Below are 60874 nucleotides of genomic sequence, written 5' to 3'. Positions count from 1 at the left end.
TGGGGTCCCAGTGGGTGTCCTAAGATGGGTAAGATTATGCTAATGATGTATAATGCTAACTAGCAACGGTATCCGCCCAATGGACGGGGCTTCAATTGGGGGGCCCAAATGAAAAGGCAAAATATCAGAAATTGAAGGCTTTTTTTATTTTAAACGATTTATATAAACATCCGTTGAATCATATCACACGCAAATCATAAAAATCTAAACATTTGTAGAATTTGTAGAATTTCAATAAAAGCCACAACACTGTTCATATCGGTAAATATTATTCCATCGTGTTTGTAAAAACTGGAAAATTGGAATAAAATTGGAAAAACAATATAGTGAAGGAACTGCGCTCCAACGCGAGTCGAAAGAATTGACGCGACCAAAGACGGAATTCGTCCGAGTTGCTTTATTGAAACAAAACAGCTCAGGTATTCTCACAAGCCCGTTTATCGGGCAGCAATATATATACACATTTATGTCGGGAAGTTTGCCCGCAAAAGCTATACCGGGCATGCCGGGTGTCAAGGGCGAGCCTTGGAAAGGCGAGTCTGGACCTGCCCGGGCGTGTTTGGCTGCGGCCTGGCAAGTCGAGGCTGGGCGTGCCCGGGCGCTCTGGACGAGCCCTGGAAAGGCGATAGCGGGCATGCCCGGACGCTCTGGGCGAGCCCTGGAAAGGCGATAGCGGGCATGCCCGGACGCTCTGGGCGAGCCCTGAAAGGCGATAGCAGGGCATGCCCGGACGCTCTGGGCGAGCCCTGAAAAGGCGATAGCGGGCATGCCCGGACGCTCTGGGCGAGCCCTGGAAAGGCGAGAGCGGGCATGCCCGGGAAAGATGAGACCGGGCGTGCCCGGGAGGTTCGTGCGTGCCCTGGGAACAGTGAGTCCGGGCATGCCGGGAGAGGCGCGTCTGGCCGTGTTCTGGCCGGTGCAAGGCGATTGTGTGCATCCAGCGGTAACCGCTACAATAGCCTATTTTACTCCAGGGGGTCCCAGGATTACCCACCCAAAATTTTGTTGCGATCGGTTCAGCCGTTTTTGCGGTACCTGGGAACAGACGGACGGACAGACATTTGGTGAATTATAGTAAGATGATGTTTGGAATGAAAATATCGAGATTGAGCTGAAAGCAGAATGAGGAAATGATGTGAGGGTTTCCACCCATGACATTCATGGAGTCACCATTTGCACTTTCGTCATTGATACCGTGTAGAAACATTCAGCTGAAATAAAATTTTTTGCTGAAGTCATTCACGAACTAGCTGTCCATGCCTGGTTCAGGAGCTAGAACACGGGACGGAACATCACAAAAGGAAAAGCAGGGAAGGGGAGGGGGTGGGGGAGAGCAGGGGAGGGAGGGGTGGGGGAGAGCAGGGGAGGGAGGGGTGGGGGAGAGCAGGGGAGGGAGGGGTGGGGGAGAGCAGGGATCGCCAACAGCAGGGCCCAGGACAAATAAACAGAGGGGTACAAGAAGGGATGAGGAGGTAAGGTTGAGAGGTCGTGGAGAATGCAGGGGGTAGATAATATGGATACAAAAACAAACCTTGTGGTTAGAGAGGGGTGGGTTTAATGAGGGTACAAAAGGTCATGGTTTTGTATGGAGGAAGATCCCATCTGGTGGTGGACAGCTGGTCTTGAAGACCTGGAGGGAAGAGTGAGATTGAAGAGAATGAGGAAGTTGGTTTCACAGGTGGGGGGAAAAGAGGAACAAATGAGTGAAGATGAGCAGTGATCCTGGATTTATGCAGTTTCAGTAGAAGGAGGTTGCAGGTGGGTGGACCATGTGAGCCCTGAAGAAACCCGGGGGGACAAATCACAGAAGGAGCAGAGGGTGCAAGACCAGAAATGAGGTGGTGAAGACAGAGAGACCATTGATCTGCTGTCGGTGATTGGAAGGTGATAGACCATAGATTCAGCTTCATCGTGGGAGATTCCAATGATCTTGAACGCCTTGGTTTCCATGGTGTCAAGCTGAGCAAATGTGAGGCAGGGGAGCCAGCCTATGGAGGAGAGCAGTATTCTATCAAGCTGCGGATGAATGCCTCGTAGGTGGATAGAAGTTCAGGTGTGTCAAGGAAAGACCTTGTATGACGAGGATGCCCAATCGGTGACGAGCTTTGGAGGCCAAATTTGTAACATGGTTTGCCAACCAAGATAATGGCTGATAGTGAAACCCAGGAGTTTTAATGACACCCCCCCCCCTCCTACCACCCCACCCCTGCTCTTCCTCACCCCTCCCCTCACCTGCTCTCCCCCCCCTCCCCTGCTCTCCCCCCACACCCCTCCCTCCCCTGCTCTCCCCCCACCCCTCCCTCCCCTGCTCTCCCCCCACCCCCTCCCCATTCTCTCCCCACCTCCCCCCCTCCCTGCTCTCCCCCACCCTCCCCTCCCCTGCTCTCCCCCACCCTCCCCTCCCCTGCTCTCCCCCACCCTCCCCTCCCTGCTCTCCCCCCACCCTCCCCTCCCCTGCTCTCCCCCACCCTCCCTCCCCTGCTCTCCCCCACCCCTCCCCTTCTCTCCCCCCCACCCCTCCCTCCCCTGCTCTCCCCCACCCTCCCCTTCTCTCCCCCCCTCCCCTGCCCTCCCCCCTCCCCTGCTCTCCCCCTCCACTGCTCTCATCCTTCCCCTGCTCTCCCCCCACCCTCCCTCCCCTGCTCTCCCCCTACCCTCCCCTCCCCTCCCCTGCTCTCCCCCCACCCTCCCCTGCTCTCCCCCCCACCCTCCCCTTCTCTCCCCCACCCTCCCCTTCTCTCCCCCACCCCTCCCCTTCTCTCCCCCTCCCCTGCTCTCCCCCACCCCTCCCTCCCCTGCTCTCCCCCACCCCTCCCTCCCCTGCTCTCCCCACCCTCCCTCCCCTGCTCTCCCCCCACCCTCCCCTCCCCTGCTCTCCCCACCCCTCCCCCACCCCTCCCCTTCTCTCCCCCACCCCTCCCCTTCTCTCCCCCACCCCTCCCTCCCCTGCTCTCCCCCACCCCCTCCCCTTCTCTCCCACCTCCCCTGCCCTCCCCCCTCCCCTGCTCTCCCCCTACCCTCCCCTCCCCTCCCTGCTCTCCCCCCACCCTCCCCTGCTCTCCCCCACCCTCCCCTTCTCTCCCCCACCCTCCCCTTCTCTCCCCCACCCCTCCCCTTCTCTCCCCTCCCTGCTCTCCCCCACCCCTCCCTCCCCTGCTCTCCCCCCACCCCTCCCTCCCTGCTCTCCCCACCCCTCCTCCCCTGCTCTCCCCACCCTCCCTCCCTGCTCTCCCCCCACCCTCCCTCCCCTGCTCTCCCCCACCCCTCCCCCACCCCTCCCCTTCTCACCCCCCACCCCTCCCTCCCCTGCTCTCCCCCACCCCTCCCCTTCTCCCCCCACCCTCCCCTTCTCTCCCCCCCACCCTCCCCTTCTCTCCCCCACCCCTCCCCTTCTCTCCCCCTCCCTGCTCTCCCCCACCCCTCCCTCCCCTGCTCTCCCCCCACCCCTCCCTCCCCTGCTCTCCCCCACCCCTCCCTCCCCATTCTCTCCCCCACCCCTCCCTCCCCATTCTCTCCCCACCCCTCCCTCCCCTGCTCTCCCCCACCCTCCCCTCCCCTGCTCTCCCCCCACCCTCCCCTCCCTGCTCTCCCCCCCACCCTCCCCTCCCCTGCTCTCCCCCACCCCTCCCCTCCCCTGCTCTCCCCCACCCCTCCCCCACCCCTCCCCTTCTCTCCCCCCACCCCTCCCTCCCCTGCTCTCCCCCACCCCTCCCCTTCTCTCCCCACCTCCCTGCCCTCCCCCTCCCCTGCTCGCCCCCCTCCACTGCTCTCCTCCCTCCCCTGCTCTCCCCCCCACCCTCCCCTCCCCTGCTCTCCCCCTACCCTCCCTCCCCTCCCCTGCTCTCCCCCACCCTCCCCTTCTCTCCCCCACCCCTCCCCTTCTCTCCCCTACCCCTCCCCTTCTCTCCCCCTCCCCTGCTCTCCCCCACCCTCCCCTTCTCTCCCCCACCCCTCCCCTTCTCTCCCCTACCCTCCCCTTCTCTCCCCCTCCCCTGCTCTCCCCACCCTCCCCTCCCCTGATCTCCCCCCACCCTCCCCTCCCTGATCTCCCCCACCCTCCCCTCCCCTGATCTCCCCTGCTCTCCCCCACCCTCCCTGCTGTCCCCCCACCCCTCCCCTGCTGTCCCCCACCCCTCCCCTGCTCTCCCCCACCCCTCCCCTTCTCTCCCCCACCCCTCCCCTTCTCTCCCCCCACCCCTCCCCTTCTCTCCCCCCACCCCTCCCCTTCTCTCCCCCCACCCCTCCCTCCCCTGCTCTCCCCCACCCCCTCCCCTTCTCTCCCCCACCCCCTCCCCTTCTCTCCCCCACCCCTCCCCTTCGCTCCCCACCTCCCCTGCCCTCCCCCCTCCCCGGCTCTCCCCCCTCCACTGCTCTCCTCCCTCCCCTGCTCTCCCCCCTCCACTGCTCTCCTCCCTCCCCTGCTCTCCCCCCTCCACTGCTCTCCTCCCTCCCCTGCTCTCCCCCCCACCCTCCCCTCCCCTGCTCTCCCCCTACCCTCCCCCCTCCCCTCCCCCCTGCTCTCCCCCCACCCTCCCCTGCTCTCCCCCCCCCCCACCATCCCCTTCTCTCCCCCCACCCTCCCCTTCTCTCCCCCACCCCTCCCCTTCTCTCCCCCACCCCTCCCCTTCTCTCCCCCACCCCTCCCTTCTCTCCCCCTCCCCTGCTCTCCCCCACCCCTCCCTCCCCTGCTCTCCCCCACCCCTCCCTCCCCTGCTCTCCCCCACCCTCCCTCCCCTGCTCTCCCCCACCCCTCCCTCCCCTGCTCTCCCCCACCCCTCCCTCCCCTGCTCTCCCCCACCCCTCCCTCCCCTGCTCTCCCCCACCCCTCCATCCCTGCTCTCCCCCACCCTCCCCTTCTCTCCCCCACCCCCCTCCCCTGCTCTCCCCCACCCCCTCCCCTGCTCTCCCCTGCTCTCCCCCACCCCCTCCCCTGCTCTCCCCTGCTCTCCCCCACCCCTCCCTCCCCTGCTCTCCCCCACCCCTCCCTCCCCTGCTCTCCCCCACCCCTCCCTCCCCTGCTCTCCCCCACCCCTCCATCCCCTGCTCTCCCCCACCCCTCCCTCCCCTTCTCTCCCCCACCCCTCCCCTTCTCTCCCCCACCCCTCCCCTTCTCTCCCCACCCCCTCCCCTGCTCTCCCCCACCCCTCCCCTGCTCTCCCCCACCCCCTCCCCTGCTCTCCCCCACCCCCTCCCCTGCTCTCCCCCACCCCCCCTCCCCTGCTCTCCCCCACCCCCCTCCCCTGCTCTCCCCCACCCCCTCCCCTGCTCTCCCCCACCCCCTCCCCTGCTCTTCCCCACCCTCCCCTCCCCTGATCTCCCCCCACCCTCCCTCCCCTGATCTCCCCTGCTCTCCCCCACCCTCCCCTGCTGTCCGCCCACCCCTCCCCTGCTCTCCCCCCCACCCCTCCCCTGCTCTGCCCCCCACTCCTCCCCCTGCTCTGCCCCCACCCCTCCCTGCTCTGCCCCCACCCCTCCCCTGCTCTGCCCCCACTCCTCCCCTGCTCTGCCCCCACTCCTCCCCTGCTCTGCCCCCACCCCTCCCCTGCTCTGCCCCCACCCCTCCCCTGCTCTCCCCCCCACCCCTCCCCTGCTCTCCCCCCACCCCTCCCCTGCTCTCCCCCCACCCCTACCCTGCTCTCCCCCCACCCCTCCCCTGCTCTCCCCCCACCCCTCCCCTGCTCTCCCCCCACCCCTCCCCTGCTCTCCCCCCACCCCTCCCCTCCCCTGCTCTCCCCCCACCCCTCCCCCTCCCTGCTCTCCCCCCACCCCTCCCCTCCTCTCCCCCCACCCCTCCCCTCCCCTGCTCTCCCCCACCCCTCCCCTCCCCTGCTCTCCCCCACCCCTCCCCTCCCCTGCTCTCCCCACCCCTCCCTCCCTGCTCTCCCCACCCCTCCCCTCCCCTGCTCTCCCCCCACCCCTCCCTCCCCTGCTCTCCCCCCACCCCTCCCCTCCCCTGCTCTCCCCCCACCCCTCCCCTCCCCTGCTCTCCCCCACCCCTCCCCTCCCCTGCTCTCCCCCCACCCCTCCCCTCCCCTGCTCTCCCCCCACCCCTCCCCTCCCCTCCCCCCACCCCTCCCCTCCCCTGCTCTCCCCCCACCCCTCCCTCCCCTGCTCTCCCCCCACCCCTCCCCTCCCCTGCTCTCCCCCCCACCCCTCCCCTCCCCTGCTCTCCCCCCACCCCTCCCCTCCCCTGCTCTCCCTGCTCTCCCCCCACCCCTCCCTGCTCTCCCCCCACCCCTCCCCTGCTCTCCCCCCCACCCCTCCCCTTCCCCTGTTCTTCCCCCCTCCCCTGCTCTCCCCCCAAGACCATCGGCAATATAAAAACACTCCTATCCAAAATTGAGATCATGCTGATCCCATGTAACAAGTCTGGATGTAATCAGGCCAGAACTGTAGGAGGAGTAGCGCAACAAACAAACACCGCGGTGCGTGAATTGCAGTGAGGATATGACTGGCAGCAGAAATAAATAAACATGTAAAAGTATATAATCACGAATAAGTTATTTTAGATATTAACAATGATAGCAACAAACATCATGAGACTTTAAACGTTGATAGTAAATAAAAATAAATACAGTTTTGTATTGTTACGAAAGGAAGACGTGAAAACGCCGAGCTTAGTGAGGGCTTTTCAATATGCATCGTGCGTGCCGCCTTTGGAACAGGCGATGACGTCGTCGCGTTCCCGAGGACGTCGCTCGGCTCATTTACATAATTTATGCGAAGACGCCTTCGTGGCACGAGGTGGGCGTGGCTGCGCTTCCTTTCACGGACCGGTGCTCGACGTGGGGCTCCGCTCTTCGCCACACTCATTGGTCTCTTCAGGGATTTCTTCGCTCCGCGGTCCACACGGTGACCTTATTCATTCGAAAGTTAATTTTTCAACATGTCACCTCGTCTCTACATCCCGAGAGCGGCACTGTACTTCATTGCAGTGCAAGTTTAGTTTAAGCTCTTTGTTGCCTCGTCGCTTTTCATGTTGTTCTCAGTCTCATATTGAAATTTCAACAGATTCGTTCCTTATTTCATTCCGAACGATCTGATCGTCGAGGTGTTGAGACATTCGTACTGGCTCAAGATAAAGGACGGTGGAAGGGTTCTTCAAGATCTGGAGAAGATCCACGGATGAACATCGGTCATGTACCTGATCCTCACGCTCAATCGTCTTTGTCCTCGGGGTTACCCTCAACCCTTTGCCTAGTGCACATCAGACCCCAAGTGAGAGACCGGAATGAGTAGACGACAACAGTCGGACGTTACAAGAAACGCGGGAAAACGCGGTCGTTGCCCCCACCATGGCGGCGCCAATAGACCTCGACGTGTCCTTTAAGGTCGTCCTGGTCGGAGACTCCGGGGTGGGTAAGACCGCTCTCGCCCAGAGGTTCCACGTCGGGACGTTCGCCGAGGACCATGGAAGTACCATCGGTGTTGACTTTTGTATGAAGACCGTCCAGGTGCTGGGAAAGAAGGCCAGGGTGCGTATTACAGTTACCTGTCACCTTTGACTCATCGAGCTTGGAGACGTGGGCAGTGCTGGGTAGTTGTAGTTGTAGTAACGAGTTTCTGTATAAACCAGATTCCCCAAAAACCATCGACTCGTGTAACCTGCTATGATTGGCCATGTTGAAATGTGCAATATCACAGTTTGTATACATGGTCGAGGCTCGTGGAAGAGCGAGAGCAAAATGGAAAGGGTAAACACCAAAGGGGTAGAGGGGCGGGGGGGGGGGGGGGGGAAATCACCATAACCTGGGAAAAAGAGTGCTTGGGAATTTGGGGTGGAAGAGATCATGAATATGGATGGGGGATTAGCTGAGGTGGAGGTGAACAGCTGTGTTGATGCCTGGAGGGAAGAATGGGACGGAGCACACTGGGGTGGTTGGTTCCACGGGTGGGGGAAAAAAAGAGGAACACCTGAGTGGAGGTGAGCAGCTGTCTTGATGCCCTGGAGGGAAGAATGCGATGTAACAGAATGGGGAGGTAGATTCCGCAGGTGTGAAAAACGAGGAACACCTGAGTGGAGGTGAGCAGTGAGCCTGGATTTTGGGAATTTAACATGAAGAGGGTTTCTGAGACAGGTGGGAACAAAAGAGGAACACCTGAGTGAAGGTGAGCAGCTGTCTTGATGCCCTGGAGGGAAGAATGCGATGTAACAGAATGGGGAGGTAGATTCCGCAGGTGTGAAAATGAGGAACACCTGAGTGGAGGTGAGCAGTGAGCCTGGATTTTGGGAATTTAACACGAAGATGGTTTCTGAGAGACAGTGTGTGCCCTGCATAAACCTCTAGGGGGTGCGAGGGGGGTGAGGGTGGGTAGGGGGTGGATAGAGCCAAGAGAGGGCAGAGGGTGCAAGACCAATACTGAGGTAGTTACTGCAATCTCATGTAAATACTCTTTGGGATTGTTTCGGGTTGGAGCAATTTTTCTCCATAACTTAAAATTTATCATAAACAGAGCAAAATAAATAAAAGCATAAAGAACAGTCATCTCAACACTGTAAAGTGAACATCATCTGAACATTCATTAAAAAAAACATCCGACTCACATTGACACGTTGAAGGCTCGGAGCATGGAGCACCTACAGCAACATGGTTTCATTATCAGGATGCATTTGTTTAAGGATCAGGTCAAACTATTTTGAAATGTTGACGTCACATTTCAAACTTCCATCGATGCAGCATTATAGCTTAAGAGTTATTAACTTGTCACCACAAAAATTACCCCATGTGCACGAAGGGAAAAGTGAGGTTAAGCCATTGGGTCACTTTATTTGTCTGTCGGCCATGTTTTTTTTCCCTAAGTCTACAAACGTCAGTTTATGATCGAGGAAAGAATTTAAATTGAATGTTATATTTTGAACACAAATCAGAAAATGCAAAGCCCGTGAGTGTCCGTTTGTATTCAGACGTCGTCTTCTTCTTCCGTGCTCAAAATAACAAAAACAGTTTTAACTAGAACGGGCACTCGGTAGAGCGCATACCTTCGCCGCAGCTACTGTTCTGTACTTGGCATGGGAGTGTAGGGAACAGAACAACAAAAATACGATTTTGACCTTTTCGTGACCTTGACCTTGACCTTTGACCCGATTGCTCCCAAAATCTAATCAAATGTGTCCCGTATAATAACCAATCATCCCACCAAATTTCATGCAATTCGGTTGAATACTTTTTGAGTTATGCGAATAACATACACACACACACACAGACATACAAATAAATACACAGCGATCAAAACATAACCTTCCGCTTTTGCGAAGGTAATAAAATGCAAAATGAAAATTTATGATTTTATACAGCCTTAACCTTTGAGCTTTAGATCTAAAAAAAAAAAAATCAGCTGAGAGCTTTTGTTTAGTGAACCAATTCTGTGACTCGATATGCAAATTCTTAAAATTCCAGGTCAATTGGATGAAAATTGATGATTTTATGCAACTTTGACGTTTGACCTTTTGATCTAAAACAAAAAAGAATCTGCTCCTACCTTTTGATTGGTGAACCAATTCTGTGACTCAATATGCAAATTCTTAAAATTCCAGGTCAATTGGATGAAAGTTGATGATTTTATGCAACTTTGACGTTTGACCTTTTGATCTAAAAAAACAAACAATTGGCTCCTACCTTTTGATTGGTGAACCAATTCTGTGACTCAATATGCAAATTCTTAAAATTCCAGGTCAATTGGATGAAAGTTGATGATTTTATGCAACTTTGACGTTTGACCTTTTGATCTAAAACAAAAAAGAATCTGCTCCTACCTTTTGATTGGTGAACCACTTCTGTGACTCAATATGCAAATTCTTAAAATTCCAGGTCAATTGGATGAAAGTTGATGATTTTATGCAACTTTGACGTTAGAGCTTTTGATCTAAAAAACAAACAATTGGCTCCTACCTTTTGATTGGTGAACCAATTATTTGACCCAATATGCAAATTCTTAAAATTCCAGGTCAATTGGATGAAAATTGATGATTTTATGCAACTTTGACGTTTGACCTTTTGATCTAAAACAAAAAAGAATCTGCTCCTACCTTTTGATTGGTGAACCAATTCTGTGACTCAATATGCAAATTCTTAAAATTCCAGGTCAATTGGATGAAAATTGATTTTATGCAACTTTGACGTTTGACCTTTTGATCTAAAACAAAAAATAATCTGCTCCTACCTTTTGATTGGTGAACCAATTCTGTGACCCAATCTGCAAATTCTTAAAATTCCAGGTCAATTGGATGAAAGTTGATGATTTTATGCAACTTTGACGTTAGAGCTTTTGATCTAAAAAAACAAACAATTGGCTCCTACCTTTTGATTGGTGAACCAATTATTTGACCCAATATGCAAATTTTTTTAATTTCAGGTCAATTGGATGAAAATTGATGATTTTATGTGAAGCTGACCTTTTGACTAAATTATTAATTTGACTTCGCCGTATTATCATAATAAGGATTTGTTGAAAATTTGATGACAAAACTCAAATGGTTAAAAAAAAGGGTTGCGGCCCGGACAGACACACACACAAGTGATTGCAAGACCCCGTCTCGTGCTGCTCAGGGGACGGGCTAGTGAACCCGTAGTTTAGCGGTACTTTGGCTCTGACTGCGGCACGATCACGCATGCGCATGGAGGAGTGAGATTATATATTTTACTGTCCTAATCATCGACCAAAATTTAAAATAATTCCAAACAGGAAACGTACTGTTTTTATTTATATTATAAAGGGCACAAACAACAGGCACAAGTAATTAATGTACCCTGTTAAATAAGGTGGTGTAAAAGACGCCTCATCAATGGCGGTAAATTTCCGAAAATAAATTTCAACATCCTTTAGTTTATTTAAATTTCATTATACACTTTAACACTGTAGAACATAAATCGCCTTTTTGACACTTTCAAAACCCTTTAGTTTAGCCATACTTGGACAAAATGTTACCGCATTTCGCATTATCTCGACCAATCAAATTTTCTGCTCTCAAACCCCGCCCATGTCCTTGTTTCTCAAGTCTGCATGTGGTAAGGTGTTCTTTGAACGCTCTAGTTTATTTATCAACACAAAAATAAACATATGTCACCCACAGGGTGAACCGTATCTTGCCCCTGCATCTGTCTATTTTACCTTTTGGTCAAAATTGAATGACCTTCAAAATGACCTTGAAGGTCAAGGCCGATCGACACCAAAAACTAATCAGCTGAGCGCCATACCACACCCTATATACCCACCAAGTTTGGAGATCATAAGATCAAAGTTACTCAAAAAATAAGGGTTTCGTTGACCTCCATGATTGACCGCAAAGTGACCTTGACCTTTGACCTTGACCTTAATAATTTCGTATGGTGAATAGTATGTCTTCATGACCAACACACATGAAATATTGAAAGATTTTGATGAGAACTGAGGAAATAATTTTTTCATGAAAATTCCGTTTTTTCGTCATGACGTCATCAAATGACGTCATAGCGTCAAACTGTTTACAGATCTGGGAAGCACTCATCAAGGGCATTCATATGAGGTATTACTCGATATGGTACCTACGATTTCAAAATTTGACCTTGGGGTCAATAATTTTCGACCTCCAGCGCTAACCATGAAGGTCAAGGCCGATCGCCACCAAAAACTAATCAGCTGAGCGCCGGACCATATACTAGATTCCCATGAAGTTTGGAGACGATCCGATCAAAGTTACTCAAAAAATAAGGGTTTCGTTGACCTCCATGATTGACCGCAAAGTGACCTTGACCTTTGACCTTGACCTTCAAAATTTTGTGTGCTGAAGGGTATCTCTATAGGACTCTGATATGCGAAGTTACAGGAGTTTCCAATAATAACTGTGGTCTACAGAGTGATCTAAACGTGAAAAAAAAATGATTAACCACAAACAAAAAAAAAAAAAAAAAAAAACAAACAAACATACAAGCTGACTAATACATCTTGCAAAAACTTCGTTTTGGCAAGATAATAAAAACCAAGAAACATGTTTTGGCGAATCCAGTTACTGATTGATATATTATTTAATTAACCTGTAATTCATTCTTTTCATCATTTTATACCAAACATTAATTCATTTGTTACCTAACCCACCAAAGGTGGATGGAGGTTATGTTTTCACCCCTGTCTGTCTGTTTGTCAGTCTGTCTGTCCGATTGTGAACAAAATATCTCAAAAAGTTGTGGACGGATTCGGATGAAATTTGGCAGAGATGTCGCGTATGTGACGAGGACGATTCGATTCGATTTTGGTGATGATCTGAATATGGATTCGGATATGAGAATTAATTATTTTTTTTAGGTGATTCTTCACCATTGGGAGACAGGGCCAAAAACTATACATAGCAGGATATCTCAAAAAGTTATGGACGGATTCGGATGAAATTTGGCAGAGATGTAGCGTATGTGACGAGGACGATTCGATTCGATTAGATTTTGGTGAAGATCTGAATATGGATTCTGATATGATAATTAATTATTTTTTTAGGTGATTCTTCACCATTGGGAGATGGGGCCAAAAACTATACATCGCAGGATATCTCAAAAAGTTATGGATGGATTTGGACGAAACTTGTTGGACAGGTTGTGTGTGAGACGAGGAAGAATCGATTCAATTTTGGTGAAGATCTGGATCCAGATCCAGCTAGTAGAATTTTAAAAAGTGATTCTTCACCATTGAGTGAATGATTCTTCAGCATCTTCACTTCACCATTGAGGCCAACCAGGTGGAGGTATGGTCTCTACTGAGTGCCGTTCTAGTTGTTTTTTTCTGATGACCATTATGCTTGTTGATTATTTATTTATCATTTTGCTCTTCATTTCCAGTTGCGAATCTGGGACACGGCTGGACAGGAGCGTTTCCGCACCATCACGCAAAGCTATTACCGCAGCGCTCATGCCGCCATCATCAGCTTTGATATCACCAGGCGGTCCTCCTTCACTTCTGTGACATCTTGGCTGCAGGATGTAAGGAAGTACGCCTGCGACTCCATTATCATCTTCCTAGTCGGTACGTTGAATCTCACTCGTCTCTCACCTCAATTTAAGCTACTCCAAGATGGTCGCCATAACTCCTGTTTCATCAGAGAAATTTACCTTCACCGCCTACTTGGCTTGTTTGGTTTAACAAAGACCAAGGTCTTTGATTGCACTTTGGACGATTTGAAAAGTGTAGGCACCAGTAGTCGTGTCATTGAAGCCGGCGTAGCCGGTTTGCTTTTCAGTAACCCCTCGCACAAAGATGGCAGGCAAGCTGAGCCGTGACCTTGGGGTCTGTATTCTTAAAGTAACAGAAAAGTTATTCGCACATTCCAGCGGGAGATTGTCTTGACTCTTAAAAAAATGAATTCCGTATGAACCGACACGTCCTTGCAAATAAGGTGCGCATGTTTGTGCGCAAAAACCGGAAAATAAATAAATACACTTGTTTCCTTATTTTGGGAGAGTGCAGACAAGGTACATAGGAAAAACAATATTAAATGTCTAAACACGTTCCAATGTTGCTGCCTGACGAGTCGATGCTCCACTCCACTGGGATCCTCAAAGCTGCCGAGCCTGGGTTGAAATCCCGACAATTAAACATCGGGGAAATACCCCTGGCGCTCACCTGGTGGAATAAACAGTATACTGCACCGACTAAAGGTATTTTAAACCAATTTCAATGGTTGCTAGAAGACAGGGCATCATGTAGAATCATACTAACATAATCATAAGACTTTAAACAAACAAACAAAAAAAATACCTATTTTGGGGGGCAACCCCCTCTCCCCCCTCCCACCCCGTGTACCTCCTCAGGCCCCCATTTTTCCAATGCCGTGAACAAACTTCGGTACATCACGGGTGGTGAAGGTTGTGGTAAAGTTTCATCGAAATAGTGTGTGTAGTTTCAGAGAAGAAAGCAAACGTCTATTTTGGGGGGCAACCTCCCCCATAGACCACCACAGGGGCAGATTTTTTTTAATGCCGTGAACAAACTTGTACGGGTGATGAAGGTTGTGGTGAAGTTTCATCGAAATAGTGTGTGTAGGTTCTGAGAAAAAAAAGCAAATACCTATTTTTGGGGGGGGGGGCAAGCCCCCCCCCCATAGACCACCTCAGACACGGTTTTTTATATACCAGGAACCAACTTTGGTACATCACGGGTGGTGAAGGTTGTGGTGAAGTTTCATCGAAATAGTGTGTAGTTTCTGACATGATAGCAAACATCTATTTTGGGGGGGTCAAACCTGGATCCACTTTAAGTGTTATCGGACGGACAGACGGATGGACGACGCACCATCGCATAAACTCTCCTGAACCTCGTTCCAGGTGAGCTAAAAACTCTCATCCCGGTGTTTCACAGGCAGGGTGACTCATCAATGTGTGTGCCGTCCATCGGACGGACGTTAAACCGGACGTCCCATTTGCCGGCATTTTTTGGTGGACTTGAAAGATCTCATGGTGTCCTTCGTGAAGAGTAGGCGAGCTATCTCCGGCACCATGGCCAAATTCCAAACTCCTGCCCCAACCTACAGAGGACATTGCATCAGCGGCACAGCTGTGCCCTCAGCCAATGTTGCTGCCTCACAGCCTCATGCTGCATATGAAAGAAGAAGAAGAAGAAGAAGTAGGCTCCACAAGCGATGATTCATAGGAAACTTGAGCAAGCATGGTATGTGCTACCCCTGCATATTTGTGGCATTCTTCGTGTCCCTATCTAGTATTTTTTTTTTCTTCACAGGTGAGCTATTGTACCTACGGAGGTATGACAACAGCAAAACAGATTCGAACCACGGGCCAAACGGACCAATTCCTGGATGCCAGATGAAATTGGTTTGACACAATCACGCTGCGTGCCAGATAAATAGGCTCGTAGGGTGTGGGTAGCTGACCCCAACTTTGACCGACATGGCTTTATCTGGTCACTTGTCAACATGTTTCATTTAACCATGGACCACAAAAAAAAGATACTTAAATATTTTTTATGCCTCCGCCCCTGAAGGTGGCTGGAGGCATCATGTTTTTGGGTTGTCCGTTCGGGCTAAACCTCGTTTTTCTCAGCAATCACTTGTCCGATTAAGATGAAACTTTCAGGGTAGGAGTGACGCCCATGTAGAATGTTTTTATGATAATTGTGACATCATAGGTCACATGGTATGGCAGTCATCATGGATTAAACACAAATAATTAAATATGTCCTGGAAACCGCTCAAGGGAAAAATTTGAAACTTGGCACATTGTCAAGTACTCCCAATGGGGAACAAAAGCATGATAATGATGACATCATCGGTGAAGTGGTGCACCAACCAAAAATGTTTTAATCGAATTGAATGCCTTATGCTAAAAATCTGAAGTTGCATGCACATGATCTATGACGTATTTGCATTGAACTATTAAATTTATGACATCATAGGTCACATGCAGCCCGGTGTTGGCTTAGCGGTTAGGGTGCCGGCTTGGGATCCTAGGATCCTGGGTTCGAATCCCGGTCGATCGCTAAATTAACACCAGGGGGGTTGACTCAGCCTGTCATCCTTCCGAGGTCGGCAAATCGAGTACCAGTTCACTGGTAATTCCCTGTGTGTCGCAAGAGGCGACTAACAGGGTTGGTGGCAGGAAGGGCATCCGGCCATAAAACATTGCTTCAAAAAGGGGTCCACGGTGCCCGAAAAAGGCCAACCCCCGCTCTGTGGGGGAAAATGGCCTCTGAAGGTGGTTGCCTATAGGTCACATGGTTTGGCAGCCATATTGGATTTAACCTAAACTTTTGAAAACATCTTCTCCCAAACCACCGAAGAGATGGACTCGAAACTTTACGTGTCATTGACTAGGTATGGTGATTAAAAGTTTATCACAAAAACGTCAGCAGTCACATGGTGTGGCAGCCATATTGCATTGAAGGAATATATTAAATAATTATATCTCAGAAGCCGCTTACCTTATCAATGTGAAATTTTGCAAATATCGTCTAACACAACTGCTGCATATGGTTTGTAAATTGTCGTAGGTCATGTGGTTTGGCAGCCATCTTGGATAGAAAAACGAACCTTATCCGATCAACACAAAACTTCACAAACGTGATCCCCTACCCATACATGTGCAGAGTGTACATTTTTGATGTCATATGCCACGTGGTTTGGCAGCCATATTAGCTTGAAAGCCGATTTTTTTTTTTTAATCCCTTCTCTGAAATCGCTTCACCGATCGATATAAAACCCAGTCATGTCTGGTGAAAATGTGATACTTGAGAACAGCTGAAGGAATTTAAATCGAACTTGTTTATTTTTCGGACAGTGAACGAGGGCATCTACCCGTTGCCACGGGGCAGGGACTACACGGAGGCATATTGACAGTCGCATTGCTTTAGTTTGTAATATTTTGACCGATAAAATATTTTCTTTGCTCATTTCTGGACTTTTTTTTTTTTTTTTTTTTACACAATTCTCCACCTAATGTTTGTGCATTTTATCATTGACACTGTCCCTGTGGATATCAAAGTTGTTCTTCTGTGTTGGCAGGCACTAAAGCCGATAATGGGGTGCAGCGTGAGGTGCGGCCCGAGGAGGCCGCAGCCTTTGCCCACAAGCACAACCTCCTGGGTTATATGGAAACGTCTGCACGAGATGCGCTCAATGTAGAAGCCCTCTTCATCAGGCTCGCAAGTGAGTTGGTGCAGAAACACCAAGTGCCTTATCTTGGAGCTGAGATGGGGGAGGCAGAAACCAGGTTGGGTGGAAAGGACAAGAGAGCATGCAGTTGCTGAGATGGAAGGTGTCGGTGTTAAACAGGTTGCTAAGATTGTGCACACCTGTAGTGTAGCAGCATAGCAAACCTGTTGTGCATTTTGTGATACAAGCACCAAATTTGGCACAAATGTACATTAATATGTTGCGAACATTTTCAGATATTGGGCCACTTGAAATTCCGTAATTTTTTTTTTCAAATTTTTTCAAATTTCGTAATTTCAAATTTTTCGGGTGACACCGTCACAATTTCGGTCTTCGAGGCCGGCCGATATAGTGGGGCGGCTTAGCCCAAATATTCAAAAGAATTGTGCATTTTTTGATACAAGCACCAAATTTGGCACAAATGTACATTAATATGTTGCGAACATTGTGTGGTCAGCAATGAAGACGAGAGTCTGAATTACATGTATGCAAAAGACCTTGTGAACCAGTGAAGCAAATACACGGGTAAGCATGAATTAAATCTAGGGCATGATATAATTTCCATGATGTTTACCTCTACACTCAATGGTGGAAGGAGGTAATGTTTTGATCCCAGCTTGTCTGTATGTCTGTTTGTCTGTTAGTCCACAAAATTCCAGACAAAGCTTGTAGTAGTGGTAGTTGTAGTGGTAGTGGTGATAACAGAAATTGTTATATAGAACTGAACTTATATTATTATTATATGCAGAAAATAACTTCATTTCTATATGCCCTGCAGTGGACAGGTTAATTGGTTTATGCACTGAAGGGGTCACCCTGGTGTGCACTGCTGTGTTCTGCCTCACTGAGTTGTTCAGGTATGATGTACTCAGCACAAGCTTCCGGTTGGCCCGGAGGTGGGGGTGCGGGGCCCGTCACGGAACGTCAAAACAAACGGCCTGCCGGGGCCGCCCAAAAGTCGGGCGTGAGGGGCGCGTCCACTAATGGAACGCCTCTCGCTTCCCGGATCGAGGGCCACGTGGTCAGGAGAACCTCGTCCCTTCCGGTCACACTTTGCCTATCGGCCGGCCTCGAAGTCCGAAATTGTGACGGTGTCACCCGAAAAATTTGAAATTACGAAATTTGAAAAAAATTGAAAAAAAAAATTACGGAATTTCAAGTGGCCCAATATCTGAAAATGTTCGCAACATATTAATGTACATTTGTGCCAAATTTGGTGCTTGTTTCACAAAATGCACAATTCTTTTGAATATTTGGGCTAAGCCGCCCCACTACTGAGTGAATTAGGTAAGTATGCAAGACCGGAAGAGGTAATGTATTATTGAATAAACCGATGAAATATTTTTCATGGCATCGGTTTATAAAGCAAGTACGAGACCGAGGTCGATATTTTGTGGGCGATGTAGCCCATAATTAATGCAATAGCGGCAGAGAGCAGGAGGTGCGTTATGGTACATTAGGTACGTCATGTACCGTACTGTTCGGTACCTAATGAATCTTTGCTCTTGTCGTAGTTCTGCTAACGGGTGAATAACTACCAAAGTTTACAGCTCCAGCTGTGGGACAGAATTGTTGCCAATACCTTTTTGTTTTCTTTATGGGATCGAGGATCATGGAAGAGGAAGGTAGAATTGACAGTGGGACAAACTTCAAGGGAATGAAGGAACAGGAGAAGATGAAACGGAAGAAACACTGAAACTAGCAACCAACATGGTTGGGTTCAGAAAGGTTAACTGGGGTCATAAGGTTAATGGGATCAAAATTAGGGATGACGAGATAGATAGTGGTGCTTGAATCGCTGGAGGGAAGCATCTGGAAGGTTCTTCCATAGATTGGAACAGCGAAGAATAAAAGAGATTTCGGTGTTCCTGGATTGTGGAAGTTTAACCAGGAGGGGGGTTACTGGATGGACTTGTGCATCCTGGAATAGATAGGGAGGGTCGGAGGACAGAGGGAGCAATGTTGGAGAATAGTCGGTGGAAAACGGAGACGACCAACCTGCCTGCGATGCGAAATCAACAGACATTGTGCTTCAGCCTCATCATGAGAGATTCCAATAATACAGTAAAATGCTTTAATTTGTTGTTCTTTTTCTGCTACATTGTCAAACAACATGTATGTTAAAACGAACGTCTTGTTTTGCCAAAATAAAAATAAACCTAATAATATAAGAATACAATTTTAGGAATCTATATATATATAAAACAGTGTGTGTGTGTGTGTGTGTGTGTGTGTGTGTGTGTGTGTGTGTGTGTGTGTGTGTGTGTGTGTGTGTGTGTGTGTGTGTGTGTGTGTGTGTGTGTGTGTGTGTGTGTGTGTGTGTGTGTGTGTGTGTGTGTGTGTGTGTGTGTGTGTGTGTGTGTGTGTGTGTGTGTAATGTTACCGATAGACTCCTAAACGGAGAGGCTTACGTGCTTGATATTTGACATAGACATGGCCATTGAGCCTGGGACGAACATGGCCGAACTCAAAATATTTGACGATCCATATTTTTTATTCATATTTACCTCAGCGCGCGGAATCGACGGAATCAGAGCAGGTGGGCGCTGATTCGCTCAGAGCGATCACGTGATGACGCTATGACGCTATGAAAAAAAAAATCGTTATGAACGCTATGAAAAAAAAAATCGCTCGCTTTGCCAAGGGGCTCGCTCCCCCCCCCCGTTCCCCTCCCCTCCCCTTCCCCGTCCCCCTCCCCTCCCCCGCCCGACAAGGCCGGGTACTTCTGCTAGTGATACATAAAGCATTTGAACTTTGCACTCTTGTAGACCATGGTTGTGATCTCTGGAGGTCTGTCGTGACATGAAAAGTAACAAATGTATTTTTTTCATTCAAAACTGCTACTCTTGATTCTCTTAAAGCCTCGAGACTCCTAGAGCACCGTCACCCAGCTCTCCATGCCCTCCCATGTCTCTATCGTAAGTTCGTAAACAGTCTAAAATCAATGTCCCAAAACCTATGCCATTATATAGGGTACGTACAGCCAAGTCACAGGTTGGAGAGGTATGCATTACTGTTTTGCTTTCTTTGCTTGGAATGAGCTCGATTTTGAATTCCTGTACGGATATTCCATATGTTGATTATGAAGAAGATACAGTATATGGTTCTCTTATGGACACGTGACAATGGTATGGATAATGCGCTTTGTACATGCAGCAACAGTCACTCGTGGCCTGTTGAGATTAGGAGAGGGCACACATGACCAAACGAAATAGTTGATCATAAAATATTCATAATTCACAAGTAATTCCTAAAATAACCTCTTCCTCCCTTTTTGTTTCACTAATCTAGCTGAATCCCCTTTAATGGATCCTCATTTCCATTATTTGTCAATGTTGGCATAGTGAGGCTAATTCACATGCGAGCATCGAGCAGACGATATTCACATCCTATTTACCTACTCACTCCCTCGAATCATCATCATGTACCATGCCAGGGCAGGAATGGAATTTGGCCATTTTGCCAGCGACAGCTCACCTACTCTTCAAGAAAGATACCGTGAGATATTTAACGTATACCAAGTCATGCCGACAGACGGGATGCCCCAATTAACGTCCATCAGAGGGAAGGACAGCACACACCTTGATGAATCACCCTGCCTGTGATACACCATGATGACAGTTTATAGCTGGGCCAAGATTCAAACCCAGGCTAGACAGCCTAGAGGTGTGTCTGCGTACCCCACGGCCATCCTGCCAACCCCTCCCTTGAATAGTGATATCAGATGTGCTTTGCCCTTCTGCTTAGCGGTTAGGGTGCGAGCTTTGGATCCTACGATCCTGGGTTCGAATCCTGGTCGATCGCTGAATTAACACCAGGGGGTTTGACTCAGCCTGTCATCCTTATAAGGTCGGCAAATTGAGGACCAGTTCACTGGTAATTCCGTGTTTGTTGTAAGAGGCGACAAACAGGGTTGGTGGCAGGAAGGGCATCCGGCCATAAAACATTGCTTCAAAGAGGGGACCACGGTGCCCAAAAAAGGGCAACCCCCGCTCTGCAGGGAAAAATGGCCTCCAAAGGTGGTTCCTTTGCCCTTCTGGCCCAGGTTGGCCGGTGATGTCCATGTGCTTACTGAGTCCATGTTTCTCCATGAACCGAACATGTTCCTTGGCGTTTCTTCAAAAACATCATGTCCTCTCCAATTTATAATAGTTGCTTTAATTTTTGTACAATGCAGTCTCAAACAAGTGCAGATACATTCAAAGTACACCGCCCCCATGCCAAATAATTAAATATCCTACAGCACGGCATTGCCAGGGTGCCTACGATGCGCGGCATTGCCGGGGCGCCTGTGGCGCCCGGCAATACCGCAGTGCAGCTTATAGAGACTGCATTGGGAGGGAGAGGTGTACAATAATTGATCGATTAATTATATAATTAAAATCAACAAAAGATTATCGCAAAATATTTTCTTAGTCAATTGGCTAATAGCATAACTAAGTCATTAATAAAAAATTAAATAATTAATTGATTAATCAATAAATAATTAATTAAATGATTAATCAATAAATCAAAAATATCCTTGATAGCCACATCACTTGGTCACTGTCATGTCCAAATATTAGCTTCCTAGCTCAAAAGGTGCCTGAGATATTGGACAAATAAAAGAAAATAAATCAATGATTAATAATGAAAATAAATAATCGTTAAAAAATTAAATTATTAATCAATTCGGTCATAGAACACAAACCACCACCATTTCATCAGAATCTAACTTTAAAAAAAAAAAAAGAAGTCATTAATCAAATTAATTAATCGATTAATTGATTAATTAATAAATACAAAAATAGCCTTTGCAGCCAAATCACCTGGTCATTGGCATGTCCAAATATCAGCTTCCTAACTCAAAAGGTGCCTGAGTTAATGGCCAGAAGAGAAAGTAAATGTAATTAATTAAATAAGTACTTAATTGCTAGTAATTAAATAACTCCTCAATTAATTGATTAATCAAAAAAACAAAAAACTACCGTTTTTGACAAAGGATTTGCTCATTGTTGTGCTGAAATTTCAGCCTCCGAGCTCAAAGGATGGCTGAGATATCACCTGGACAAACAAGAAAAAAAGAAAGAAAACAAACAAACAACCAGAGTGAAAACTGAGTACTCCCTTTCAGCGTGCGTCACTGCCGAGCCCCCTTCGATGCCTGGCAATGACGTTTTGCAATGCCTGGAGATGGCATTGGAAAGGAGCGGTGTACAACAAGAACAAGAGAAAAATGACCACAGTGTGGTCACCAGCTGCAACGTGTGGAATTATGAGGATTTCCATTGCAATATGCGCTACCAAGTTCAACCAGTCATTAAATTATACGCATGCACTAGCGTCTTTTTGTCTTTCAGCTAAATTTATTCTGGTTTCTTAAAACGAATCGCGATTTATGTCCGCGATGTTCTTACCTCATACTAACGCATGTCCGAATGTATGCGCATGCGCTATTCAATAATTACACCGAATTTGTGTCAAGTTCTGTGAAACGAGATTGATATGAAAACATTCATGTTGTCTTTGTTGCTAAATTTATTCTGGTTTCTTCAAACAAATCGCGATTTTAGTCCGCGATGTTCTTACCTCATACCAACGCACGTCCGAGTGTATGCGCATGCGCTATTCAAAAAGGCACCCCAACAACAAGAACAACAAGTACAGATACATTCAAAGTACACCGCCCCCATGTCAAATAATTAAATATCCTCCAGCGCGGCATTGCCGGGGCGCCTCTGGTGCCCGGCAATACTGCCGTGCAGCTCATAGAGACTGTATTTGGAGGGAGAGGTGCGCAATAATTGATCGATTAATTGCATAATTAAAATCAAGAAAAGATTATCATAAAATATTTTCTTAATCAATTGGCTAATAGCATAACTAAACCACTAGTGCTTCATCCGAAGATGTATCTTTTAGAAATTTAATTAAATAAGGCATTAATAAAAAAATTAAATAATTGATTAATGAATAAATAAATAATGAATCGATTAAGTGATTAATCAATAAATAAAAAATATCCTTTGTAGCCACATCACTTGGTCACTGTCATGTCCAAACATTAGCTTCCCAGCTCAAAAGGTGCCTGTGATATTGGCCAGATGAGAAAGAAAATAAATAAATAATTAATAATGAAAATAAATAAACAATAATCATAAAAAGATGAAATAATTAATCAATTCGCTAATATAACACATAAACCACCACCATTTCATCAGAATCTGTAACTAAAAATTTTTTTTTTTTTGGCATTAATCGAATAATTAAATAATTAATCGATTAATCAATAAATAAAAAATAGCCTTTGCAGCCAAATCACTTGGTCATTGGCATGTCCAAATATCAGCTTCCTAACTCAAAAGGTGTCTGAGATAATGGCCAGAAGAGAAAGGAAATGTATAAGTACTTAATTAATCGCTAATAATTAAATAACTCATCAATTAACTGATTAATCAAAAAACAAAAAATACCGTTTTTGACAAAGTACTTGCTCACTATTGTGCCGAAATTTCAGCTTCCTAGCTCAAAGGATGGCTGAGATATCGTCCGGACAAACAAGAAAACAACCAAACAACCAGAGTGAAAACTGAGTACTCCCTTTCAGCATGCGTCATTGCCGAGCCCCCTTCGGTGCCCGGCAATGACGCTATGCAGTGCCTGGAGATGGCATAGGAAAGGTGCGGTGTACAACAACGCGGTCCTCTCATTGAGCTGCTCGTCGCAGTTAAAAAGAGCAATCTGAGATTGCAAACCCTTGCCAGGATGTATTTTCAGTGGTTTTTAAGGTTTTTGTGTTAAAACAAATATGGCGGCCGAACCACGTGACCGATGACATCATTTTTTCTCCACTAATTTATTCCGAGATTATGCTCAATAAATTTCATCTTGATTGGATGAAGTTTTGTACTTGTCGCATTATGACGTCACAATGGAGGCACTTATGACCATCATTAACATATTTTATTCCCCATGGAGAGTTCTTCACAATGAGCCATGTCTGAATTTTTTATATTCAGCGCTTTCCGAGATATGGAGGTGCAAAGTTTTTCGGTTTTTCCAAGATGGCGGCCGAACCACGTGACCGATTGTCATTTTTTTTTTCTCCACCAGTTTGCCAACATGGCGCTCAAAAAATTTCATTTTGATTGGATGAACTTTTGTACTTGTCGAATTATGACGTCATAATGGAGGTACCTATGACATCATTAACATATTTTATTCCCCATGGAGAGTTCTTTACAATGAGCCATGTCTCATTTTTTTTTTTTTTTCAGCACTTTCCGAGATATAGAGGTGCAAAGTTTTTCGATTTTTCCCCAAGATGGCGGCAGAACCACGTGACGTATGACGTATGACGTAATAATTATCATGAAAAAATTATACAGGTGGAGTTGCACCTTTGGTGAAAATTTCCTGTCAACCGGACCAACGGTTGCAGCGAAAATCACATTTATTCTGTGTGTACAAACAGACGGACTCAAATGCAATACCCTCCTCTGGCGAGGGTAATAATCCTTTTCTGATTCTGTGCTCCCAGTAATATTTCGCTGTTAATAATCACTGAATTAGATTATTTTTTTATGCAAGGGTCTATGCTCATGGAGGAGGTAAACAACAAATGGAGCAGCAGGTTCAAACATAAGAGGGCAATGGGTATTGCTGGGAGGATGGAGGTGATGGCCATACACAAGGATAAATTCCACAAAAACGAGTAACAATGGCCCAGAGAGGACCAGAAAGGGAAAGAATCAAAGTGTGGAAGAGATCATGGATGTGCATGATTTAGAGATGGCCAACACATTTGAAAGACTAGCGAGAAGGGCAAGACGACGCACACAGCCAATTCTAGATTTGCAGAATTAGGGATGGATGAATGAATGCGGGTGAGCAACCAGTCTGGCTTTTTGGAGGGTGAGCAGGTAAGGTTTTAATCGAGGAATGTGTACAACCTGGGGAGGGCAGAGGTTAGAAAGGGCAGGAGGAGTAAGGCCAGATGTGAGCTTGTACAGTTTATAATAGAGAGACCACCAAACTGCCACTGGTGGGAGAGTGGCAATTCTTGGGAATCCACCTCCTGTTTTTGAGATTCCCAAGAGTGCGGAAGGCTTTGTTTTCAACTGTTTCGAGAAGGAAGGTGGGAAGCAGGTGCACCAGCCCATAGTTGGGGGGCATACCCTATGGAGCTCCATATCAAAGCCTTGATTTGTGGGAGGCTAGAGAATTTCGATAGCAGGTGAGCATGATGTTGGTCCTTGGTTCTTTGTAGGAGACGCAATGGTTCTGAGCTGTGCAGAGAGACTGCAGGCTGCCAGTGGAAGGGATCGCTTTCCAGGAGGAGAATCCGAGATGTTTTCCTGTGGTGGCTTCACCACACGCCTCACCACACCAGGGTCAAGAGGATGGACAAAAAAAGTTGAATATGGGATGAATTAACTTGTGAAGAGAAATGAGGCCATTGTAGAATAAATTCCAGAAGCAGTCAGTTGGGAGCTGAAGTGATGATGGATCAGACTTGATTGGAGACGATGGATAGGCCAGAACAATCAGCTTTACCAAACTGTCATATAATTATGTGCCTCGTGAATTCTCTATTAACTGCCAAAGAGATGCACACTTTTAGCAACACCTGGTCAGAAGAGCCTCAAGGTAATGAGGCTTGTTGTTGTCACCTACCCAACTCATCTACCAAGTTTTGTCATAACGCACCCACAACTTTTTGAAATACCATGTTATTTATCGTTTTGGCACTATCACCCAATGGTGAAGAATCACTTTAAAACTCTTGTATTCGGATCCAGATCTGGATCTTCACCAAAATCGAATCGAATCGTCCTTGTCACACACCCAACCTGTCCACCAAGTTTCGTCCGAATCCGTCCACAGCTTTTTTAGATATCCTGTTCACAAACAGACAAACAAGAAAGACATTGTGCAGAGTCCCCTCCTCCTCCCCCCCCCCCCCCCCCAAAATAGTTGCCATGGAGACATCAAATTTTCCATTTCATTAAGATTAAAATTGACAATCTTAATCATAGCATGGGTCAATTAAATGAAAATTGATGATTTTAGAAGTTTGTCCTTTAGTTGACCTTTTGACCTCAAAATAGGCTTCTCAGTTGTGACTGCTTCTACAACTTGGTAAAGTTTCATGATTATCGGTTTCGAATTGTGACCTGTGGACGACTGACAGACAGACAGAGACAGACAGAATAACGCACAAGACCAACCAATCAATATGAAAAAATGAATGAATGAATGATCGTTTTAAGGCCATTTTTCCCCGCTAGAGTGGGGGTTGGCCTTGCAGGCCCCATGACCTCATAGGGCCCTGTTTGAGGCAACGTTTTTATGGCCGGATGCCCTTCCTGACACCAACCCTTAGTCGCCTCTTACCCTCTTAATCAATATACTTTACTTTAAAAAAAATCTTTGACTTTGCAGGTAACAGACAGGTGTGAAAGCATAGCCTCCATCCCACCTTCGGCAGCAGAGGTAAATATTCGGCCAGACATTATTTACTTACGATATACAGACTTGGCATTTAATATGGAATATATTTTTTTTCTTGACTTGGGTTTCCTTTCTGAACTCAGAATATCAATCTGGTGAGATTTTCTTTTACGCTTCGGTGATTTATTTGTTAAAAGAACCATGTCACTGATTGTCTGTCGCAGCAAGAAGTCAATAACAGGATTATATCACAGGTGGCGTGACAAAATGTACGGACAGGTACATTTGACGATTGGCTTCACAATCGGGTATATAAGGGTTGTTGTGTTCTGTATTAGTGGAAAACAACTGCTGCACGTCTACAAAAGTTATTGCCGCTTCCTCTGGAGATGGTCCGTCAACTCGACAATGCTGTTTGTCATGGAGTGGTGGCCTTACGAAATTCCGGCATGAAACAGTGTGCTATTGCTCGGCAGTATGGCATCATTCAAGGTCAGGTGTCAAAGATCCCGAAACGAAATGCTCAGAGGGGTGTCCCTCCTCCAATATCGAGGCCAGGACGTCCCCACAGAACCACAAGGAGGGATGATTGCCAGCTGCACCGGTTAGTCCGCAATGGCCGTACCAAGTCAGCTAATCGGCTTAGGGCTGAGTGGCAGCAACTGACAAATGTGCCTGTATCCAGAAGGCTAGTCAACCAACGACTGGTTCAAGCAGGCTATCGTGCCAGGCGTCCCCTGAGAAAGCCACGCCTGACAAGACAACACCGCCAGCGCCGATTGCAGTGGGCCAGAGAGCACCGCCAATGGCAGCCAGGACACTGGAATCATGTGATCTTCAGTGACGAGTCTTGATTTCTGGTCTATCGTCAAGATGGCCATGTCCGAGTGCGCAGCCAAGTGCATGAAGCCTACAACGAAGATTGTATAGTGCCAAGAGTCCAAGCTGGAGGTGGTGGGGTGACCGTTTGGGCTGCTTTTCATGCAGGGGGCAAAACTGACCTGGTTGTTTTTTTTGTTTTTTTTGTATACTGAATCGAGGCTCATGAAAGAGCTAACATTTATTTCACAAACAAATCAACCAGACAAACAAAATATATAAAAAGAGGGAGCGGAAGACAAGATGGGGAGTGAAGGGGAAGCACACAAACACAACATTTGAGAGCAGGGAGAAGTGTGGGAGGGAGAGAGCTTGGGGGGAGGAGGCGTGGGAAGGGGGGAATTCTGCGGTTAGGCGGTTCTGAATTAGGCGGGGAATTAGGCGGTTCTGAATGGAAACCTGAACCAGTTCAAGTACAGGGCCATTCTGGAAGAAACATTGCTTCCATTTGCTCGTGTAGCCTTTTGAGGAAACTTTGTCTTCCAAGATGACAATGCATGGCCTCATCGTGCGCGCATGATCCAACACTTTCTTGCGGACCGTGGTGTAGAGCATATGGAGTGGCCTGTCATGTCCCCGGATATGAATCCGATGGAGAACTTGTGGGCAGAATGAACGCGTCAAATCGACCACTTGGACCAGCAGCCAACCTCTGTGCATGAATTGCAGCAGGCTATTGTCACTGCATGGCAAACGATTCCTGTCCAAACCTTGGCAAATCTCGTGAACAGCATGCCTCAACGTGTACGTGCTCTCCTGAATGCTCGTGGGGGTTACACGACGTACTGAACTGTAATTTTACTATCCGTAATCCGTTGTAATTAAACTTTTGTTTTTGTTAAAAAAAAATTTGGCTAATGTGCAAAATAAAGAAATACTTCTGGAAAACGTACAGAAGTTTAACACAGTACTGTCCGTGAATTGAGTTCAATATCAGTTTACATCACTTTCAGGGATCAATTTATTTGCTTCAAAATGTCATGTGGTTTTTGTTTCTTTTAAAGGTCACATTAACAAAATCTAGAATAATTTCAACATAATTCCAAATAACTTTTGGTTCTAAGTCAACTTGAAAAGTAAGTTCACCCCCACAAAAAAAATATTCCATATTAAATGCCAAGTCTGTATATCAGTATGCCTAAAACACATGTTCCTCTGTCTAAAACAGGAAAACGTTATACATGATTTTGCCAATAGCTTAGAGTTAGGTGAGAGGTCCAGCTTTGTGTACATATTCCCAAGTCCCTGATAGCATTTCCACCTCCTATCAACATGTGTTTGACGAGGCCCAAAGATAGTGGGTTCTCAGATTCTTCAGTTTCGAGCCGAAACCTGCTGCTGACCTAGACTTTTTGAGTGATTTGATTCAGTTGGATGACGTCCAGTCCTGTTTACATGCGGTTTGCAGGATATCCAAGTGGTATTGGAACGCGCTTTTGAGGTGTCCCGAGTAGATTTGAAACTCGACCCAGCTATAAACTCTCATCCTGGTGTTTCACCAGCAGGGAGATGCAGTCTGTGCCACCCAATGGATGGAAGGATGTGAAGCTGGAGGACCCATCTGTCAATGTTGCTCATTGTTGGATGTTAAAGACCCCACAGTATATTTCGCAAAGACTAGGTCAATTATTTCGCAAAGACACCACCATCTCATCTTCCCCCATCCAAAACCTTGATCTTTTTTACCCCCGTTAATTCACCCCAGATCCACTTTTCTGAAATACCGACTTCTTTCCTGGAAGTTCTAGCAGTGTCCATGTTTTTTTTTTACTTCTCCCACCACCCACCCCCTTCCCATGCCTTCTCCCCCCAAGCCCTCACCCTCCCATAGATCTCCCAATGTCCCTGCTCTCAAATGTTGTTCTTGTGTGCTTCCCCTTCTCTCCCCATCTTGTCTCCCGCTCCCTTCATTTCGTCTCATGTGTCCGTTTGTTTTTTTGTCATTAATGTTAGCTCTTGCACGAGCCTCGACCTTGTATATAAAACAAACAAACAAAAAAAACATCGTTGTCGGCACCCTGAACAAATTACAAATTACATATTCCTGCCCTGACCAACTGCTGGGAAAGCAATGGCAATCCCTCACCCTCCCCAAGCACAACCTCTTTCATAAAACTACTTCGGGAGCGCTGTCACTGTTAGTAGAGTATAATAACTTTTATTACTCCACGCGCGCGTGAAGCAAAAAGCGGGGTTTGGCAATTCGTTCACTTTTGTCCATCTGTCCACAAAAGTCAAGTTGCCATGGCCGAATGGTTGAGGTTGCCGACCCATAAGCTAGCGGATGCGGTTCAAACCCAGACAAAGCAGAACTTTCTTCTTGAATGCTAAAAAGCATTAAACAACCTGAATGCAACCTCGGGGGTGCCAACAGCATTGGTTGACAACTAGAGTGGTGGAGAATGAGGAGGCAACCCAAACAGATAGAAACAATAGAAAATGTATTTACATTTATGTTCAGTACAAATAAATGGATCATTCTGCACTAGGTGTGCCTCTTCTCTACGAGAACGGAACGACCAGCAGGATTATTTTGGTAAAGGGAGCCGCAAGGCCGGAGAGATAAAATGATATATGCCCGATGAACCGATAATTTTTCCAAGCCCAGCTTCGCTCACATAAATGAGTTTGAAATTTCATCTTTGAAGCGAGCAGCCTTTGTGCAACAAATCGACAAAAGCAAGGCAAAGATGGTGGTTCAGTCCCCACCCTCTCATGTGTTGCCTGCCTGTTTTTTTTACAGGTCGTAGCTTTGTGAACCTGGAACCGGTCAGGTGGAAAAAATCCACGAGTATTTGTTGCGAATTTAAATTCTTCCGAATTGCAGGCACAGCGATGGGTTTGTGGCAGTCTTTCAATGCACATTTTCACAATTCACAAATGTCAATAACCACCCTCTTTGTTAACCAATCATTGTGAAGGATGCTCACAGGCCCATTAATACTTTTGCCTCCTCACTCTGGGCCATCAGTGCTTCACTCGCATATTTCTGCAGCAATTCCATCTTCTTGCGTCGAATCAATGCTTCTTCCACCTGTGCACATGGCAGAGAAAAGGTTAATTGAAAAATAAAAGGTGGATTTGTACACAATCGTTCAGTATGACAAGTGTCATAAGTCATATCATACAAGTATCATTTCATAAGTGAAATGAGGACGATCATCCACAGCAACACGAAAAATATGAAAGGTACGTCATCATAAAGTGCAGCAATTGCTTTACGAAGAGGAGAAACAAAATCAACAACATAAACAAAAGGCCCATTTTCAACATTGCTCATACAGCCTAGATTTGATTGAGTAAATACTAGAACAGGGAGGGGCATGGGGGATTGGAGGTACAATGACCTGGGCTTCAGTAATACATTCGATGACAGGGTTTATTTATGGGAGTGAGACGTGGGTCATGAATGTAGAGCAGCAACGAAGGCTGGAAAGGGTGGAAATGCGAATGGTTCGGTGGATGTGCGGAGTATCGTTGAGAGAGAGGAAGACAAATGATGAATTGCGAAAGATGATGGGAATAGAGCCTGTGATTGATGCTGTGAAGAGGAACAGGTTTTTTTTGTTTTTTTTTGTATACAGGGTCGAGGCTCGTGAAAGAGCCAACATTTATCAAACAAACAAGCAAGCAAGCAAAGTATATAAAAAGGGGAGCGATCGACAAGATGGGGAGAGAAGGGGAGGAAGCAAACAAACACAACATTTGAGAGCAGGGACATCGGGAGATGTGTGGGAGGGAGAGGGCCTGGGGGGAGGCAGGATAGGTATAAAACGCAAGGACACCAAGGACTTCCAGGAGAGAAGTCGGCACCTCAAAAAAGTGGATTTGGGGTGAAATTAGCGGGGGTAGAAAAGATCAAGGTTTTGGATGGGGGAAGATAAGAGATGGTGGTGAACAGCCGTTTTAAAGACCTGGAGGGAGGAGTGGGATTGAAGAGAGTGAGGGAGTTTGTTCCAGAGGCGGGAGAAAAGAGGAATGAAGGAGTGAGGTTGAGATGGTTTGGTCACGTGTTGAGGAAGGATGAAAGTGACTGGTTGAGAAGAGTGATGGAAATGAATGTAGAAGGAAGTCGAGGACGGGGAAGACCGAGAAAGACTTGGCTAAAGATGGTGGAAGAAGAAATGCGAGCAAGGGGGTTAACAAGGAGAGATGCAGAAAATAGGGCAAAATGGAGAAGATTGTCATGGGGACCGCAAGGCCAACCCCCGCTCTAGCAGGGAAAATGGCCTTAAAATTCATGTTGTTGTTTGTATTCGATGAGACATCAGCGGAGTAACAAAAATGGCCAAATGTGGCACCATGGATACCTACCTCTTTTTGTGACGGAACAGGGACGTGTGCAATGAACTCTTGGCCAGGCTCCCCCTCTGGCAACCTATCCTGCTGTTCCTCATCAGACTGAAATGGTGAGGATCAAAATAAATCAAAACTGATAAAAACGAAAAAAACCAATAACCTACATTCAACTTTTTCAAACATCCACTGTTCGACCAGAAGTTGCTTCGTGGAGCTTTATCCCACCAGTAATTTTGCAAGCATTTACCCAGTTAGTATCCAATTGGGTATCCTCGTGGAATGCAGGTCAAAGCTAATTAATGCAGCGTTGAGCAGTTGGGACAGTACCTCATCTTCAACGGCATATATATTTTCTTCCTCTTCTTCCTCGCCTTCACCCCGGGACCCCTCGACCCCGTGGGTTGCCCGCCACTGCTCCGCTGCTGCTGCAATGGCTGCACAGGTACGTAAGAAGGTATACGGTAACAGGGAGCACAAACGAACCAAACAAAGCTGAGTGCAAAAATAAATTGACATTTAAATTTGACTTCAACGAGGCATGTCAATATAACAACAGCGTACCAGTAGCGAATTGCCAAATGATCTCTCGACATAGTCGTGGTCAAAAATATTGGCACCCTTGCACTTTTTTCAAATAATGCACCATTTCTTCCCAAAAAATGTTGAAATTTTAAAATCTTTTGGTACACAACAACATGCATTTTAAGGCTATTTTCCCTGCAAGAGCGGGGGTTGGCCTTGTGGTCCCCATGACAATCTTCTCCATTTTGCCCTATTTTCTGCATCGCTCCTTGTTAACCCCCTTGCCCCCATTTCTTCTTCCACCATCTTTAGCCAAGTCTTTCTCGGTCTTCCCCGTCCTCTACTTCCTTCTACATTCATTTCCATCACTCTTCTCAACCAGTCACTTTCATTCTTCCTCAACACATGACCAAACCATCTCAACCTGTTCCTCTTCACAGCATCAATCACAGGCTCTATTCCCATCATCTTTCGCAATTCATCATTCGTCTTCCTGTCTCTCAACGATACTCCGCACATCCACCGAACCATTCGCATTTCCACCCTTTCCAGCCTTCGTGGCTGCTTTACGTTCATTACCCAATACCCATGTCTCGCTCCCATAAATCATAACACTTCTCACACATGCAGCATACACCTTTCCCTTCAGCTTCAACGACACTCCCCTCCTTATCAGCACGCCACTCAGTTCCCGAAACTTCTTCCATGCACATCTCACTCCAGCAACTATTGCCGAGTCTGATCCACCTTCTCCATTCAGCATGTCTCAGAGGTAGCAAAATGTTTTCACACCTTCCAGCTTCACGCTGCCATTTTGGTATCCACATATGTATTTCTTTGGTTTGCAGTGGAACAAAACAAAAAAAAAAGCTAAATTTTTTTTACTAAACCTTGGCTTATTCCACACAAAAATCCTAAAATGGCCCGGACAATATTATTGGCACCTTTTAGAAGTTGTAAGAAATATATATAAATATGTTTTTTGTATAAAAGATTGAGGCTCATGAAAGAGCTAACATTAATCACACAAAAAGTCAAACCGACACATAAAACACAAAAAATAAGGGGAGCGGTAGACAAGATGGGGAGAGAGGGGGAAGGACACAAACACAACATTTGAGAGCAGGGACATCGGGAGAAATGTTGGAGGGGGAGGGCTTGGGGGGAGGTGGGAGAGGTATAAAACATATGAACACTGCAAGGACTTCCAGGAAAGAAGTTGGAATTAAAAAAAAAAAATATATATATATATTTCTTACAAAACATTTATATTACATTGTTTACATTTCTTTACATTTAAAAAATATTATTATTTTGATTTCAAGCAGGTGATTCTCCTTTACTTTGGAATTGAATTCACCTTTGGTGAGTTGCAGATGCCTGCAATATAAAAATCACTCATTCAACCAGTTTGAATAGAGAAAAGGAGTCATTCTGCTGTTTAGTGGCACTGTGTGTACCACAATGAGCATGGAGAAAAGAAGAAAAGCAGAGAATTGTCTGAGGAGGTCAGACACAAGATTGTAGCCAAGCATGGACAATCTCAAGGCTACAAGTCCATCTCCAGAGACCTTGATGTTCCTGTGTCCACCGTACGCAATGTTATCAGGAAGTTAAGGCCCATGGCACTGTAGCCAACCTCCCTGGACGTGGCCGCAACAGAAAACTTGATCGAAGATTGCAGCGAAGGATTGTACGAATGGTGGAGAAAGCACCTCGATCAACTCCCAAACAGATTCAAGCTGACATTCACACACAAGGTACAATAGTTTCAACTCGCACCATCCATCGCCAACTCAATGAAAGGGGGCTCTATGGTAGGAGAACCAGGAGGACCTCACTGCTGAGAGAGAGAGACATAAGAAAGCCTGACTGGAGTTTTCCAAAACACACCCGAACAAGCCAAAATCCTTCTGGGAGAATGTCCTGTGGACAGGTGAGACCAAATTCGAGATTTTTTGGTAAAGCACATCATCTCTATGTTTACGGAAAAAAAAATGAAGCCTTCAAAGAAAAGAACACCTTCCCTAAAGTCAAACATGGAGGAGGTTCAGTGATGTTTTGGGGTTGTTGTGCTGCCTCTGGCACTGGGTACCTTGAATGTGTGCATGGCATCATGAAATCAGGAGATTACCAAGGCATTTTGGAGTGCAATTCAACCCAGTGTCAGATAGCTGGATCTCCGTCGAAGGTCATGGGTCTTGCAGCAGGACAATGACCCCAAACACACTTCAAAAAGCACCCAGGAATAGTTCAAGACAAAACGCGGGACTGTTCTGAAGTGGCCAGCATATTGAGTCCAGATCTAAATCCCATTGAACACCTGTGGGGAGATCTGAAAACAGCAGTTGGGAGAAGGCACCGTTCAAATCTGGGAGAACTGGAGCAGTTTGCACAAGAAGAGTGGGACAAACTGCCAGCAGAGTTGCAGGAAGATCATTCATGGCTACAGGAAGCACTTGACTACTGCAGTTATTTTGTCCAAAGTCTGTGCTACCAAATATTAAGTCCAGGGTGTCAATAATTTTGTCAATGCCATTTCTTTTTATTTTCTGATTTAAAAGGATATATTAAGTTCTGAATCAAAAACAAAGGTTCTGTAATATTAACAGTGAAATAAAGAATTGTGGAGACCAAATACTTTTGTTAATTTCAACTTATTTTTAGGGAAAATTGTTATTTGAAAATTTTCAAAGAAATTATGTTATTTGAAAAAAAGTGCAAGGGTGCCATTATTTTTGGCCACGACTGTCCATCTTTAGCTTTTGATGCAGTCCGGCTTCCTGCCTTGCTCTCCAAACGCTCTGCCTACAGCATCCAAGGCCAACATCAAGGCAAACTCTACTCTTGTGTTAATGACTTCCTTTACTCTCACAGCCAATGTGTGCCTCTCAACAGAGTCCTTTCTTCTCCTCTCCCTGTCAAGGCTGGAGTGCCCCAAGGAAGTGTTTTAGGCCCAGTCCTATTCCTAATCTTAATCAACAATCTCTGACTCTCTGGAAAACCTCCTTGTCTCTTTGCTAACGACTCCAACCTCTCCAATCCCTTATCCTTCAGACAAGGTAGGCTGCTGACTTCACTCTCTTTAGACCTTGAAAAAAAATCATAAGCTGCTCAAATACTTGGAATCCTAATATCACTCACCCCTCTCTCTCTCAGGACCGTATGGCAAACCCTCCCATCCACATTCTTAACAGTCTTCTTGGGGAAGTTCAGTCACTCAATTTATTGGGTCTCACTCTCAGCCATGGTCTTTCTTGGGTAATCCACCATCAACCCCCTTCTGTTGAAACTCCCAAATTCCAGAATCGCTGCTCGCCTCCACTCATTTGTTCCTCTTTTCCCACCTGTGTAACAAACTTCCACACTTTCTTCAATCTCATTATTCTCTCCGAGTCTTCAAGACAGCTGTTCGCCACCTTCTCAGATCATCCCCCATCCAAAATCATGACATTTTCTACCCCCATTAAAGCACCCACCTCCCCACCCCCCTTCCCACTTCCAATCTTTCTGGATTTTTCCTTTCTGAGAGTTTGTTTCTGTATCCATCCTATCCACCCCTGCATTCTGCCCTACCTCTCATCCTTACCCGCATCCCGCGACGTGTCCGTCTATTTTGTCCCTCGTCCCAGCTGTTGGCATTTCCTCCTTCTCATTCTGCTATTCCTTTTGTACTGTTGCGTCCTGATCCAGTCTGTGTTCTTGCACTTTCAGAGCAAAAAAAAATGGAAAAAATAAATAAATAAAAACTTCCTGCACCAATACAGATCCATGGACCAGACTGGGAACCGAGCAAACATTGCAGCTGACAGGATAAGGAAAATACTTGCCTATCTTTTCCTCTTCCTGTTCCAGTGGAACCAATACACCATCATCTTCATCCCGATATCCATAGTAATCTGCATCTATCTCCTTCATGAGTTCCCCACGTGTTTTCCTTGGGGGTGCTGGTGCTGGGGTAGGAACAAAGTAATGGATGGGCTGAAATTGCTGTGGGAATGGGTTCCTCATGTTTGAAATAGAGGAGCGATGATAGTGTAACCTCTTGATGCAAAACTTGGGTGAGTTTGTGAAAAGTATGTTGAGCAAAATGAATGGGATCCAATTCCAGCGGCAGTGTGGCCAGACAGCAATGGCATCGCTGCTTCTTACGTTCTTGCTCAAAGAGCTCACGGACTCCTGGAAGGTCTCTCGCCGCACCAAAGTACTTGTAACCACGATTCCCAGGTACCTCTTTTCCTTGGTGGTCCAGCATGCGAGGCCCGATCCTCTACCAAAATAATGAGATCCGACAAATTCCGCAATCAGGTGAGCACACAAAGCTCTACAATAAAAAAAATGTTCATACTAGTAATTATCTTGCCTTTTGCAAGGAAATTTCAGATGGATATGCATTTGCTCTGTCGATAAAACATGGCTGTTAAAACCTCCGTCATTGCCAAAGAAAGCATGGCCAAGGTGGAGGCACTGTGTGTATCCAAGTAGACTATTTCAACTCACACTTACTCGGTTACTCGTGTTTCGAATAACTTAGTGTATCTGTCAGTTGAATGAATGCATGAATGATCGTTTTAAGGCCATTTTTCCCCGCTAGAGCGGGGGTTAGCCTTGCGGGCCCCATGACAATCATGGTTCCCTGTTTGAGGCAATGTTTTTATGGCCAGATGCCCTTCCTGACACCAACCCTTGGTCACGCTCTTACGATGCGCAGGGATACGGTGTACCTATTCTAAACCGGGGTACACACCAGTTCATGTATCAAAATTACAAATAGCGATACAGAGCACCGTGTCATGTCATTTATTGATGACATCACATTTTGTCAACCCTTACCCTCAGGTAACCTGGAAAGACACCTGCATCTTTGAGATTCTTAATTCATGTTGATTGATGACCTCCATGATCCACTTTCACGAAAATATCTCCAATTGATGGGTATTTTTCAATCTCTGGAAACACCTTCTCTGCCCCACCCATGTCCATGGATCAAACTAGATCTTCTTTTATTCCATGACTGTTATGGATTGTCAAATTCCCTTTTTCTGACCACTTATTCATTACTTTATGTTGATACATCCTTTGCCGAAACCGTCACAACCAATAAAAGCCTGCAACATAGTGCAACATTAATATTCAAACTTTGGAAAGAAGAAGACCATTCCTTTTGTATCTTCAAATGCATCGGGATACATATCTATCCTTTTAGATGCCAAGCATCAAGCAAGAAAGCGGCACGTACTTTTTTTTTTTCATTTTTTTTTTCAAGTCTTTGGTATGACTCTCGTCCGGGGTACAAACCACCGGCCTCCCAAACACCAGAGCAGGAGAATTATATGGCAGCTATAAACATGTGAATAGGTGCTTGGTTGTCTGTCTGCACACCTAGATGGGAACAAAATAAAAGAAACACTATATATGTATATATTTATTTATTTCGTAAACACAGGGCGGGGATTACCTTTGCTTCGTAGTCGATGGAATGAGAAGGTGAGTACACAACTTCTGTGACTTCTACTTTTTGCACTGATTTTAAATATTTTTGATAGAATTAAATTAGCAGATAAAGATAAATTGAAAGGGAAAGTTTTGGTCTCTTGTGTGTTGCCGGCCTACCTATATGGTCTCAAAACGGTGGCACTAACGGAGATGACAGCAGTTGCAGGTCTGCGAGAACAACTGGGTCAGGAGGATTGTGGGAGTAAAGAGAGTGTATACAAGGAGGATGGATGAACTGAGGGAGGACATTGGTGTGCAGATGAACTTTACGGGGAGATTGGTAAAAGACTGGCTGAAGTGGGCTAGTCACGTGGTGCTGATGGAGAAAGAGAGAATGGAAAAGAGTGGATAGATCGAGGGAGCAACGGCGGTGGAAAAGAGGAAGGCCACGGTTGAAATGGAAAGATTGTGAGGAGTGATAACAATAAGGTGGGGTAGTTGGGGAATGAAGAGAGTTGGGTGAGGAAAGGGATAGGTGGGGGAGTATCATGGTCAAGGCAGGGCAGAAGCTTGGTACCATTGCACCTCACCCCTTATAAAGAGAGAAGCAAGATGCGGAATACAACAACATGCATTTTAAGGCCATTTTCCCTGCTAGAGCGGGGGTTAGCCTTGCGGTCCACATGACAATCTTCTCCATTTTGCCCTATTTTCTGCATCTCTCCTTGCAAGATGCGGAATAAAGGCGATAAATCTTATTTGTTCAATTAATCGCTGCTTAACATTTGGTTTCTTCAGAAAACAATAAATGCTGCAGGTATGATTCTCCAATTGGTGATTAAAATCAGGCCGTGCGTTGTCATGCCAATGTGACGTCATCGCTTCGGTACTCTTGTGGTGTATTCATTTTTAAATCTAATTTTAAAAAATTTGTTATGGTACAGTTGAATTTGTCACTTCCTTCCATTGGAATCATTGTACTGCAATTGTGTCAGCCATTATTGTTCGGCACAAGGACATTTATCAACAATTCTGTGAATTACGAAATGGGCGATTTTGCACTTTAGCGATGTATTTTGGCATATTTTTAATTTGTGTTACTTATGAAAATGTTTGATCATAAAAGCTAGAGCTTTTAAAACCTTATGACTTCACTCTATAATAGATTTTAATCTTATCCTTTTGTACACATTTGAATGGGCGGCCATCCCCCCCCCCCCCCCCAATCCCCCACCTCGTGCTATGCTGACATATGGAGTACGAAACAATTTATTGGCTCGGTTTATAATCCCGGATGGAAGTTTTTCACGAACCGGCCTGGAAAGGCCTGACGTTCGCCGAGTTAGGACAAGAATTTGGAATTTGGCCATGGTGCTGGCAATACTCACCTACTCTTTGCGAAGGACACCATAGGATCTTTAACGTCCACCATCCCATGCTGGCAGATAGGACCCCCAGTTTGACGTCCATCTGAGGGATGGCACACACATTGGTGAATAACCCTACCTGTGACGGTCTATAACTGCGTCAGGATTCGAACCCAGGCTAGACAGCTGAGAGGCGAGTGTGCCTCGAGGCCATCCTGTCAGCCACACTTTAAAATACTGTTGTTCAATCTGTTCTACTATCACTCCATTCACTTTTTTTGTTTTTTTCCTTCTCCATCAGCCTGGTGTTGGCTTAGCGGTTAGGGTGCCGGCTTGGGATCCGAGGATCCTGGGTTCGAATCCCGGTCGATCGCTGAATTAACGCCAGGGGTTGACTCAGCCTGTCATCCTTCTGAGGTCGGCAAATTCAGTACCAGCTTGCTGGGATGAATGATCACGGTGTGTACCCCGATTTAGAATAGGTACACCGTATCCCTGCGCATCGTAAGAGCGTGACCAAGGGTTGGCGTCAGGAAGGGCATCCGGCCATAAAAACATTACCTCAAACAGGGAACCATGATTGTCATGGGACCCGCAAGGCTAACCCCCACTCGTGGGGAAAATGGCCTTAAAACGATCATTCATTTTCTTCTCCATCTGCAGCCCTGTTATAATTTGTTACTTGTTATAATTCCACAGAATGACGATGTCAGCTTTCATTGCAATGATGACGTCTTCCTGCCCATTAAACCTGTGTTCTCTTTCTCTTATAAACCCTGTATTTTCTCACACTTTCACAATATTGTTTAAAATCGGAGGATGACTCGAACGTTGGTCCGTGCTCCAATGTCACATTCAGATGATTGCAACTCGCTGTTAGCAAGTTATAGTCATCCGAGTGGATTACATTACAGTTATCCAAAGTAAAAAAAAACTCAGCTGTAAATGAGAGAGAGCCAAAGATAACTTCTAAGAACTGGTTTTTAAAATAAATAGGCCAGATAAAGATATAACAGCGAGTTTAAATATCTGGAAACATGGAGATAGCTCTCTAAAGCGAGTCTCCAATCTAAAGCTTCTCAATGTGCAAGCTCGGGAGTTCAACCTTACAACTCAACTACAACGAGCAAGGCCGACAAACTCGTACATCACGATGGGCCAAATGGCCGCCTCCATTGTCACCATTTGCATTCCTTTGCAGAAATTCAAGATCAATTCCACTCTCTCATCACACTAGTATGCAATTTCAATGCCTCTACAGTCAAACAATGACTGATTGTGGTCATTTCTTCGGCAAAAATCTTTCAAGCTTAAAAATCTACTTATCATTGCCCATATGCGGAGTAACGTCCATGTTGCCTCGCATATTGGCCGAGAAAGCCGTGCGATGGCCTGTTTGGCGTTCCCATTTGAGCGCGTAGCTCATGATGCTTGGATCACGAGTTGAAATCTCGTATGTCCCCTGTCGATTTCAAGTAGATCACATAAACCAAGTCATACATGCAAAAGCTCTTCTATCATCCTTACATCACCACTTGACAAAAAAAATAAAATATGGAACATCCTGACCCTAAAACCGTTCAGAAGGAAATGACTGTCGGACTCACGGCATAGTCGGGACCACCAAGTTCATGGATGCGAACTTCCCAATGGCCCTTCTCACGCAGGAGTTTGTTGATCTCATCGTTCAGGTCTCTTATCCTGAATTCTCCCAGCCCAGCTACATCCACACACAATTGTTACATTATGCAAACCTTGCCACATTTTGCAAGGACAGGTAGACATTCATTGAATTGGGACCAAATACAAATCACACCCACCGTTCTGAATCTGTGCAACCTTCTTGGACACCTCACTGATTATCTGAGAACACAAGCAAGCAGATGGAACTACGGTGAGTCCACAAACCTTTTGATATAGTACGAGACATTTTTACCCGTCGCTTTGCCGATGGTTTTAATCAAAACATGGCATGTTGTACATACTTCACAAATATTCTGCTATATTCCTAATGTTCTTCCACACCAGGAAACCGTTGTTTGTTTCAGACAGGCTTTAATCAAACCACACCGTCACATGTTAACCCACCATTTGCCTACTTCTTTCTCTCCTTCTTTCACCCTCTCTGCATTCTTTCCCACATCAATCCTTCATTCAATCTCCCTTTCACCAGAACACCGTACTATTCACTCTATCGTTTGCCCGAGATAATCTTCCATCTGCTTGGAAGTCATCTAACATTACCTTCATGAACCATCCCTGTTGCTAATTATATATGGCCCGAGCAAATATCACTTCCGTGAAATGTCACTCTGTGAAGCTCAAGGTTTGATACTTTGCTTTGAACCTCAGCTTAAAATGAGTGAAATGAAGCATTTTGAAAATTTCAAATTATTCTCAATTAGATTTCAACATCACCGAAATGCATATTGTCAAATAGTTTCAACTGTCTTTATATAAAATGAAGACGCTTTGTAATACCAGCTACCACCGGGTGGTGCAACAGGATACACATTTACATGGAGAGAATGGGTGTCCCCCGACCCTGAACTCCCTCCCCCAGATATACTCTCCTGACACAAACCATACTTGGGGCACCCTTAAGCAACATGCAAAGTTTCTTTGGATTTGGTTCAGTAGTTTTTAGTTTTGGATTAATACAGTCACGTGAAAAAGTAAGTACACCCCATGTAAAGTTTTGACTTTTTCAACATATTTCAACATGCAGCTATTTGATCTTCATTTCAACAATATTGGTACATAAAGGTGATGTAATATAACAAATATCATGAAACATTTACATAAATTGAAGTCCATTGTATAATTTAAATAAACATAAATGCAAATTTCGCATGTGGAAAAAGTAAGTATACCCCATGAAATATTTTTTAAATCTTTTTAACATGTGGATATATCAATATTTGATCTTCATTTAAACAGTATCTTCAGATAAAACTGATCTAATTGAACAAAAAACTGAAAAATTGACTTTGCAATAATTTATTCAACAAAAAATTAACAGAGATGCCATTTCCTTCTGTGGAAAAAGTAAGTACACCCTTGGCTCTAATAGGTGGTATTGCCCCCTTTGGCAGAAACAACCTCAAGTAGGCGTTTCTTATAACTGTCTACCAGTCTCTGACATCGACTGGGACAAATTTTTGCCCACTCCTCCATGCAGAATTCTTTCAGCTGTGCGATGTTTGAGGGGTTTCTTTCATGCACAGCTCGTTTCAAATCCCCCCACAACATCTCGATGGGATTTAGATCCGGGCTTTGACTTGGCCATTCCAGAACCCTCCATTTCTTTCTTTTCAGCCATTCCTTGGTGGATTTACTGGTATGTTTAGGGTCATTGTCATGTTGCAAGGTCCACCTTCGGTTGAGCTTCAACTTTCCGACAGATGGCCTCACATTATCCTCAAGCACCCTCTAGTACAATGAAGAATTCATCGTGGATTATATGATGGTGAGCTGCCCAGGCCCTGATGCAGCAAAGCTGCCCCAATCCATAATATTTCCACCACCATGCTTTACAGTTGGTATCAGGTTCTTGTGGTCAAATGCTGTCTTTGGTTTTCACGAAACATGCCTTCTGGTATTGTGGCCAAATAGCTCTACCTTTGACTCATCTGTCCAGAGCACATTGTTCCAGAAGTGCTGGTCTTTGCCTCGGTGTTCATTGGCAAACTTTAGTCTTGCCCTGATGTTCTTTCTGGACAGCAAAGGTTTCCTCCTGGCACACCTCCCATGTAGATCAAATTGGTGCGGACTCTTTCTTATGGCGCCAGGAAGGGCATCCGGCCATAAAAAGATTGCCTCAAATAGGGAACCATGATTGTCATGGGGCCCGCAAGGCTAACCCCCGCACTAGCGGGGAAAATGGCCTTAAAACGATCATTCATTCATTTTTCTTATGGTAGACTCGTGCACTTTGACATCAACAGTGGCAAGAGCTACCTGTAGGTCCCGTGATGACATTCTGGGGTTCTTAGAGACTTCTTTCAGCATCTTGCGGTCTGCTCTCGGGCTGAACTTGCTGGGGCGGCCTGGCCTGAACAAGTTGGCAGTTGTTTGGAATCTTCTCCACTTGTAGTTGATCTTCCGGACAGTCAAATGATTGATTTAAATTGTTTGGAGATCTTTTTAAATCCCTTCCCAGACTCGTAGGCATCTATAACCTTCTTTCTGAAGGCCTCAGAGAGCTCTTTTGATCTAGGCATGGTGACGCCACACACTTCAACAACAAAGAGCAAACCAAACTAAATGTCTGAGGTTTAAATAAGACAGGTTCCTCCAAGATCCTCTCTAACGATGTTGTAATCATTTGCACCTGAGCTGGTGCACCTGATTCTAATTTTAGGTATTTGAAGTGGTGATAAATGTCGGGGTGTACTTACTTTTTCCACATGAAAATTTGCATTTATGTTTATTTAAATTATACAATGGACTTCAATTTATGTAAATGTTTCATGATATTTGTTATATTATATCACCTTTATCTTTCAATATTGTTGAAATGAAGATCAAATAGCTGTATGTTGAAATATGTTGTAAAAGTCAAAATTTTACATGGGGTGTACTTACTTTTTCACGTGACTGTATATAAACATATTTAAACAAACAAATATACAAAGTGTGGAGTTTATAATTGCCACGTATAGCCGTATATTTAGCAGTCACCGAAAATGTTCAACGACGTAAACATCGCTGTGCTGCTTCTCCATTATTAATACCATAGCAGAGTAACCACCCAACAGGCGATCTTGTTCCAAGCGTGCAACGCATTCATCTGACACGTTCCTTTATTTGGGCGGTGTATAGGCAACAGACTGCTGCCTCGATTGCTCCCAAAAATAAAAAATCCGGTTTACATATATACGACACAAAAACATTTGTACTGCTCACGTGCATATATAATACATCGTGGTTATATAGCTCAGATAATTCCAATTGTAGGTTTTGTAGGCGTGCTATTGCCGGCACCCGAAACAAATTATAAATTCCTTACCTAACCTACAAATACATCGTGGTTATATTTCTACCCCTGTTAATTCACCCCTGTTAATTATACATTCATTCATTTATCTACCCCTGTTAATTCTACATTCATTCATTTATCATCATGGGGTTCTACCCCTGTTAATTCACCCCAGATCCACTTTTCTGAAATTCCGACTTCTTTCCTGGAAGTCTTAGCAGTATCCACGTGTTTTTTTTTTTAACCTCTCCCACCCCCCACCCCCCTTCCCACGCCTCCTCCCCCCAAGCCCTCTACCTCCCACAGATCTCCCGATGTCCCTGCTCTCAAATGTTGTACTTGTGTGCTTCCCCCTCTCTCCCCATCTTGTCTTCCGCTCCCTTTATATCATCTTGTGTTTTTTGTTTTTTTGTCATTAATGTTAGTAACTCCTCAGTCACATTTGCTCTACGGCTAGGATACGGCGGCCGTACCCCCCCTAAATTGACAGAAACGTGCGGCGGCCGCAGAGTTTCTGAGGTGGCCTCAGGGTGACCCTAGGGCGTATGGCTATCTTTTACAGGCCGTAGGGGTCGCCGTGGAATTATAGCGCGGAGTTATAACTTTTTTCATTTCTAGGTCGGCCGTAGCAATTCGACAAGCCGTAGCCATGACAACTGTAAGTGCTGTTATACATATGAAAAAGAACTGGTATATATACCCACTCGTTACCGTCCGTCTGGCCGCACGTTCGCCTTAGGGCCCCCCTGCGGTCGCCTTGCGGGCACCTTGAGGCTACCTTGCGTCTGCCTTGAAAATTATATGGCCGCCGCAGGGACGCCCTAAGGTTACCGTGCGACATTAAATCAAAGACCGTACGGCACCCCCACGTTTTCGGTCTCCACAATTTCTAAATACCCCGTGCGGCTAACCGAAAAATAAAAACATATGTGACTGCTACATTGTGTGACCGTGGAAATACTGCGGCCGCCCTATAATTGCTAGTGGCCGTAGATTTCTTAGACCCTCCGGCCGCCGAGCCAAATGTGACTGAAGCTTGAAGCCGCCGAGCCAAATGCCGCCGAGCCAAATGTGACTGAAGCTGAAGCTCTTACACGAGCCTCGATCTTGTATAAATAAATAAAATAATTTAAAGGACATTGCACATGCGGCACAGCCACACATTCAGCCAATGATGCACTGCATACAAAAGAAGAAGAAACTGATGCCGCTGTTCTGGACATTTTATTGCAGCTACATAGTTGAAGGATGACTGTGCAGTGACTTCTTTCTCAATAGTCAAGTTCTTCTTAAAAAACAAAAACAAACAAGCAAACAAACAAATAAAACACATTTTTCACCTCACCCTCTCTTACCTGGCGTCGCCATTTTTCTGCCTTTTGCAGATCATCACACTCTGAAGCCAAAAATGGTCTTCGCTCCTGCCACATTGTTCAAGGGAAGGAGGGAGTGGAGGACATCAAGTGGTTGTAAAGATCTGTTGTATATTTTCTCAAGTAAAAATTGGCGTTGGCAGGCAAAATACGTCAGCGGGAGGTCCAGGTGTTGGTGGTGCAAGGCACACATCCTGATCCTTACTTGGAATAATTCCTGCATGCCATGTTATTGTGAAAATGACTCGTGGTTATCTGAAAATTCAAACCTCAGCTCTTGCAGATGTGCAGACCTCCGCAAAATTGCAGAATTACTTAAACCGAAATTTGTACACACACAAATGTAGGCTCAAAGAGATAGCACAAGTTTATCATCATGGGAAAAAGGTAGGCCTGTTCCCACTGTGACCCTCAAAGGTTTACCACCATGGAAAACGTAGCCTCACCTTGTTTTCCATGGCAGTAAATTTAAAGGTGGGCGCGATTCGGAAAATTTTAAGTCCGCTTACCGCTTATCTGCTCCGCCAGCCCGTGTAGTCCGATTCGCTTATCCGCTTCAGCGGCCGAAAATCTTAGTCCGCTTACCGCTTATCCGCTTATCCGCTTCGATTCGATTTTTTAAAAGCGCTTCGACGTTTTAAAAGCGATTTTTGACGTTTCTAAAGGGAATTTAATGCTTTTTAAGCCTAAATAGCCATTTCTAACTACTACAAAGACAAACAAAGCTTTTAAGATCAAAAATATACATTTTTATTGAAATAAAATTTATTCAAAATGTTGTTGTTGTTGTTGTTGACCGCCGGGTTGTGGATGTCGCTGTGCTGGGACTGCTGGTTTGCGTCGCTCGTGTGCCTGTCCCTGGCACTGCCGCTGGGCTGGAGAGTCAGAAATCTCTCCATCTTGACGTTATTGCCGCTCTAGCGTCCAATAAAATATTCAGTTTTCACTTATTATTCACTTAAATAAATATTCACAATTCTAGAGTAACGGCTCAGGCTAACAGCTGATTTGGCGAATCGCGATGCGCTTTAATTTTTCGGTAGTCCGCTTACGCTTATCCGCTTCGGTTTCCGGGGGTTGTTCCGATTCGCTTATCCGCTTCGAAAACGTTAGTCCGCTGCAGCGGATAAGCGGACTTTCGAAGCGGACCGCCCACCTTTGAGTAAATTACGCTTTATCAACCTGTTTGGGAAATTCCATTGTTGTCTTCTCTGCAGACAGTAGTCTTTACCTAGACGAGCATTGTTCGTCATGAAAGAGATAAATGGGAGAGGGCAGGAGGTCCACAAACTGACCCTCTTGGAACAAAGGGTACCAAGGAGACAAAGACCTCACACATTCAATGTATGAGTAGCAAAAAGGAAAGGGGGAGGGCTAGGGTGAGTGTGTGGGGGGAGGGCTAGGGTGAGTGTGTGGGGGCAGGGCTAGGGTGAGTGTGTGGGGGCAGGGCTAGGGTGAGTGTGTGGGGGCAGGGCTAGGGTGAGTGTGTGGGAGAGAGTTAGGGTGTGTGTGTGGGAGAGAGTTAGGGTGTGTGTGTGGGAGAGAGTTAGGGTGTGTGTGTGTGGGGGCAGGGCTAGGGCGAGTGTGTGGGGGGAGGGCTAGGGTGAGTGTGTGGGGGCAGGGCTAGGGTGAGTGTGTGGGGGCAGGGCTAGGGCGAGTGTGTGGGGGCAGGGCTAGGGTGAGTGTGTGGGGGCAGGGCTAGGGTGAGTGTGTGGGGGCAGGGCTAGGGCGAGTGTGTGGGGGGAGGGCTAGGGCGAGTGTGTGGGGGGAGGGCTAGGGCGAGTGTGTGGGGGGAGGGCTAGGGTGAGTGTGTGGGGGCAGGGCTAGGGTGAGTGTGTGGGGGGGAGAGATAGGGTGAGTGTGTGGGGGGAGGGCTAGGGTGAGTGTGTGAGGGCAGGGCTAAGGCGAGTGTGTAGGGGGAGGACTAGGGTGAGTGTGTGGGTGGAGGGTGAGTGGGTGTGTGGGTGGAGGGAGGGTGAGTGTGTGGGTGGAGGGAGGGTGAGTGTGTGGGGGACAGAGGGTGGATGTCCACGAGAGTTGAAGAGTAGGAGTGGTTATGGGAGAAAGCATGGAGTTAAGATGGGCAGCACTCTTGAATGACTGCAGGCATGGGTGTGGAGCACAGGTCGACAGATACAGAGAGTCCATTCCACATATGAGAATGAAGAGGAATGAAGTTGAGCGCGAAATTGAGAATTTGGGAGAGTAATCCAGATGTGGGTTTCTGGAAGATTTTAAAATCCCATTTAATTATCTTCCAGTTTTCATATTTTCCAAAACCTTGGTGGTGGCTTAATAGATAAGACAGTTGGCTTAGGATCTCAAGCCTCAGTAGTGGCAAAACAACAACAGGTGGTTTTGAATCGACCCGTCCTTCCGAGCTCGGCAAAACGAGTACCAGTTTACTGGGGAAAGTGAGCCATTAGAGTATCCCGCCGTGGGAGTGACCACCCGTCCACAATTGCACACCGTAGCCAAAGAAACTGCCTTGGCAGCCTTATGCTGGCGTACGGACGATCATCCGATCAAATTTCTTATCTTCCCACCGACACGTCAGTAGTTATGGTATCAGTCAGTAGGCCGTACCACCACTCTACCATAGTCGCAAACTATCCCTCTCACTCGCCCCCGCCTCCGCCCATTCCCCACCAGTTCATGTCCTATGGGATACTGGGATAGGGACTTTTCGGGCCACATGGGTCTAAACAGGAAATAATTCATAACTCAGTATTTGATATTTGGTCATTCCCAGTGGAACTTTATACCATCTTCCAACTTTGCTCTACGTGGGAAGCGTGGGGATTGCATGGGGATTCGTGATGGCGTGCTATCGACTTCACTCTAGTTCACCTTAACCTTGCCCTCCTCCAATTGCGCCTGCCGAAATCTCGCAAGTGCCGTCCTGTAAAGAAATGAGAAAAATAAAATAATTTTACGCACCATGTCAAATACCACTAAGCTCATTGCTTTTTAAAATTAAATCACAACAAATATGAATGAGTACATTTCTTTCTCGGCTCATTACGTCCACCACCAAAGGTGGATGGAGGTTATTTTTTCACCCCAATCTGTCTGTTTGTTACTTGGCAAAAAAAATAAAAAAAATTTACAAGTATGTTGATCACTCCGGTGATCCGGTTGGTGTGTTTCCGGTGCGATCCGGTGCGATCACTCCGGTATGTGTGTGTTTCCGGTGCGATCCGGTGCGATCACTCCGGTATGTGTGTTTCCGGTGCGATCCGGTGCGATCACTCCGGTGTGTGTGTTTGTTTGTCTGTCCGCTCACTTATACTTGCCTACAGGTCACAATTTTAAACCGATCTTCACGAAACTTCACCAAATGGTGGAGTTCGTTGTCCGACAAAATCCTATATGTATTTGAGGTCAAAAGGTCAACATAGGCCAAAGGTCAACCACTTTTTTCAAATATTCTCAATTTTCATACGATTGACTTGAAATTTGAATAGGATTTTCATATCAGCTAACTGAATTCAACCACCAACTATTTTTGAGATCAGCTTAGGCCAAAAGGTCAACATAGGCCAAAGGTCAACCACCTTTTTTTTGAATTTCTACAATCCTCAATTTTCATCCTATTGACTTGAAAGTTGAATAGGATTTGCATATCAGCTAACTGAATTCAACCACCAACTATTTTTGAGGTCAAAAGGTTGCTCTACTGAGTGCCACTCCACTTTGTTCTGTTTTGCCAAGTGTCGCTATATGAGTGATTTTTCATTTGTCTGTTTGTCTGTCCGCTTGTGAACAAAATATCTCAAAAGGTTGTGGCGGATTCAGACGAAATTTGGCAGAGATGTAGCGTATGTGACAAGGACGATATGATTAGATTTCGGTGAAGATCCGGATCCTAGAATTTTTAAAGTGATTCTTCACCATTGGGAGAAAGGGCCAAAAACGATACATAGCAGGATATCTCAAAAAGTTGTGGACGGATTTGGACGAAACTTCGTGGACCGGTTGGGTGTCTGGCAAGGGCGAAATGATTAGATTTCGGTGAAGATCCAGATCCAGAAACAAGAAGTTTGAAAATAAATTTACAAATGATTCTTCACCTCAAAAAGTTGTGGACAGATTATGACAAAAACAACATGGATGAGTTGGTTTGGTGACAAGTACAAGCTGATTCGATTTTGGTTCAGGTCCGAATCCAGATCCGGCCTATCAGTGGATACAAAACGTAAAGTGTTCAGCCTGGTGGAGGGATGCCCTCTACCAAATGACGTTGTCGTTTTATTTTGAAACGATTGCGCTGCAACTGAATCTCTCACTTACGCTAATTGAAATCACATTCACAGCTGCACACTTACTTTACCTTGTACAGAACATAATATAGGCACGACACAAGAAGCAAGCATTAATTGAAGGCAGTTGGCCATGGCGCCTGTTCAAAGGGTTTGCTTGTACAGTATCTCAAAAACAATTGGCTGTGCCAGGATCTTAATACTAATATAACTAGAACGGCACTCAGTAGAGAGCATACCTCCGCCTGGTTAGCAATATCACTCAATGGTGAAGAATCACTTTTAAAATTCTACTAGCCGGATCCGGATCTTCACCAAAATTGAATCGATTCTTCCTCGTCACAAACACAACCTGTCCAACAAGTTTCGTCCAATTCCATGCATAACTTTTTGAGATATCCTGCTATATATCGTTTTTGGCCCGATCTCCCAATGGTGAAAAATCACTTTAAAAATTATAGTAGCCGGATCCGAATCCGGATCTTCACCAAAATCTAATCTTTTCGTCCTCGTCACATACGCTACATCTCTGCCAAATTTCGTCCGAATCCGTCCACAACCTTTTGAGATAATTTGTTCACAAACGGACAGACAGGTGTGAAAACATAACCTCCATCCACCTTTGGTGCCGGAGGTAATAATGCCATTGAATTGTAACAAATCTCACAAATGTATGAGCGGGTCATGCGGACTTACATGGCTTTCTCCGCATTTCGAGCCTGATAGAGGTGGAAAAGGGACAAAATTATAAACATAGACAATGTTGGACATAAATACTTAATTCATTCATCGATTTATTGATTCCTCGTGGAATTGTTTCTCTCAATCTCGACATATAATACATACACAGGATATTCTCATTCAAATACATCTGCTCGTCCATCTTTGCATTATCCCTTCATCTTCCTCTCTATCGACCTCCTTGTCCCCCTGTTCACTCCATTGCATAATCCATACTATTTTACACAATGAAATCTGACACCCACATCCCCCTCCCACCCCACATTATTTCCCTCCATATTCTAACACCCCACCCCCCTCACATTAATATTTCCCTCCATATTCTAACACCCCCATCCCTCTCCCACCCCACATTAATATTCCCTCCATATTCTAGCACCCCACCCCCTCCCACCCCACATTAATATTCCCTCCATATTCTAGCACCCCACCCCCTCCCACCCCACATTAATATTTCCCTCCATATTCTAGCACCCCACCCCCTCCCACCCCACATTCATATTTCCCTCCATATTCTAACACCCCACCCCCCTCCCACCCCACATTCATATTTCCCTCCATATTCTAGTACCCCACCCCCTCCCACCCCACATTCATATTTCCCTCCATATTCTAACACCCCACTCCCTCCCACATTCATATTTCCCTCCATATTCTAGCACCCCACCCCCTCCCACATTCATATTTCCCTCCATATTCTAACACCCCACCCCCCTCCCACCCCACATTAATATTTCCCTCCATATTCTAGCACCCCACCCCCTCCCACCCCACATTCATATTTCCCTCCATATTCTAACACCCCACCCTCCTCCCACCCCACATTCATATTTCCCTCCATATTCCAACACCCCCACCCCCTCCCACCCCACATTCATATTTCCCTCCATATTCTAACACCCCCACCCTCCTCCCACACCACATTAATATTTCCCTCCATATTCTAACACCCCCACCCTCCTCCGACCCCACATTAATATTTCCCTCCATATTCTAACACCCCACCCCCCTCCCACTCCACATTAATATTTCCCTCCATATTCTAACACCCCACCCCCCTCCCACCCCACATTAATATTTCCCTCCTTATTATAACACCCCACCCCCTCCCACCCCACATTAATATTTCCCTCCATATTATAACACCCCTCCCCCCTCACATTAATATTTCCCTCCATATTATAACACCCCACCCCCCTCCCACCACACATTAATATTTCCCTCCATATTCTAACACCCCACCCTCCTCCCACTCCACATTAATATTTCCCTCCATATTCTAACACCTCCACCCTCCTCCCACCCCACATTAATATTTCCTTCCATATTATAACACCCACCCCCCCTCCATTAATATTTCCCTCCATATTATAACACCCACCCCCCTCCCACCCCACATTAATATTTCCCTCCATATTATAACACCCACCCCCCTCCCACCCCACATTAATATTTCCCTCCATATTATAACACCCCACCCCCTCACATTAATATTTTCCTCCATATTAATATAACACCCCACCCCCTCCCACCCCACATTAATATTTCCCTCCATATTCTAGCATCCCCACCCCAAACAACCTCCTCTTCTTCTTCTTATTCTTAACAATCCTCGATCACAATGTTCATTCTAGCTAAATTTAATTAGAAGCAAAGACTTTCAGCCCTCATCACTCATGAAACACTGCACTGCAATAACTTCATTCGAAACAAAACAATATATGGAAAAACGTCATCAATTAGGATGATGTAAATCAAACTCGTACCATGGTCCACCGGTAACCCGAGACGTATTGGACAGGTGAGTGCGAGAACCTGCGACTTTACCCACAGAGCGAAGTCCGGGAGGGACCACGAACACCTTAACGATTAACGCCACACATGAGCAAACGTCAAACAGCGCCTCTTCAACCGGATCCGGAAACAGCCAAGGGCTCGGCGTGCTGTTGTGGTGGTGGTTGTTGGTGTTTCATGAGTACATGCGCACAGCATACTGTACACCTATTTAGATGGACTTTCAAAGACACAATACTGTATAAAGATAATGTATAATGAAAATATATAAAGAAAACACTCGATATCCGCAAACACTTTGGACTTTTATCATCTTTCTTTATTGGTGCTCTTCTTCTTGATTTGACTGTACGAAACATATATTTTGTCCTTTAACTAATTCGCTTTCGTTTAACTTTTGTTTCCGATTTAACTTTTTGACCAATATTAGGGAATCTATTTCGTGTGTACTCAAAATATGACGCAATTTGACCTCTGAACCCCACCCAGCCCACTACCCCTCCTCTTCTTCTTCCACACTCCCCATCTTGTCAGACGTGCAGTCGGTTACTGTATACGAATGTAGCAATATGTAATTTAACTTTAATAACATTTTATACATGTCCATGACAAGAGTAATAAAAATTAAACACCGTCTTTATAAAGAAAAAAGACCAAGGTCTTTCCAGTCCCGCCCTTTTCCTCCACAACAGCTGCACTGTGCTATCACGTGACTTTCTCTCCAACTACAGGGTTGAGGCTCTTTGTCACTCCTGCATTTCCTTGTTCATATCATCATCAGTGTAGTGGTGACGTATCTCGTTGCTCTCGAAATTTCAATCATATCTGCCATTCAGCCCACCTTTCCAAGGTGTCAATTTAAATGGCATTCGGGAGCCCTTCCTTCGGCTTCGATGGTTACCATGGAAACGTGTCCGCTGCTCTGGATAATCCTCCAAACAGGTGAACATTGTGTCAAGTAGGTAGAGGGAGGTGATAAGTCGGTGGAAAGGGTCTTAAGTATGTAGGGAGGTGTTTAAGAGCCGTTAAGTGCAGGTGACCGTTCTGAAAAGGTCACCATTCGTGAACGCAGGTGTAGCGGTTACCGGACACAATTCTCTTGTACCGGCCGGTGACGTAATCAGCGGGCGGCCACTCGGATTGCATACCACGCCCCGTTGAGAGGCGTGGCTTACTGTTTGAATTTAAAACATATATTGCCGCTCGGGGTAGCCATAACATAAGCCATTTTCAGTGCATTCGTGCCGAGCTCGGAATGAACAGCTCTGTGAAACTCAGCTCGTTGTCGCGTCCATATTGTTGGAGTTCGACGTGGGAGCCCAGCTCCACATTGGTGACCTCTTTTACGAACACGGCAATGGAGTCGACCGTTGCTTTGAAACTCCCTGGCTTCTGGGAATCGCACGCGGCCGTCTGGTTTGCCCAAGCGGAGTCCCAGTTCGCTCTGCGGCACATCACGGCGGACGAGACTCGCTTCCACCATGTGGTCTCCGCGCTAAACGCCGCCACCGCCTCCCGGGTCTTGAGCCTTCTACGGAGCCCGCCGACCGCCGACAAGTACGGCGCACTCAAACGACTACTCCTCGGTACGTTTGACCTCACTGAGGCCGAACGCGCGCGACAGCTGCTCGATCTGCCTGAGCTCGGGGAGGCTCGACCATCCGAGCGCATGGACCACATGCTCTCCCTGCTCGGCGAACGCTGCCCAGATTTCCTCTTTCGCGAGCTGTTTCTCCGACAACTACCCGGGCAGGTACGTTTAGCTTTGGCTAACTCTACAATCAAGGACCCTCGCGCCCTGGCTAAGGAAGCCGACAAATTTTTCTCAGCCGGGCAGCACTTCGGAGCGGCCGCCTGGAACCCTGGTCCGGCCGAGGCAACGCCCTCGCCACGACCGGCGCTGCCACCGGCCGATTCGGTGCCCCTTGCGGCCGTGGCCGCCATGACACCCCGTCGGCCGCACCCGCCACGACCGGCGCCGCGGCCACCACCGGGGCGGACCATGTGCTACTACCACGCCAGGTTCGGGCAGAAGGCCAGAACGTGTCGCCCACCGTGCACTTTCGGCGGGTCAGGAAACGACCAGGCCGGCGCTCGCTTCCTGCCATGAGCGTCGGCCATTCCGGCAGCCTTTTGTTCATTAGGCCAGATTAAAAAAAAGAGTTGGTGATCGTCCTTTTTTCTCAAAAGTTCGGGTAGGGAGGGAGGGAGGTTTTTTTTTTTTTTTTTTTTTTTTTTTTTTCTCTCTTCTTTTCTTTCCTTTTCTTTCCCTACTTTCCATTGAGTTTTGTTGACATGGAAAAATATGAAATAAAGACTCCTTTCTCCTCAAAATGATTTAATTTCTTCATTCATCTCACAGATTTACAGACATTGCCCAAATCTCTATGAAACACAGTGTTTGTGTGATTTTGGATGATGTTGAATGTCCTAGCTGAGCTTCGTAGTGAAAGGGCAAGACACCTGCACATGTATACCCACCATGACATCGGAAAAACAGATAAACACCATGCCCTTGGCACCTTGAAACTATTGAGCATGTTGAACAAGATTTCTGCCACGCTTTGGTACTGGCTTTGCAGTACAAATGTTACGTTGAGGGTATTGCCCTGCCTTTTCAACCAAATTCTCCTCAGTACCACAATGGATGCAGAGCATTTCATAGCCAGCAGAGTAGTACGCTAGTTCTATAGGGGAAGCACAGTTCAGATTGGCACGAACATAAAGATCAGCGAGTCTGGTATCCTGTTCAGGATCGTCATCACCATTGTTGTTGATCTCCGTGAACACACTTCCACAGCTGTAGAGAATGGTGTCCATAGCAGCACGAATCAATAGATTTCAGCGGGAAAAATCTCACACAATAGCCGCCATGAATGGCTAACGTAAAATGGGTGAAGTTGCCCGAGGCACTTGCGACGCTCTGTGCAGCATGCACTGCGCAGCATGCGGTGCAGAACGGCACCAAATTTGACTGTGAAAAGATCGTTTTTTAATGATTTTTTTCAAAATAAAAAAAGTTTCGGGTCGGGTGTGTTTCGTAGGGTCGGGCGGGGACGATCACCAACTCTTTTTTTTTATCTGGCCTTACGGACACCGTGACCGGGCGACGTTTTCTGTGTGATACGGGAGCTCAGGTGAGCGTTATACCCACCTCGGGGCAGGACAAGCAGGCCGTGCTTTGCGGCCCCGCCTTGGTCACCGCAAACGGCTCCTCTATCCGCACCTTCGGTTCACGCAGCGTCGCACTCTGCTCCGGGGGCCAGCGTTTCGAATGGGATTTCGGCACGGCGAACGTGCCCATGGCTTTGTTGGGTGCAGATTTCATTTGCGCCCATGGACTTTTGGTTGACGTAAAACATCGTCGGCTCGTCAACGCAGAGACCTTCAGCTCTCTCGCTTGTTCGTTGAGCGGATCCGCACCAACCAGCTAGCCTGCGCGCTCCCGGCCGCGGACGACTTCACCCGCCTCCTCGCTGAGTTCCCCGCCCTCACGCGGCCGACGTTTTCGGCCGTCGCCGTCGAACACCACATCCCGACCACTGGTCCACCGGTCTACCGCCAAGGCTCGTCGCCTCGACCCTGCCAAACTCGCCGTGGCAAAAGGCGGAGCGGTTGGGCCATTGTGCGGACGCGCTGGAGCGGTTGGGGCATTGTGCGGCGCTCTAACAGCACGTGGGCCTCGCCCCTGCACATCTTACCCAAACCGGGTGGCGGATGGCGACCGTGCGGCGATTATCGCCGCCTCAATGACGCCACCCTACCCCCGACCGGTACCCGATACCGCATATCCAGGACTTTTTCCACCCGTTTGGCGGGGTGGGTGATCTCTCCAAGGTCGACCTTATTCGGGGCTACCACCAGGTACCTGTCCGGCCGGCCGACGTTCCGAAGATGGCTTGCAAATTATACCCTTTGGCCTCTTCGAGTTCCTCCGAATGCCGTTCGGCCTTAAGAACGCGGCCCAGGCCCTTCCAGCCGGCTGATGGGACAGTGTGCTGCGCAATCTCACCTTTCTGTTCGTCTACCTGTCTCATCGCCAGCACTTCCCGGGCGGAGCACCTCCTTCACCTGCGCACACTTTTTGAGCGCCTCAGCCAGCACGGCCTCATCATCAACCCGCGAAATGCCAGTTTGGCGTGGGCTGCCGTCGACTTCCTGGGACACCGCATCACGAAGCGCGGGGCTGTTCCACTGCCGACCACGGTGGAGGCCGTTAAAAGTTTCTACCACCGGTTCGTGCCTCACGCCGCCCACTCATGCGCCCGCTGTACGAGGCCCTCAGGGGTAACCCGGCCAAGCACGACATCGCCTGGACCGAGGAGATGGACGAGGGGTTCACGGGCGCTAAGCTGGCCCTTGCCAACGCAACCATGCTGGCGCGCTCGACGCACCCATCGCCCTTACCACGGACGCTTCCGACTACGCGGTGGGCGCCGTGCACGAGCAGTGGGTTAACGGGGCTTGGCAACCGCTGGCCTTCTTCAGCCGGCAGCTCCGCCCTAACGAGCGCAAATACAGCACGTTCGACCGCGATGTCCTCGGCCTTTACCTGGCGGTTCGCCACTTCCGCCACCTTTTAGAGGGCCGCCCATTCACGGTGTTTGTGGACCACAAACCCCTGGTCTTCGCCATGGCCAAGGTCTCAGAGCCGTGGTCGGGCTCGTCAGCAGCGCCACCTCTCGCCGTGTCCGAGGGACCCCTTCCCCCTCGCGGGGCTTCACCCATCTCTTATGATGGTGGACAGGACCACCCGGAGGCCGTCCCGCCAACGTCAATGACGTCCGCCGACGTGGCGCAGGCCTTCATCGGCACCTGGGTCACCCGTTTCGGCACCCCCTCGGACATCTCCTCTGACAGAGGCCCACAGTTCACCTCTGAGCTTTGGGGCGCGGTCGCTCAGGCCTTGGGAGTCAAACTTCACCGCACCACGGCCTACCACCCCCAGGCCAACGGCTTGTTGCGAGAGGTTCCACCGCTCAATGAGGCCGCTCTCAGGGCCAGCCTCCAGGACGACAGTTGGGCTGACAGGCTCCCGTGGGTGCTATTGGGCCTCCGGACGGCCCCTAAAGAAGACCTCCAGGCTTCTAACCGCCGAGCTGGTCTACGGCCAACCACAACGCGTGCCGGGGGAGTTCATCCCGACGCCACCGGCCCCTGGTCCGCGGCTCGCCAACGCTCGGTCCTCCAGGAGGCCGCCAGGAGATTTGCCCCGGTGCCCACGTCTCATCATGGCTGTCCTCAACCCCATGTCCCCCAGCGCTTCGCACAGCGGAGTACGTTTTTGTGCGCAACGACGCGCACCTTGGGACCGCTCCGGCCGCCGTACGATGGGCCTTTTCGGGTCTTGAGGAGGGGCGAAAAGTCGTTCGTCGTCGACATTGGCGGCAAACCGGACCATATCTCCGTGGACCGCCTCAAGCGGCCCATTTGGACCTCGACCAACCTCCACGGTTGGCCCTTCCTCCACGGCGGGGCTGTCCCCCGTCGACCAAGCCCCCCGCCCGACCATCGCCCGCCAAGCCGCCTCCCACCCCCACACGAATCGCCAGGGGTCGTTTCGGCCGGGTCATTAAGGCCCCCCACAAACTGACTCCCTGTACAAGTGAATTCTGGGGGGGCGCATGTAGCGGTTACCGGACACAATTCCCTTGTCCCGGTGACGTAATCAGCGGGGGGTCACTCGGATTGCATACCACGCCCCGTTGAGATGCGTGGCTTAGTTTGAATTTGAAATATATATTGCCGCTTCGGGGTAGCCATTTTCAGTGCATTCGTGCCGAGCTCGAAATAAACAGCTCTGTGAAACTCAGCTCGTTGTCGCGTCCATATTGTTGGAGTTCGACGTGGGAGCACAGCTTCACACAGGAATATTAAACAGTTTTGGAGACATCACCAGAACGATGGATAAAGTCAATGGTGTGTGCCCTTGCCTGCCTCACTGTTCTCCTACCGACCCACCACACCACCACGTACTCCCCTCCCCCCTCCCCCCTCCACCCCACCACCACACCACGCACTCCCCTCCCCCCTCAACCCGACCACCACACTCCCCTCCCCCCCCGCACCACCAACCTCCCCTCCCCCCTGCACCACCAACCTCCCCTCCCCCTCCCACCACCACACTCCCTCCCCCCACACCACCACACTCCCCTCCCCCCCGACCACCACACTCCCCTCCCCCCCGACCACCACACTCCCCTCCCCCCCTACCATCACACTCCCCTCCCCCCCACCACCACACTCCCCTCCCCCCCACCACCACCACACTCCCTCCCCCACCACCACACTCCCCACCACCACCACACGCCCCTCCCCCCCTACCATCACACCCCCTCCCCCCCACCACCACACTCCCCTCCCCGCACCACCAACCTCCCCTCCCCCCTGCACCACCAACCTCCCCTCCCCCTCCCACCACCACACTCCCCTCCCCCCACACCACCACACTCCCCTCCCCCCCGACCACCACACTCCCCTCCCCCCCCCTACCATCACACTCCCCTCCCCCCCACCACCACACTCCCCTCCCCCTCCCCCACCACCACACTCCCCTCCCCCCACACCACCACACTCCCCCCCACCACCACACTCCCCTCCCCCCCACTGCACCACCACACTCTCCTCCTCCCCCCACCACCACACTCCTGTCCCCCCACCACCACACTCCCCTCCCCCCACTGCAACCACCACACTCTCCTCCTCCCCCCACCACCACACTCCCCTCCTCCCCCCACCCCACACTCCCCTCCCCCCACGCCACCAACACACTCCCCACACCAACCCTCCCCCCCACGCCACCACACACTCCCCCACTTTTTAAAATTGTATACAAGATCGAGGTTCGTGTAAGAGCTGACATAATCTCAAAAAAGAACAAACTGACACGTAAAACATAAAACATATGAGAAAGGGAGCGGGAGGAAAGAAGTCGGTATTTCAAAAAAGTGTATCTGGGGTGAATTAACGGGGGTAGAAAAGATCAAGGTTTTGGATGGGGGAAGATAAGAGATGGTGGTGATCAGCTGTTTTAAAGACCTGGAGGGAGGAGTGGGATTGAAGAGAGTGAGGGAGTTTGTTCCAGAGGCGGGAGAAAAGAGGAATGAGGAGTGAAGGTGAGCAGAGAGCCTAGATTTTGGCAGTTTCACCATAAGAGGGTTGCAGGCAGATCTTGTGCGACCTGTAGGAATATTTGGGGGACAGAGCACAGAGAGAGAGCTGGGGGAGCAAGGCCGGAGAGGAGTCGGTAGAAGACAGAAAGACACCAACCTGCCTGCGGTGAGTGAGTGAAAGGCCCTCGGAATCAGCTTCATCGCAGGAGATTCCAATGATTCTGAAAGCTTTGGTTTCAACAGCGTGAAGCCGAGCTCGGTGTGAGGCAGGAGCACCAGCCCAGAGGGAGAGCAGTATTCCATTGAGCTGAGGATGAAAGCCTTGTATGTGGTGAGGAGCTCAGGTGTGCCAAGGAAGGACTTCGCACGACGGAGGATGCCCAGTCGGCGACTGGCTTTGGAGACCAGCTTGGAAATGTGGTTTTCCCAGGAAAGATCATGGCAGATAGTGAGATCCAAGAGCTTGAGTGACAGAACTTTTTGGAGAGGATTGTTGACAAAGTAGATGGGAGGGTTGTCCAGACTGTCTTTTCGGAGAGACAAAGTGAGAGTGTGAGATTTTTCAGGATTGAAAGACATGTTCCACTTGTTTGACCAGTCTGTGATTTGATGTTCCACTTGTTTGACCAGTCTGTGATTTTGTCCAGGTCTGCAGAGAGTGAGAAGGCTGCAGACTGCCGGTCTGAGGGTTGTGATATTGAGTGGCAGATATGTTCGCAGTACTTTCAATAAAGTGCAGAGACCTCCAAGGAGTGTAGTCGACGTGGCTATAGTTACTGTAATAGCTGCAACAATGAAGTTGTGGTGGGTTGACGAGTTGTTGTGGAGAGCGGTGGGGTTGAGGGAATTGATGACTCGGGGTTGGGGGGAGGAGATAGGTTGATGACTTGGGGTTGGGATGAGGCTGAGGAGGAGGAGGTTGATGACTCCAGCTTGGGAGGAGGTTAATTAATCGGGCTTGGGAGGAGGTGGTGGAGGAGGAGGAGGAGGAGGTTGATGACTCGGGCCTGGGTGGAGGAGATCGAAGTTGATAACAGGCTTTGGGGGGAGGAGGTGGAGGAGGAGGACGTTGATGACTCGGGCTTGGGAGGGAGAAGAGGAGGTGGAGGAGGAGGAGGTTGATAACTCGGGCTTAGAGGGAGGGGTGGAGGAGGAGTTTGATGACTTGGGCTTGGGGGGAGGAAGAAGTGGAGGAGGTTGATGAATCGGGCCTGGGTGAAGGAGGAGGCTGAAGTTGATAACTCGGGCTTTGGGGGGAGAATGTGGAGGAGGAGGACGTTGATGACTCGGGCTTGGGAGGGAGGGAGAGGAGGAGGAGGTGGAGGAGGTTGATAACTCGGGCTTGGAGGGAGGGGTGGAGGAGGAGTTTGATAACTCGTGCTTGGGGGAGGAGGTGGAGGAGGAGGTTGATGACAGGCTTGGGAGGAGGAGGTTGATGACTCAGGCTTGGGAGGAGGAGGTTGATGACTCGGGCTTGGGGGATGTGGGCGGAGGTTGATGACTCGGGCTTGGGAGGAGGATTTTGACTCGGGCCTGGGAGGAGGAGGACGACGACGAGGAGGAGCAGGAGGTAGGGGAGGATGTGGGGAAGGAGGAGGTAGGGGAGGCGGTGGGGAAGGAGGAGGGGGGGAGGGAGGTGGTGAAGGAGGAGGAGGGGGGGAGAAGAAGTGGAGGAGGAGGTTGATGACGAGCTTGGGAGGAGGAGGTGAGGAAGGAAGAGAAGGAGGAGGAGGTGGAGGGGATGAATGACTCGGGCTTGGGAGAAGGTTAATGACTCGTGGTTGTCCGAAAGCATGTTTTTGGTGCATGTAGTACTCGTAGTGATAGTGTAGTGACGTTTTCTACAATTTTCCCCATCACACCTTTAATGACGTCCCTCCGTCCCTTCATGTTCATCCGTTGTATTATTATGAGTCATGACACTTGAAATTCATCTTCGTTGTACTGGAGGCAAGTGGCCCCTCTTCATGGAGCGGAAGCAGGACGACATCAACATGGAGCTCATGACCTAAGGTGAACACGTGTCCCTGGAACACCTTGGTACCTGTGCCG

General features: G+C 47.6%; 2 protein-coding genes across 4 annotated transcripts; one reads left to right on the top strand and one right to left on the bottom strand.

Moving 5' to 3' along the window:
- Positions 1–6768: 6768 nt before the first annotated feature.
- Positions 6769–28508, top strand: RAB43 (RAB43, member RAS oncogene family). Of its 3 annotated transcripts, none has more exons than XR_013621697.1 (4): positions 6769–7475; positions 12804–12987; positions 16475–16769; positions 17904–18803. XR_013621697.1 is itself a non-coding variant. In XM_068100966.2 (4 exons), exons 1-4 carry the CDS (start codon positions 7296–7298, stop codon positions 28373–28375), a joined length of 540 nt encoding a protein of 179 aa, XP_067957067.1. In that variant the 5' UTR covers positions 6774–7295; the 3' UTR covers positions 28376–28508. The 3 variants fall into 3 exon arrangements, 2 of the variants coding, with proteins under 2 accessions (XP_067957067.1, XP_067957066.1); XM_068100966.2 differs by lacking the exon at positions 17904–18803 and adding an exon at positions 28344–28508 and having other exon boundaries at positions 6774–7475; positions 16475–16618; XM_068100965.2 differs by lacking the exon at positions 17904–18803 and having other exon boundaries at positions 6774–7475; positions 16475–16865.
- An 853-nt stretch (positions 28509–29361) lies between these two features.
- On the bottom strand, positions 29362–51845 carry ISY1 (ISY1 spliceosome associated protein). Its single transcript, XM_068100964.2, has 11 exons — positions 51683–51845; positions 49872–49894; positions 47764–47815; positions 44896–44961; positions 40380–40422; positions 40167–40279; positions 35909–36026; positions 35587–35709; positions 31562–31668; positions 31250–31336; positions 29362–29969 (listed from the first exon to the last, which is right to left on the bottom strand). Exons 1-11 carry the CDS (start codon positions 51683–51685, stop codon positions 29862–29864), a joined length of 843 nt encoding a protein of 280 aa, XP_067957065.1. The 5' UTR covers positions 51686–51845; the 3' UTR covers positions 29362–29861.
- Positions 51846–60874: the final 9029 nt, after the last annotated feature.

This window comes from Myxine glutinosa, unplaced genomic scaffold (genome assembly GCF_964187855.1).
Source record: "Myxine glutinosa unplaced genomic scaffold, kmMyxGlut1.1 SCAFFOLD_2714, whole genome shotgun sequence".
Lineage (NCBI taxonomy): Eukaryota > Metazoa > Chordata > Myxini > Myxiniformes > Myxinidae > Myxine > Myxine glutinosa.
Note: the sequence above shows the minus strand (reverse complement) of the source record. Positions and strands in the feature narration are given on the sequence as shown.

Bases quoted from the DNA above. Each gene is read 5' to 3' on its own strand.
- RAB43 (XM_068100965.2), top strand. From the start codon at position 7,296: ATGGCGGCGCCAATAGACCTCGACGTGTCCTTTAAGGTCGTCCTGGTC. The intron at 7,476-12,803 runs GTGCGTATTACA...CTTCATTTCCAG, and splicing joins TGCTGGGAAAGAAGGCCAGG to TTGCGAATCTGGGACACGGC. The intron at 12,988-16,474 runs GTACGTTGAATC...CTGTGTTGGCAG, and splicing joins CATTATCATCTTCCTAGTCG to GCACTAAAGCCGATAATGGG.
- ISY1 (XM_068100964.2), bottom strand. The intron at 47,816-49,871 runs GTAAGTCCGCAT...ATTTCTTTACAG, and splicing joins CGAAATGCGGAGAAAGCCAT to GACGGCACTTGCGAGATTTC. The intron at 44,962-47,763 runs GTGAACTAGAGT...ACAATGTGGCAG, and splicing joins TGGAGGAGGGCAAGGTTAAG to GAGCGAAGACCATTTTTGGC.